This window comes from Elaeis guineensis, chromosome 1 (genome assembly GCF_000442705.2).
Source record: "Elaeis guineensis isolate ETL-2024a chromosome 1, EG11, whole genome shotgun sequence".
Taxonomy (NCBI): Eukaryota; Viridiplantae; Streptophyta; class Magnoliopsida; order Arecales; family Arecaceae; genus Elaeis; species Elaeis guineensis.
In genome coordinates, this window is record NC_025993.2 from 155,400,552 (window position 1) to 155,456,535 (window position 55,984).

The 55,984-nt window shown below is 41.8% G+C and overlaps 2 protein-coding genes across 5 annotated transcripts; both read left to right on the forward strand.

Moving 5' to 3' along the window:
- The first annotated feature begins 11,740 nt into the window (after positions 1-11,740).
- LOC105039171 (uncharacterized) lies at positions 11,741-23,918 on the forward strand. Of its 3 annotated transcripts, none has more exons than XM_073244799.1 (4): positions 11,741-12,437; positions 13,312-13,442; positions 18,497-18,865; positions 19,006-23,918. In XM_073244799.1, exons 2-4 carry the CDS (start codon positions 13,416-13,418, stop codon positions 23,572-23,574), a joined length of 4,965 nt encoding a protein of 1,654 aa, XP_073100900.1. In that variant the 5' UTR covers positions 11,741-12,437; positions 13,312-13,415; the 3' UTR covers positions 23,575-23,918. The 3 variants fall into 3 exon arrangements, with proteins under 3 accessions (XP_073100900.1, XP_029118571.1, XP_010913515.1); XM_010915213.4 differs by lacking the exon at positions 13,312-13,442 and having other exon boundaries at positions 11,742-12,437; positions 19,006-23,618; positions 23,733-23,918; XM_029262738.2 differs by lacking the exon at positions 13,312-13,442.
- Positions 23,919-50,653: 26,735 nt separating this feature from the next.
- On the forward strand, positions 50,654-52,414 carry LOC105036778 (xyloglucan O-acetyltransferase 2). Of its 2 annotated transcripts, none has more exons than XM_010912512.4 (2): positions 50,654-50,997; positions 51,088-52,414. In XM_010912512.4, exons 1-2 carry the CDS (start codon positions 50,793-50,795, stop codon positions 52,203-52,205), a joined length of 1,323 nt encoding a protein of 440 aa, XP_010910814.1. In that variant the 5' UTR covers positions 50,654-50,792; the 3' UTR covers positions 52,206-52,414. The 2 variants fall into 2 exon arrangements, with proteins under 2 accessions (XP_010910814.1, XP_010910815.1); XM_010912513.4 differs by having other exon boundaries at positions 50,656-50,997; positions 51,091-52,414.
- The last annotated feature ends 3,570 nt before the right edge of the window (positions 52,415-55,984 follow it).

Here is a 55,984-nt window from a genome sequence, read left to right on the forward strand (position 1 = left end):
GGCTTGTGGGGACCTCCCTTAATAGTCCCACATCGGGCAACTCTGGTGTGTGCATGTGCTTAAGAGGGATACGAGCACACTTCCCTCACGAGGCGCCTTTTGCGGGCGTTGACCCCAATGCAAGGGACAAAACCGTGAGGCCGTTTGCGTAACGCCGGGGGGACAACCCCGGTGGGGACCACTGGGCACGCTCCCGGTCCGACCCAGCCAAAGCGGGCAATACTTCGTGGGGCGAGCGTGCGGTCTCGACGACCTGCTTGACACGTGCGCACAACAGTGGCGCGCAGGTAGGGAACAGCATGACAAAGACAAGAGCTCAACGATCGAGAGTCACTGGGTCGGCAAGGCGCTCTTCCCGCCGGGAAGAGCCTCCCACCACCACCGGCGGCGGAGCCTAGCTCTCCGCGCCCTGCAGTGACCACGGAGGCCCAGATTGCGGCCATCGTACGGCAGATGACCGTACTGACCGACGCAGTCAAAAGCCTCCAGCAACAACCGGCGGCCCGACCTATGCCTTCCAGGAGCAGCCGCCGACGGCCGCGCCGACCCCTGTCGCCTCCATGCGAGCGCTCCCAACAGCGCTCCCACGGGAGGAGGAGGGGCGACCACGGCGCGACGACCGACGGTCCCAGCGGCCCTCTCCTTCCCCGTTGGAACGGGCGAGGAAGGAAAAGCGGCCGCGCACACCGTCGGCCTCTCTTCAGAATCCTCCGGAGGCTCCACCCTGGGGTCTCCCAGCATCGACGAGCGGACGACTACGAGCGACGGTTCGAGGAGATCGACCGCCGACTCGCCCAACTGCAGATGGACGGCCAGAAGTCTTCGAACGACGTCGACTTCCAGACCGCCCAGCCTCTCTCTCGACTGGTCCTCGATGAGCCGATTCCCAGTCGGTTCAAAATGCCGAACGTGGAGCCATACGACGGCTCCACCGACCCAGTCGACCACCTCGAGAGCTATAAAGCTCTCATGACGATTCAAGGGGCAACCGACGCTCTTTTTTGCATCGGCTTCCCCGCCACACTTCGCAAGGCTGCCAGGGCTTGGTACTCCGGTCTTCGATCGGGCAGTATCCATTCCTTCGCGCAGCTCGAGCACTCGTTCGTGGCCCATTTCAGCACCAGCCGAAAGCCGCCGCGAACGTCGGATAGCCTTTTCTCCCTCAAGCAGGGGGAAAACGAGACGCTCCGACACTTCGTGGCGCGATTCAACGCGGCCACGCTCGAGGTCCGGGACCTCAACGAAGACATGGCGGTTTCAGCCATGAAGCGGGGCCTGAGGTCGTCCCGATTTACTTATTCTCTGGACAAGACCCTCCCCCGAACATACGCCGAGCTACTGGAGCGCGCATACAAGTATATGCGCGCGGACGAAGGAGCGTCCGACCGACGCTTGGTCGAGCCCAGGGGTCCGAAGGAGAAGCGAAGAAAAGGTCGGGAGCCCGCCGAACCAAGCAGGCCCCCGGCCGATAGTCGGCTTTCTCCACCCCGACAGATCCAAAAATCACCCGCCGACAGACTCCGAGGTCGGTGCGTCCCAGGTATGACTCCTACACTCCTCTCTCCGCTCCCCGTGCGCAGATCTTGATGGAGATCGAAGGGAAGAATACCTGCGACGGCCTCCGCCTCTGAAGGCAAAGGGCCTCGACCATCGGAAGTACTGCCGGTTCCATCGGAGCCACGGCCACGACACCGGAGCGATGCATCCAGTTGAAGGATGAGATCGAAAATCTCATCCCGCCGGGGTATCTCGGCAAATTTTCGAAAGGGTCCGCCGACCCGACCGACTGCCGATCGACGCCTCCAGCCGACTGAAGAGGCGCCGACTAATCAGCCGACGGCTGGAGTCATCAACATGATCTCCAAGCGACTGGGATCGGGACGTCTACAGGGGGGGAGCCGAACGAAAAAGCCGCGCCCGGACGACGTGATTTACCTTCTCAGAAGACGACGTTCGGGGCAATCCAGACTCCCCACGAGACGCTGTTGTTGTGTCGCGACAATAGCAATTACGATGTAAAACGAATTTTTGTTGATAATGGAAGTTCGACAAATGTTTTGTTTTACTCGACTCTTCTCCCGAATGCGACTACCGACTGATCGACTTAGTGGGGTCTCCACGCCCTTGATCGGCTTTGCCGGAGACACCGTCACGACAGAAGGAGAAATCACCCTGCCCGTGACGGTCGGGTACCGAACCACGGCAAAGCACAGTCTCCCTCATTTTCGCGGTCGTCCAAGTTCCTTCGGCCTACAATGCCATACTCGGGCGACCCGGACTGAACGCCCTCAGGGCGATCGTCTCGACGTACCATCTCCTTGTTCGATTCCCGACCAAAAACGGAGTCGGGGAGATGCGCGGAGATCAACAGCTCGCCCGACGATGCTTCCAAATCTCCGCCCAAAGCGACGAGACAAAGGATCCCCTGACAATCGACAAACTGGATCAACGGGAGGAGGAAGAGCGGGGTTCGCCGGCCGAGCAGCTCGAGGCGATCCCGGTAGGAGAAAATCCCGATAGAAAAGTTTGGGTCGGGTCTCAATTGCCCGACACCGAACGACACCGACTGGCGGAGTTGCTGACGGCCAATGCCGACATATTCGCATGGTCGGCAGCAGATATGTCGGGCATCCCTCCAGAAATAATTACTCACCGACTCAACATCGACCCGACAATGAAGCCGGTGAGGCAGAAGAAAAGGTCCTTCGCCCCAGAAAGGCAGAAGGCCATTGACGAAGAAGTGGACAAGCTGCTCGAAGCAGGCTTCATTCGGGAATCCACGTATCCCGATTGGCTCGCCAATGTCGTCATGGTCAAGAAAGCCAACGGGAAGTGGAGGATCTGCATCGACTACACCGACCTCAACCGAGCATGCCCGAAGGATAGTTTTCCACTCCCGAAGATCGACCAGCTGGTGGATGCGACGTCCGGATTTCGACTGCTCAGCTTCATGGACGCCTTCGCCGGGTACAATCAGATCCGGATGGCGCCTGAAGATGAGGAGCACACCGTGTTCGTGACCCCCAAGGGCCTCTACTGTTATCGGGTGATGCCCTTTGGATTGAAGAATGCCGGCGCCACCTACCAGCGACTCGTCAATAAGGTCTTCAAAGACCAGATCGGGCGCAACATGGAGGTATACGTGGACGACATGCTGGTAAAGAGCACGCAGATCCCGGACCATGTTCAGGATCTCGAGGAGACCTTCCGCACCCTTCGACGACACCGAATGAAGCTCAACCCGACCAAATGCGCCTTCGGGGTGACCTCGGGGAAGTTCCTCGGATTCCTCGTTTCTCAGAGAGGGATCGAGGCCAACCCTGAGAAGATAAAGGCGATCCTCGACATGCGTCATCCGAACACCAAGAAGGAGGTCCAACAACTGAACGGAAGAATCGTCGCTCTTAGCCGATTCATTTCCCGATCAGCTGAAAGGTGCCTCCCATTCTTCAAGACCCTGCGCCAGGCGAACGATTTCTCTTGGTCGGATGAATGCGAACAGGCCTTTGAAGACCTGAAAAGGTACCTGGCTTCCCCGCCGCTGCTCGTAAAGCCGCAGGTCGGGGAGACCTTGTATCTCTACTTGGCCACATCTTCTGAGGCGATCAGTTCGGTGCTCGTTCGGAAAAACGAGTGCCGAACCCATCAGCCCATCTACTGCACCAGCAAAGTGCTCCACGGCGCCGAAGCCAGATACTCAGAGACGGAAAAGATGGTTTTCGCCCTGACCGTCTCTGCGCAGCGGCTCCGACCATACTTTCAGGCCCACGCCATCGTGGTACTCACCAACCAGCCCCTGAGGGCCGTACTGCGCCGACCCGACACATCCGGACGACTCGCTAAGTGGGCAATGAAGCTTAGCGAGTTCGACATTCAGTACCGACCGAGGCCTGCCTTGAAGGCTCAGGTCTTGGCCGACTTCATCGCTGAATGCCCGACGACCGACCGAAGGTCGGGAGCTGAAGGCCCGGGACGAGATTCGGTCTCTGAGCCAGACCCGATCTCCACCTGGGTACTTCACATCGACGGAGCCTCCAACGCTCAGGGAAGCGGGGCCGGGCTCCTGCTCACGAACTCGGATGGGGTAGTCACCGAATACGCCCTCCGGTTCGACTTCAAGGCCTCCAACAATCAAGCCGAATACGAGGCACTCCTCGTGGGCTTGAGGATGGCGAAGGAACTGGACGTCGACAGCCTCCGGGCATTCTCCGACTCTCAGCTGATCGTGGGCAGGTCAAGGGCGACTTCGAGGCGCGAGATCCGACCATGATCAAGTATCTTCAGAAGGTAAAGGATCTCGTGGCCCGCTTCGGGCATTTCGAGATCTCCCACATCCCCAGGACGGAGAACGCCCGTGCCGACGCTCTCTCCAGATTGGCAACGTCGGCCTATGATTCTTTGGGTCGGACGTTTGTCGAAAACCTCCAACAGCCGAGCATCGATCGGGTCGAAGAAGTACAGCAGCTAACGTCTGAACCAAGTTGGATGGACCCGATCGTCCGGTACCTGTCCGACGGGACCAGTCCCGAAGATCCCGCGGAGGCCAAGCGACTCCGATGGTCGGCGTCGCAATATGTGATCATGGACGGCCGACTCTACAAGAGGTCGTTCTCCCTCCCTCTGCTCAGGTGCTTGGGACCGACCGACGCTGACTACGCCCTCCGAGAGGTTCACGAAGGAATTTATGGGAATCACTTGGGGGGCAAGTCCTTAGCCTTCAAGGTCTTACGACAGGGCTACTACTGGCCGACCATGAGGAAGGATGCGGCAGAGTTGGTCCGAAGGTGCGAGCCATGCCAGAAGTATGCCAATATTCAGCGCCAACCGGCCAGCCAAATCGCTCCCATTATTGCTTCGTGGCCCTTCGCTCAGTGGGGAGTCGATATTCTCGGCCCCTTCCCACCGGCGTCGGGCCAAAGGAAGTTCATCGTTGTCGCCATCGACTACTTCACGAAGTGGGTCGAGGCCGAGCCCTTGGCGCAGATCACCGGGCGGAAGATGGAGGACTTCGTCCAAAAGTCCATCATCTTCAGGTTCGGATTGCCGCACACCATCATCACCGACAACGGACGGCAATTCGACAACCAAGACTTCAAGGACTTCTGCGCCAGGTTCCACATCCGTCATCGACTAACTTCAGTCGGGCACCCACAGTCCAACGGTGAGGTTGAGGTGACGAACCGAACCCTGCTCCATGGACTCAAGACCCGACTGAACGAAGCCAAAGGTCTCTGGGTCGACGAGCTGGGCTCCGTCCTGTGGGCTTACAGAACGACCCCCCGCGTCCCAACCGGAGAGTCGCCGTTCAGTTTGGCCTACGGGACAGAAGCCATGATCCCGCTCGAGATTGGCCTGCCATCTTCAAGGGTCGAGCAGTACCGCGAGCCGGACAACTCCGAAAGCCGGAGGGCTGACCTAGACCTTCTCCCCGAACTGCGAGATGAGGCTCAAATCCGAATGGCCTCATACCGACAGAGGGTCGTCCGGTATTACAATGCCAAGGTCAGACCAAAGCTCTTTAAGCCGGGCGACCTAGTCTTGAGGAAGGCAGAAGTGTCGAAGCCCTTGGACCAGGGGAAGCTGACTCCCAACTGGGAAGGACCCTACAAGGTTGCTGACACCTTCGGGCCGAGGGCCTACCGGCTGGAGACCCTTGAGGGGAAACCCATTCCCCGGACTTGGAACGCCGACAACTTGAAGCTGTATTACCAGTAAATTCTGTAATTCAATCGTCGGAATACAAGTCCAGTTTGAAAAATCGGAGTTCTAACTCTTCGACTACTGATCGGCGCTCAGCCCCGACGCATCGACGCGGACCTGGCACCGACGACACATCGGCCCCTTACACAGACCGATGCATCTACGATGACGGGAGTTCATACTCCTTCTACGGTCGAATTTTCGGGCAGAATCCATCGGCCGACTAGCCGATCGGGCCCCGACCGAAGAAAGGCTAAAAGCCCACGCGGCTATTGCCGCGACTTCCGACCAGGCTACGGCCGGTCGAGGGATATTCGGCTTACCACCGTCTATCACATGATGCGACCTTAGTCGCACCCATTACTCGCCGACCGACCTACGGCCGGCTGAACGACACTCGGCTTGCCACCGTCTGTCAAAGGACATGAAACCCGACGCAAGAGCATGGGGACCCGACTTACTATCATGCCCCCGACACTGCGCCGGACGATGATCGACTAAGTGCATTTATGGAGGTCCGGTTGCCGAACCTTTACCAGGTTCGGTCGGCACCCGACTTAACAGATGCGCCCGAATGGCGACTACAATTATTGGAAACCGACCTAAAGTCGGGACACAAGCTACTTCGGAGCTGTGCAAGCCGGTTAAGTCCTACCGACTTACCCGAGTTGGCGACTTCTCTAAGTTGGTGACTAGGGTTCGACATTATAGCGATAAGAAACATTTCAAACAAAAGACGCAAGAAAAAACAATTTCATTCATTGATCAAAGGAAATTACAAAGTCGGGCCAAAGCCCGATTACATACATTTCCAAGAAGAAACAAAAGGAAGACGGTCGGCTGGACCGATCATTCGTCCTGGTTAATCTCTTCGACCGACGGAGGATCGGGAAGAATCGGCGTCTCGACCGTGAGCGGCGCTGGGTCAACGGCAGAAGGATGTCCTTCAGTCGGCAAGGGACCTTCGGTCGGCTCCTGCTCCGGGACGGCTTCCTCCGCTGGGATGACGCCTCCCGACATATGGTCGGCCTCCTCTTCGGTTCCCTCCTCTTCGGCGAGTAGCGGAACGACTCGGCTGACGTCCACCTCCGGGTACAAGGCATGGACGGCATCCCGACCGTCCTCGAACCCGACCCGGTAGGAGGCGAAGCCCGACTCGAGCATCTCCTCCTTGTACCGGTCGGAGGCCCGGAAGTCCTCAACCGCACGATCGGCCGACTCCCTCGCCGACCGTGCCTCGTCCTCAGTATGGGCCAGCTCCTCCCTCGCCAACTCCGCCTCGGCCCTAGCAATTTCGGCGTCGATCTGGGCGATGGACAAATCCTCTTCGGCTTCTGCGAGCTTCCCCAGGCTGGCCCAAAGTTGCTCGCGTTCCCCTTGGAGTTCGGAGGTGGCACCGTCCCGTTCGCGTCGAAGACGACGCACGACCCGACCTTTGTGCTTGGCCTCCTTCTTGGCCGACTTCAGTTCGGCCATAAGCCGGGAGACCTCGTCCGTCAACTTGGCCTCCCGGTCGACCGACTCCTGCAGTTGGTCGACCAGCCTCGCTCTTTCGGCCTCGGCCGCCGCCGACCTTTCCTTGAAGGCTGCCCGAACGTCGCCGAACCTTCGGTATCCGGCCTCCAACTCGGACATGGTGAAGATCAGCTGCCGACGGAAAAAAGCTTTGTCAGAATTATGTGGCAAGCAAAAATTTTTCTAAGGAAAAAGGTGATGCGAAGCTTACCTCCACCATTGTCGGGTAGAACCGCGACAGCATCTCGGTCACCTGCCGAGACCGCAACGACTGAACGTCGGTAGGGAGGAGGATCCCCTGGCACAACCTCCTCGCAAGGTTGTGATCGGCCAAGGCCGATGCACCCTCAGGGTAGTATGCGCTGGGGGCATTGATCTCTCCTCCTCCGAGGGCTCCATCGGGGCTTTCCCCCGATCAGCTGCCCCGACCGACGGGGCTGGCAGCGATGGGACGCTGGAGTTCGACCCGGCGCCCCCCGTTGCGCCAGCGGACGCCTCCGGACGATGTTCGGCTTCCCGAACGACATCCGGCTCCACCCGCGACGGCGAAACCGCCGACACTCCTTCGGCCACTTCCTCGGTCGACCTCTCCTCGACTCGGACAGTCGGAGCCGCGAGGGCTATGATCGGCTCCGACCCCTCGGTCGCCGACGCTTCCACGGTCGGCGGGACTGGGGCTGGTCTCTTGGAAGGGCGCGAAGGGCCAGCCCCCGACGCTGGCCTCTTCCTCGCGGCGGCAAACTGACGAATCTCGGCATCGGTCGGCCTCATCCTCGGCGGTGTCCCTGCAAAACCTACCAATGTCAAAGGCCGGACCAGAATTACCCTAAAGCCGAACAAAAAGAAAAGCTGGGGGATTGGGCGATACCTATTCGGGGGACCAGACTCAGGCCGGCATCATAGAGAGCTTGCTCGGTAACAAGCTCCCTCTGCTTCGGGACCGACATGTCTTTGAGTCGGTGGAAGTCCTCCCGGTCGTCCACGTCGACCCGACTGTTGTCGTTGGCCTCAGTTCGGGGTGTACCCCAACGAGAAGGAAAGCCCCAAGAGGAGGAAGAGGAAACAAAGAAAAACTGGTTCTTCCATCCATGAATGGACGATGGAAGACCGGTTATGAAGGCAAGACCCTTCCGGGGGTTGAAGAGCCACCACCCTCGGGCTTTAGGGTGGGGTCGGAGCACAAAGAAGGCCCGGAAGAGGGAAACGCGGGGGTCGGTCGGCAAGAGCTGACACAACAGCGCGAAAGAAATGATTAGCCGGACAGAGTTCGGCGCCAGTTGCGCCGGACAGAGTCCGTAGTAATCAAGCAGATTCCGGACGAACTCCGGAATCGAAAGTCGAAGACCCGCACGAAGGTCCTCAACATACAGCGCCAGGTCGCCAGGCGGAGGGTTGTTGACCCGACCGCCGGCCCCTGGGGCGGAGAGCCGAAACTGCTCCGGGATGCGATAGTGCTCCCGAAGCTGATCGACGTTCGGCCCCGAAAGCGAGGAGGCCTCATCTTCCGGAGCCGATCGGGTGTCGTCAGTCAGGTTCCCCGACCGAGCTCCCTGAGTCGGTTTCCTGGTCATTGTGCAGGAACCGAAAGAAGAGAAGAAAGGAAGAAGGGGAAGGAGGACCACGAACCCGATGGACCCTCCGGAAGTAGAGAAGAGCTCTGCCCGCGACGACCGAGAAATCGCCCGGACAGAGTTTCCCCAGCAAATGGCAAATGTGGGTCAGGATCCGGGAGGTCCTATATATATAGGGCCGACCGACGGCCGAGATGCTCCCGCGCCGACCAAAGTCCTCCAGATGCGCGACGCGTGGCGCCCGCCGGTTGGCTGAGGATTCGGCGCGCTTCGTCCCGGGACGCCCGCACCGCCCTCATTAAATGTCGGAGCGGACGCCGGCCAACCACCATGACACGCGGCGCGCGGGGGTTGGCTCCGCTGTCGGCCACCCGCGCCGGTCCGCGTCCCCGATGGGACGCCTCACCCACGATCGACGCCGAATATCCGATCGACTGACGCCGTATCGTCCGGCACCCGATCTTCTGACACCGACGTAACGACTGACGACGACAAGACGTGGCGTCTGACACCTGACGCCGGCGCGACTTCTGGCATCGACTAGACGTTCGGATCACTTGGGATTCGTGAGATGTCTGACAACGGATCAGCCGGCGGTACGGTCGGATCTGCATATGCGACAAATCCACTCCCAGTCGCCCGGTCTTGCTACCCGAATGAAGGCATCGGCCAGCTCTCCACCCGACTTAGGAGTGGAGGGGGCAACTGTTGGGGGATACCCACCGACCGACCGACTATCGGAGGGCTCGACCGGCTGGCGGCCCGACCGACCGACCGACTATCGGGGGGCCCGACCGGCTGACGGCCCGACCGACCGACCGACTATCGGAGGACCCGACCGGCTGGCAGCCCGACCGACTAACCAACGGCCCGACGGACGACTCTGACTGACCGATAGTAAGTCGGGCGACAGGCCGACGGACGCCATCAGCGGCTAACTGCGGCCATTCTACGGTCCCTTCCCGACCGACTAAACCCAGAGGCCCGGTAGCCGACCCACATGAAGCTCGCCGACCGACGGAGGAGTCCGACGCCACTCTGCTGGCCACCGACCTTGGGTCGGCCGACTCCACCAACCACCGTACGGCCGCCAGACGTTGTCAGCTCTGACACGGACATGCGGCACAGTTACCTAGGGGCATTGTCCCGCCGAGAGCCGGGTCAACCCTGGTGATTAGACGGCTACACGGCGACATGACGTTTTCACGGCGGCTCTGACAGCCTACAGTGAGTTGACAGTTCCTCACTTGTCCGCGCCATTAATGATGGCGCCATACCGCGCTCCACTATATATACCGGGGAAGGCAACAGTGCAAGGGATCGATCCGCCCGTCTCTCCCACATACGCAGGCTCGCTCCTCTCTCCCTCTCCCTCTCCCTCTCTCCTTCTCAGAGCTCTCTGTCTGCATTTCACTGTTGCCCAGTCACCTCTCTGACTTGACCGTCGGAGGGTCCCCGCCGGAGCCGCCTCCGGTCAGTGCGGACTTCCTTTTGCAGGTGCACGCTTCCCGACGATCGGACGACGAGGCGATTGGCCGCAACATTTCTTAATGCCGATATGACGAAAACCAGGTTTGCAGCATTCCCTTGGTGCAATTTTCCTGGTCTGATCATCTCTTTTGGGGGTCTAATAGCCTCTCTCATGTGTTCTTGAACGACATATATCATTTTAGTGAGTATGAGTAATATTCAGGATGTACAATCTTCTTCCTTCTTTCAAAGGGTATAGAAGCTAGCTGATCCTATGCATGTCAGATGCCTTCGGTGGAAACTAATGTGGGTGCGCCTGGCAAAAATGTTCTGTACCACATAGGTATTTTGCCAGCTGAGGTTTTATATTGTGATTTATGCTCTAAACTTGTGGAAGACCGTCGACATGTTATAGTGGATTGTCCTTTTGTTGCTCAATGCTAGGCTCAATTCAGTGCATTGTGCAATATTCGTTTTGCTCCTCTTTCTTTGCTGGCAAAGCCATGGTAGAGAAGCAGGTCCACTATGGGTTTGCATATATGGCTTGGTTAGGTCAACCACGAACAGCCGTTTGTTTCAAGCCACTAACTCATGTCTCGTGCACTTGGTAAGGCAAACATTGTATTTTTTTTTTTTTTCAACTATAATGCACCGGCAGAGTCCTAATGCAGGGAAGATCAAGGCTTTATTCTTGATACGGAGTTGACTACAGCCTGACTGTGAGTATGGCTGTTACTTGTTTTCATGTGCAGCAATTATGGATAGAAGAAGATTCAGCTATTGTGGTTCAATGGCTTAGTAATTCTGCTATTGATTTATCTACATCTCATCCTTTTCTAAGCCATCTACAAGCATGGAGGAGAAGGCTGCACATCATCGGAGTGTTCCACACATTGAGCGAGGGCAACCAGGCTGTTGATTGGTTAGCTCGGAAGGCAACTCATGGGGATTTTGTTTTCAGAATGGGTGACTATCACCCTCGGTAGTTCACTAACATTTCTCCAAGCCAATGCCTATCGTGTTGTATAAATATGAGACGCTACATATTAGTTGCTGCTAAGCTGATTTGTGGGTCAGGGTGGGTCAGTACGCTGGTGTTTCTATGCTGTTTGTATCTTCTTATTTGTAGTAGGTGGGTCATCGTGGCTCCTCTGCTTGTACCAAGAAAGAAATAAATAAAACATAAGGAAAAGAAATAACTCGAGAAGGCGTTTGTTGGACGACAGGTGCGCAGGTTAGCAGCCTGCTCTTCCAGGTCAAAGTCAGGATTCTGCCCGAGCGGCGACCAGGCTGCCCGGCTCCGCCCGCACGCGTCACCAGCGGCCCAGGATAGCGCCGCACACGACAGAGCGTGCCATCCGCCTTTCCTCGCGCACAAAAAGAAACGGTAACAAAAATACTCCCTACCCCCGCTTCTCTCTCGAGTCAGGAGTCCCCCCCCGGCTTACCCCCAAGCCCATGGTTCGGTGACCGTCCTGCCCGCCCCCTACCCGTTCTGCCCGCCCTCCTCTATCAAGTACGCCCTTCCCTTTGCCGTCTGGCGTGGTCTCTCAAGTAACAATCTCCTCATCCTACCGAAAAAAACAATCTCCTCTCTCTTTCTCTCTCTCTTATTCATCAGATCGCGAAAACCGCGACCCAAATCTCTCTCTAAAGCCCTCGATTTCGCCGCTCCCATCTCCTCCCCCACCAGGCTCGCCTCCTCCCCGAGCTCGATCTCTCGTTCATCTTGCGCCTCTGATTCGATCCGCCATCCATCCGATCTCGAGGCCGCCTGATCGAGGCGCCCCGCCGCGTCCGGGATTAGGGTTTCTCTCTCGTCGCGTATTTATTGGGGAGTTTTTTTTTTTGGATCTGTGGATGGATGTGGAGGGGGCGGATCTAGGGTTTGGCGGGTCGGGAGGTTTCTAGGGTTTGGACGATTCCAGGAGCTGGCGGAGGAATTGAGGGTGGGGAATTGATGGTTCGCGCCGGAGGAGGGATCGGAACAACCAAAACCGGGGAAGATGCAAGGCTATGCATGGGCGGGAAGGTGAGGAGAGGAAACGGAGGCGGCACATGCGGCCAGTCCCTGCGCCCGGCACAGCAGCAGCAGCTCTTCCACCACCGGCGCCACTAGCCACCCCACCGACCTCCTCGGCATACGATTCCCTTCAGTCTTCTGTCGATTATTTCATAAAGGTGCCTTCTTATCTTCGACTATCGTCGATTTCTTTGCTTTCTCCTTGTGTTGGTGCGCCAATTAAAGAAAAGTGGAGGTTGACCTGGTTTGGATTAGGGAATTTGGTGATTGATTGGTTTTTTGTCTTTTGGATTTATGGGTCTCCGGTCGAAGGTCTGGTGTTGATTTTTCTTGCCGTTGATGTGCGCTTCTTCGATTTCTGATTCCGTATGCCATAATTGTTTGTTTTATCATCTAGATGATTTGGGATTTTTGTGCTTCTGGAATTTTGCAGAGCTTGTATGTTCACTTGCGCTCAGCTGCATATGTTTGCTTGTTTCTTCAGTTTTTTTCCTTCGTGGATTTGGATATTGTGTCATTTCTGGAGCGTTCGTAAGTACGTGTTTTCTCCTTGCGTATGATCTCACGAGATGGGGCTTTTGAGTTTTTTTTTTTTTTTTTCAAAAGTTTGGTGCGGCAAAAAACTATAAATAAAGCTATAAGTATTCATTACAGAGATGTTTTCATTTAACTTTGCCAGATTGGTATTGTCCGCTAACGGATAATCTTTTCCCAATACTTATTGTAGCGTTAATTATGCAAGCTCCAGTTCTAGGGGAAAACAAGGGGAATTGGAGAAGGGAACCGTCATGCATAATGTTTTTTAAGTGGATTATAAGCATGACTACTATTGTTGAATTTAGTTAGAAATGATGACATCTTCCTAGGGATGTTTTTTTTTTTGGCTCGTATGAAATTGCCATAGAAACTGGTTTACCTCACTACCTCCGCTCGATCGCACTAAGGGGCCGTGGCCGTATCCTTTATGCAAAAGAAGGATACTCCTTCACTGGACTGTTGGATCATCCACTGCTTGCTTTGAGATCTGTGCAGGTGGATGAATGATGGACTTCAGAGCATTTTGAGATATGTGCAGTCGACGATCTAATGGTCAACGGGCGTGGAGGAAGGCGTATCCTTCTTTTGGATGAAGCCACATGTTCCTTGCAACGGGTGGCTTAAAGGTTTGTTTTTTTTTCTTCTTTTTTTTTTTCCTTTTCTTCTTTTTTTTTGGAGGGGAGAGATATGTCTATATGTGTGTAAAATACCATGCCCTCCTCGAATTCCTCTGTTTCTTCCGATCATGATTGAGAAATGGTGCGTATAGGTGGAGTGTTGGATCACGATACTATCCTCCTGTCTGCTGTTTAGTTTTTTGCCAGGTGTTGCGACCAAAATGTGTTGATTGTTGTGATGCTCTTCTTTCTATTCTGCTTTTAATTCATGATCTAACGATGCACAAAATCCATTTTATGCAACATCCAAAATTTTCATTCTCCTATCTGCATCTAATCTTTCCACATTCCAATTTTAGCATATCTTCTGTAGCACAAGCTTAAGCTTTGGAATTAGAAAGGTAGTCTTCTGTTGGAGGTTTATGGTAAGTGAATTTCTTGCTGAAGTTGCTTTGCTTAGGAGCTTGTTACCGACCTATGGAGAGTTGGCATCATTATGATCATAAATTGCTAGATTGTTCCTTGATCCATTATATAGGTATGTTGAGGCTGGCCTTGTGAGTTACTAGATTTTCTATTTGTAATCCAGTATGGTAATGTAATTATCTGTGAGGTTGTTGTTTGCAAGCTGGTTTACTTAGTTGTTGGCCTTCGATTTTGTAAGGCATCTGGTTATAGAGAGGAATAGACCTACCCTTTCATGATTAGGTCGTGCTTTTTGGTGTGCATCACCCTTGCTTGGTGCTTTTAACTTTTTGCCTACAATAGGGATCAATGCATACAATATGACCATGTTCTAGAACTTCTCACCATTATGCATTTTCCAAAATTTTCCGACTGCAATTGGGAAGAAATACATACAAAGAAAAGGAAAGTCATTAGAGTGATCTTTTATTCCTACCTCAGATATTGGTAGATTCTCATTTTCTGTTTGAGCATTACTGTCTGGTTCAGTCAATGGTGGCTGTTGTTGCCTAAATTGCCTTTTCGGGAATTCTGAGATACCGATACTTGCAACTTTGGTGTCTGTATGCTATATGGTTGTTTTAATCAAAGCTTGGAATTATAATTCATAGCACTGTAATTTTCTTGAGGGGGGTTCACCACTTGTGGTCGAGTCTTCACTTGTATAAGCCTGTGGGAGATTGGTGGTAGGAAAAAGGGTTAAGTCTTGCTTTCTGAAATACATCCTTTAAGGAGTCATCATGTAATCTGTACTGGTAAGTTCTTAGGGACTAAACAAGGTGGCTTCTTTGACCAATATTTATGAAGCTTAAGCCCTTCTGGGATTAGAATATAATATAACGTCCTCCTTTTCTTCTATCTTATTGGTAAAAAAAAAAAGAGACAATGGACCTGTAATGTTTTTTTAGTCATTTTTTTTTCTTGATCGTTTATAATGTTTTTATTGAGAAAAAGAGATCCATACCCCTCCAGTGGTGGAGAGACTTTTGTTCTATTGTGGAGGGCTGGGTTTGAACTCTACAGTGTTGAAATGTTAAGTTTGTTTTAAAAATAATGGAAGGGGCCACTTTTTGATGTTATATTCTTATATGTGGTTTTAATTGTTTACTTTTTTGATATTTTGGTTGGAAAGAATCAACAAACTTTGAAGATCTGAAATCCCTATGTTTAGATGATTTTTACAATTATTTTACTTATAAATACTTTTTTTTTGGTAAAAGACTTGAGTAGAAGTAGTGAGAGGGAATATTAAGGGACAGTTTGGGGGCATGGTTTTGGAAATGATCATGCGGTAAATCGGGAATTGTAAAACCATGTTCTGGTAATTGTATATAATGCTCTAAAGAAGAAATTTACAGCAATAAGTCTCAGATCTTATATTTTTGTATCTTTAATCAATTTTCAGTGGCTTATCTACATTTAAAGTTCGTTATTCTGTGACATGAGATAATTCTTGACTTTATGCATAGCCCTTTATGTTTAATTACTTGTTTAATTTGCATTGGTTATTCTACATTCTTTTTAAAAAAAAAAACTGTTTGGGTAAAAAGTCAGGAGAAATTAACACCTTTTGAACTTCTGTATTAGTTGTTCATATTGCTTGTTATATTTGAGTTTTTGGACCATGTATTACTACAGAAATTTATGCTATTAACATGGGCTGATGATTGGATATAAACCATTTTTGACATGCGCATTGTTGCCGAAACATAAATTTTTTTGAATCTAGTTTGTCCTATAATATAATAGTACTAGTTGGTAGCATGACAACATTATTATTACTTAGAAACTGAATGGCTTATTGATATTTAACTTTTTAAATGCAAAAAAAGGCAGGCTATGTTTATTATAGGGTTGCAGATCCTGGAAATGGCATGGGTATGCTATTTTCTTTTCTTTTCTTTTTTTTTTTAAAGAATGGCTTGCTTCATCGTTAGTTACTTCATGCTCGGCTTATTTTAAAAAGCAATTCGTTTGGTGTATTTTGAAGAAGTAATTATGACCTCCATTTTTGAGTAAGTTTTGTTTAATTTTCTTTATATATATATATATATATATATATATATATATTACACATACATGTGCATATATTCATGTGCATGTTGTATATTCATTGATATGCGTATGTTCTGTAACATGTATGCATGCATTCATCTATACATGTGTATGTGCAAGTACTCATGTCCATGGACAATGTATTCATTTTGATGTGTGTATCCGTAGCGTCATAAACAAATGCGTACGCATGTGATATTTGCATATGTTGTATGTTCATTGGGATAACATAATTTGTGGCATATATGCAGGCGTACATGCATACATGGATATATACAAGTAGTCATATGTACGCACAGCATATTTGCTTGTATGCACATATGCACATATATGTATCTTTTTGTTTAAGATTGCAGTATGTAAGACAAAAATAGTCGTTAACTTATTAATTGACAATTTGAGTGTGATTTTCTTTTCCCTAGTTATGATGTGTATTAAAGTGATAATATCATTGAGTCTATTTGTATCGTGGTGCTAAATTCGTTGACAGCTTTGAGTTGCCAAGCTGCAAGAACCTTCTAAATCTGTGATATAGCCAATTCAGACTGTAATATCTTATTCCTACATGGTATGGTTGGCCTACATGGATATGGTTGGCAGACACTGCCAATCTAGGTTGCACAGAGGAGGAGCATTATATGTCTATATGTTAATTAGATCATTTAATATTTATCTATGCATCTAACATGTTATTACAAATGTTATAAGTATCATATGTGCGTTCACATCACTTCGATCACCTAAATATGACAACAGTGCATTTCCATCATTGACTCAAGCACTATGCAAAAAGGAAACTAGTTGATATTTATATATGTCCAATTGAATGCAATGTATAAACTCTTGCATGACTTTATATTCTTGTGACTTCAGCTTCTTGCCCTGCGAAAGCTGATTCTATGCCTATTTGACTTCTCATACACTGTAAATTTTGATGCTATGCTCATGCATCGCATTCGATTCTAGGTCATGGTTAGGAGATGGATTCAGTGTTAGGTTTGTTTAACCTTGTGACATGAAAACCTGTACCCACCAATGCTGATTGGGGGTCTATCTACTTTAGGTGCTAATCATGCGGCTAAAATCTTCTTGCTTCCTTTCCAGAGTTGTCTATGTACTTTTAATTTAATAGCCATAATAATGCATCAGTTATTATCTATGCATCATTTTTTGGATGCTCAAGGTTCATCCAGTGATCTTACTGCATTGATTGTTACTTCTTAAAATTGTATGTTTGCCTCACCAAAACAAAACACACTTTTCCAAAATGGAAAAAAATCACTTTAAGAAATTTATTTTGGGATTGTTGAGATAATTAAGGTTGATTGTTATTTTATCTGTCAGAAGAAAATGTTGGCACCAAATCTATTTGTTCATTTATTGTTTTACTATTAGCAATTGGTTCAACTGTTGGATCGTGGATAAAAATGATTTCATTGTCACTGGGTATTATATAAAGCTATGGCCAGTGTTTGGAAGAAGTGTACCTTACTTGAACTAGTTCATCCAGTGATGCCCTACCATAAATTGTACAGGCGCAAAACAGACATACAAGCTTGTTGCATATGGTGATATTAAACTGGTGTATCTTTTCTTTAGCACTATGTAGGTGCTAATGGATATCAAAATTTTCTTACAATTTCTTTGTCCTGCTTTGCTTATTTTCTTTTCATTAACATATGGATTCTTTTTATATATTTGTGCAAAATAAAAAAATAGATGACGGTAGATATATATAGTTAATTGATATCTGATAGTGACAGTAATAATAATTTGGACTCCTATATTCTTGTTCTGCTGTTAGGCTGATTTTGATTAGGTTTAAAATGGGTCAAATGATTGTGCATGCCAGCGGGTCCATGTGATGCTTGTGGTGCTTGAATGAGATGTATGGACCACCAGATTGGCTCTTTATGCATGTGAATATTTGTTTAGTTCTCTAGAACTTTGTTATGATTATTTTGCGGCATCAAGAAATACACTTTCTTCTTTTATAGATAGACATTCTGATATGTCTCTTTCCTCTTTAAGTTTTTTTAAAGGTCAAGAGAAATGGAAATGGAATGATTATTTTAAGAAAGGTGAATGCATTTATCAATTGTCATCTTGATGTCTTTGGAGGGTATGGTAATAATGCAAGTTATAAGATCACTTGTGATCATTCCTAGTAGCTTAGTAGTCTGTTTCTTTTTTGTTCTATTGATTTTAATTTTTCTTTCCAAGAAACTGATGCATTTGTAGGATTCTGTATGATGTTCTTTATGTAATGGTGCTTCTGAGTATTTTATGAATATGGATTTGGATATGTCTAGCAGCATGTGAGAGATGCTAAAGTTATACTCTTAGTTAAATTGTTTGGCCTATGTGTGTACATCTAATTTGCTCAAATCTTCTGAAGAATTTCTTTTTGCCTTGAACTGAGTTTCCTTTGTCCTTGTTTTAGTTCTGCATATACACTGCCATACACAGTCTAGTGCTTTAGTTATTCATTTCCTTTTCATTACATTTTCTGTCAATTTCTTGATATTTCTGCTGTTTTGTAGGATGGGCGCAAGATTCGAGTTGGTGACTGTGCTCTTTTCCAGGCTGGCAACGCCCCGCCTTTCATTGGAATAATACGCAGGTTTTCAACAGGCAAAGAGGATTATCTTAAGTTATGTGTAAATTGGCTTTACAGACCTACTGACGTAAAGCTTGCCAAAGGCATAACACCTGAAGCTGCACCGAACGAGGTCTTCTACTCATTTCACAAGGACGTGATATCAGCTGCGTCATTGCTTCATCCATGTAAAGTTGCATTTTTACGCAAGGGTGTCGAACTTCCAGCAGGAATTTCTTCGTTTGTGTGTAGGCGAGTGTATGATATTACAAACAAGTGTTTGTGGTGGCTAACTGATCAGGATTATATCAATGTAAGTGTTGTAACCTTCTAGCATCTTTCTGCATGTATAAGGTGACAGATGCATACAGTTTAGTTCATCTGTTTCATTTATATATTAAATGCTGGTTATTGCCTTTTCCTCTTCTCATCATTATTATTATTTAAACCCAGGAGCGGCAGGAAGAAGTAGATCAACTTTTAGATAAAACACGACTAGAGATGCATGCAGCAGTGCAGTCTGGGGGGCGTTCACCAAAACCTCTGAATGGTCCGACGTCCACACAACAGCTGAAATCTGGTTCAGATAGTGTACAAAATAGTGGCACCTCCTTTCCTTCTCAGTCTAAGGGGAAGAAGAGGGACAGAGGTGATCAGGGCACAGAGCCCCTTAAACGAGAGCGCTCTGTTAAGACCGAGGATGGTGATTCTGTTAACTTCAAATTTGAAAGCATGATAAAAGCTGAAATTGCCAAAATAACAGAAAAAGGTGGGCTTGTAAATGCTGAAGGGGTTGAGAAACTTGTGAATCTCATGCAACTTGATAGAAATGAGAGAAAAATAGACTTGGCTGGTAGGGTAATGCTTGCTGATGTGATTGCGGCCACTGATAAATATGACTGCCTTGGGAGGTTTGTGCAGCTTAGGGGTGTACCTGTGCTGGATGACTGGCTCCAGGAGGCACACAAAGGTAAAACTGGTGATGGTAACAGTCCCAAGGAAAGTGATAAAGCCAGTGAAGAACTGCTGCTTGCTCTACTTCGTGCCTTGGATAAGTTGCCTGTAAATCTTAATGCTTTACAGACTTGCAATATTGGCAAGTCTGTGAATCACTTACGCAGTCATAAAAACTTGGAGATCCAGAAGAAGGCTAGGAGTCTTGTTGACACTTGGAAGAAGCGAGTTGATGCAGAATTCAAGACCAGTGATGCGAAATCTGTAGGGTCAAGCCAGGCTGTAGCATGGCCTGTCAAGCCAGGTTTTTCTGAAGTTTCTCATGGAGGTAACAGGCGTGCTGGATCCAGTGAGGTGACTGTGAAAAGCCCTGTGAATCAGCCTTCTCCTTGTAAAACTCTGCCCAGCAAGCCTGGCCATGCAGATTCTATGACGAAGACATCTCCGGTTACACCAGGATCTTTAAAATTGCAATCACCTGCCTCGGGGGCTATACCGAAGGATTCAGTTGGCAAAACAGGTGGTGGCAGTGGGACTCAGGAGTTGCCACCAACTGCAGTGAAAGAAGAAAAGAGCAGCAGTTCCAGTCAATCTCAGAACAATAGCCAGTCTTGCTCCAGTGATCATGCAAAAACAATGGGTTCTTCTTGGAAGGAGGATGCAAGGAGTTCAACAGCTGGCTCAATGAATGCTAGCAAGACTTCTGGTGGTTCTTCTCGTCACCGAAGGTCTGGTAATGGGCTTCTGGGAACAAGTAATTCTGGAGTTCAGAAGGAACCTAATTTGGGTAAGTCTGGTTCTCTTAGCAGAACTATGACCTTGGATAAAGCATCACAATCTGGACTGACGTGCGAAAAAACACCTGATGTGCCTGTTACAGATCATGGAAATAGTCACAGGTTGATTGTTAGGCTTCCTAACCCTGGTCGTAGTCCTGCCCGAAGTGGAAGTGGAGGTTCATTTGAGGACCCATCAGTAACAGGTAGCAGAGCGTCATCACCTGGGGCTCCTGATAAACATGAACATAATGATCGTAAAATGAAACTAAGGAGTGATACCTGTCGGTCTCACATTACCACTGATGCAAATACCGAGTCATGGCAGAGCAATGATGTCAAAGAAGGGGTAGTTGGATCCGATGAAGCTGACAGATCACCACCAGGTGTTCTTGATGAAGAACGCAGGAGTGCTGATGAGACTGGCAAGGTCTCTGATGTTCCAAGAACTGCCTGTTCATCCTCCGGGAATGAAAAAGAGGTTTTCTTGTCTGAACCCAGGACAAGGAACTCTTTCAGCTCTATAAATGCATTGATTGAAAGCTGTGCAAAATATTCTGAAGCTTGTGCTCCTTTATCGGCTGGGGATGATATTGGAATGAATTTACTTGCTACTGTGGCTGCTGGGGAAATGTCAAAGTCGGACTTGATTTCCCCCACTGCTTCACCTCGAACTTCACCTGCAAGGGAGGATCCTTGTACTGGTAATAATGAGGCCAAGTCAAGACTCTCATGTGATGATGGCGTGGCCCAAAATCATGACCAGTCTGACGAAACCACTGATGTCGACTCCGAGAAGCATGGTAAAGGTGTTGATTCTGTGTTAGCAAGAAGTGAATCGCAACAGGCAGGCACTGATTTTCCGGTTGATCACAAAACCATCATGTCGTTGCAGGATAATAGATTGAAAGGCGAGCAAACTGAACAATCTCCTGTTTCCAGTACAAGTTTTCATAAAACTACAGATTCTTTTGTGAAGTCAGAAGGGAAACTTGAGGAAGAGAGAGCTGATAGATGTTATTCTATGTCTAGTCCAGCAAATGTGAAGGAGGAGAGTGAGGTTGATGGAGCGGATCCACCCCAGGACAAGTGGATAACTAGTGGCCAGGGTATTGATGGCTGCACAGATAGTAAGCCTAAGTTAAGGAGCCCATCAGTGGATGAGCGTAAAACCATTGATTGTGCTTGTTCAAAGATTGGAGAAAGTGGTTTGTGTGCTTCTGGTGTTGTTTGCAAGTCCTTGGCTGATGCTTCTGAGTTTGAAAAGACTATGTCATGCAGAAAATCTGAAAAGCTGGTAGTTGAAGAATCTCCATCTTGTCCTCCAATCAACAAAGAACTGCCTGGTGTTGCCACCTTGACAGACCAGCAGCAACCTCCTGGTGTGGAAAATCATGCAGAGGCTTTAGATAGAAGTGGTGATGATACCATTGCTTCATCTGGCAATGATAAAATTCTTTGTCCCGAAAATAAGGATGAGTCCAAGACTAAGAAGTGTGATAACTTGGGGGCTGGTAATTTGGACTTCAGTGACAGTGAAAGGAAAGAAAATTCTAGAATTTCTCCTTCAAGCATTGATGAACGAGGTGGATCAACTGTAGTGTCACTTCTCTCTGGCAATGGGGTTGATGGGAACTTAGAAATAAAGGAGCCTAACGAGGTTTCTCCTGCTGGTGCTGCCAACAATCAGCCGCCATGTGGTGTTCCTCCCCAAGTAACTGAGTCATGTGCAAAGTCTTCTGGTTCTAAGATGTTTGGAGCTGATGGTGATGGAAAGGTGGAGCTTGCATCTTCTGCAGAGGCTTCTTCATTGGTTGTCACAGCTGAGCCAGATGTTTCACCTAAGCTTGACTTCGATTTAAATGAAGGCATTCCTGGAGATGATGGGAACCAAGGCGAACCAGCTACCTCAGCTGCACCAGTATGTTCATCTGCAGTTCATATGCCTAATCTGTCTCCATTTACAGCTCCCATGTTAAATGGATTGCCTGCTCCAATCACAGTCGCTGCTCCAGCGAAGGGACCTTTCGTTCCACCTGAAAACTTATTGAAGACCAAGGCTGAGCCTGGGTGGAAAGGTTCAGCTGCCACCAGTGCATTTCGCCCAGCTGAACCGCGAAAGGTTCTTGAGATGCCACTTAGTGCTTCTGAGGTCCCAGCATCTGATGCTGCAGGGAAGCAGGGTCGTCCGCCTTTGGATATTGATCTGAATGTGCCTGATGAGAGAGTTCTTGAGGACATGGCTTCTCGGAGCCCTGCTCAAACAACAGGCTCTGAATCGAAAGTCATTAGCCATTGTGATGCACCCACCCGAACTGCCGGGGGACTTGATCTTGATTTAAATAGAGTTGATGAGGGTACAGAAAATGGGCAGTTTTTGGCAAGCACCAGTCGTAGGTTAGAAGTGCCACTTCTGCCGGCAAGACCAGCATCTGGAGGATTCTCTGGTGGGGATGCCAACATACTAAGGGATTTCGATCTTAACAATGGACCAGGACTTGATGAAGTTGGTTCAGAACCGGCACCAAGGAACCAGCATGTCAAGAACAGCAGCAGTATGCCTTTCTTACCTCCAGTAGCAGGACTCAGATTGAGTAACGCTGAATCAGGAAATGTATCTTCTTGGTTTCCTCCAAGTAATTCCTATTCTGCTGTTGCTATACCATCCTTCTTGGCTGATCGAGGGGAGCAGCCTTACCCTATCGTTGCAGCTCCAGGGACCCAGAGGATTTTGGGGTCAGTTACTGGTGGGGGCATGTTTGGAAATGATATTTATAGAAACCCAGTGCTTTCATCATCTCCAGCCATGGCCTTTTCGCCTGCTACTGCATTCCCGTATGCTGGCTTTCCTTTTGGCTCTAGTTTTCCTCTTGCGTCAACTTCTTTCTCAGGCGGATCAACAACCTATGTGGATTCATCATCTGGAGGTGCTTCATGCTTTCCTGTCATTTCGTCTCAGCTTGTTGGACCAGCAGGTGCTGTCTCGTCTCATTATTCAAGGCCTTGTGTGATTAGCCTTCCAGAAAGTAGTACCAGTGGTGGATCTGATAACAGTAAGAAGTGGGCCAGACAAGGTCTTGATCTCAATGCAGGTCCAGGGAGTGCAGATATGGAAGGAAAAGATGACAGATTGCCTTCAGCATCAAGACAACTCCTGGTTGCCACTTCTCAAGCTTTTGTGGAGGAGCAGGCAAGGATGTACCAGGTGCCAGGTGGGGGTTTGAAGAGGAAGGAGCCTGAAGGGGGTTGGGATGCAGAGAGATCCGGTTACAAGCAACTTTCACGGCAGTAGGGACAACTCAGGGCAACCCATTTGCTCGGCGAGTTGAGGATCTGGTGAGCCCCCAGCTACTCTGTTTTTCATCATGGCTTGTGAAAGTCTGATAGTGTGTATGGTGCATGTGTTTTTCTATTCTGGTGCACATGGATAAGGTCGACCTTAATTTGCAGGCACAAGCACATGTGGAATCTCTTTCCTGTATTGCTTTCTCACTAAGTTACACACACAATCTCACATGCATCCTGGTGTTTGCCTCGAGGATGATGTGGAACTCTTTCAGAGGGAATCGAACCTTGCTGTAATTCATGTAAATGTTGAGGTATGATGCTCTGTTAGAAACGATTTTCCTGGCTTCAGCAGTTGACTTTTTTTAGCATGTATGGGCATGTGTGCTGGTTTACTAAAGGAGGGTTTATATCGCTGGCCTTGGAGGATGGATGGTAAGTTACATTATCTAACTATTTCAATTTTCTGTTCGTTCTCTCTTCCACCAAAACCACTGTGACTAAGTGCACCAAGTTTGTCAGCATTGCTTGTTTGCATAATCTCTCCTAGTCGGTTTTATTGCAGCTTAACATGTCCGCCTGCGTTTTTGCTTCAAACAATTGATGTTATAATGCTTTATCGGTTGGACAATTAAATATGCCGTCTAGTCACCTCTTCAGTGGCACAGGACTCGCCTTCCTTGTGTGAATGCCCAGACATGAGCATATGTTGTTTGTATTTTTAGTTTTATTGACTGTGCAATAACATGTTCTCACTTCCAAATTCTGTTAAACCTTGTCATATCAGAAGATTTTGCAGCCAACCATGTACTGGTATGAGCTGTAGTTAAAACATGTTTTTTTTCTTGTTGAATGACAGTCACTTGAGCCGAAACCAGAAGGTTGTCAAACTTTTTGTATTGTGGCTTACGATAGGTTTTTATGGCAGCTTTTGAATGTTCGCTGGCAGTTTTTTTTTTTTTTTTTTTTTCCTGATGCTTTTTTAGCAAAAACTGTCTGCCCTTTGGGTGCTATAACTCTGTAATAAAGCAGTTCAGAAAGACTCGTTCATGTCTTTTCTATTTATCTTTTCTTTTTCTTTTTTCCAAGGTCATCATTCCTAATCTCTACCGACACTAGCTTCTGTTCCTGTCTTGCTTGTTATCAATTTTACCGGTCTTGGTGTGATCCCTGTTTTATTATTTTGTTGACATATGGTACGCTTATCTGCTATATGATTCTTGTATATTTTTAAGTATCGCTGCTATTTATACCAATCATCCTAAGATCCTGGTTTTAAATAAACCTTTTCATTTTTCCAGTCATTTGTGTATGGTTGTGTTAATGTACCATCATGGTTCAGAGAAATGAGTGCTGTGATAGTCACCGCAGGGGATATAGATTGCATAGTTTTCGACTGCATAGATTTGCATGGTGAAACCAGAATATGTTTATATAGTTTTATTTTTAGTTATCCCTTTTTTTTTTTGTACTATTTCTGTTGCGTTGTAGGACGGAAAATGGTTGGAGTATCAGCGGTCTTTAAGTCAGTGATCTGTGGACATCTGGGATTTAGAATGAGGGCTTTGAAGTAATATGACATCGTGTCTTTCCCAACATGTTCTTTTGGTGTGGACGTGGAAATAAGCTGTATACTCGAAATCCTTGTCCCAACTGTGCCACGAGTTACATGCCTCGCTGCTGATGCATGCTATCGGTGCTATTCTTGGAGTCTTTAGCTGGTGATGATTGTTGAATTTGCTATGTTCGACATGGTAATGGAACCTTCCGTGAGGTGTTTCTGATCTACCCCAGGGGTTCCACATTTGTGTGGTATCGTTTATCCGCTGCAAATGAGCGTGGGAATAAAAGCCGAACCGTCAACTCTAGAGATGAAGGAATCAACGTCAGTTGATATTGCCAGGCCCCTTCTGTCATGTGCTGAAAAATCACAGGTCAGCAATCATCGTGTTGTTTTACTAGGGAGATCTGGAGGTCAGAAGGGGTTCGAGGACCTGAACGTGGGTCGGTTTTAAAAACAAGTAATGGGATTATTATATGTACAATTAGCGAGCGACATAATGGGAGTAGCGCCCATCCGGGGATTTTGAACTTCCCAACGTTGATAAAGCGTGGGTTCGGAACGTGTTCTCGGGAACAGCAATCAGAAGAACTTGAAGTGTTCGTAGCCCACGCTCAAGATATATCAAATAAAGAATTGTCCACTTGGTCGCACGCGGTGTGGGCCCAAAGGCTCCGCTGGATCTCTCACGTTTCCCTCTCTCAGCTCAAATCTCACCTGCGGTGGGAGATGGCGAGGCATCAGCCTCCAGACAGAGCCGAGCGACGAACGCGACGCACTGGGCCGTAGTTATTTTTTTTCACAGCTGTACGTCAGATCCTTGGAGGAGAACACCCGTCTGGCCAATGGTTCAGAACTCCCAACTGCCAGTTTGCCGCAATTATCAACCCTTTTACTTTAAAAGAACCACGCACGTGAAGGTGTAAAGGAACCCAGGAAGACAGATGGGGTTCAAACAAAGCCCAGGGCGTTCCCCCACGGGCAACGTCCGTCTGACTCCGCACCGGTCCCCCACCTTGAATCGCAGGAGAGTGACACCAATGATAACGACCCGATAGTTGGGGTCATTAAATTAAAAGGTAGGACGTGAGCCCCGTGATGACATGGTTCCCTCCTTTGATCCCCACCTTGTCTCGTTTCACATTGCACACTAACCATGACGTTCTACAGACGGTAATTTATTCCCTCATAAGCTGTCCCCTTCACGTCCTTTTCTTCTGACAAACACCTCACCCAACGAGAGTGGGGAGGGGGAAAAAGCAAAGAGGAAAGAGAACTGGTCCATACCGGGGAAAAGGCCATTGCCGTGCCGACAATGTCATGAGACAGGTGGTGGTGGTGTCCTTGGGTCCTACCTGCAGCTCATTCACCTGATGTGCTCTTCATGAAAGGGACCGGACTCGGCTTGCTGAGGTTGATGGTTTGGTGGTGGGACACACGCAATCTAACCTCATGTGGGGTCGGTGGGGATGGCGATCTGGACGCCACCACCACCCGCCTGTCTGTAAACTTTTGGATCTTGCTCGGTGGGTGCCACCGCGTTTGGATTTATTCGTGCGGTGATTGCGCCTCCGAGGATGCCGTCCATCACATAAAAACACTTTACTTTCAGTTAACAGTTGGTGACGGAGTGATGCAAATGTGGACACAGGACAAGGGAGAGCACCAAGTCAAACAAAATCAAGAAAGAAAAATTTTCGGGTAGAAAAATTTGATCGCCATTTGGTTCTGGCTCCACGTATATTATATTTTAGAATCTATTTTATAATTGAAAAATGTTGGAGAGTTTTCCTACGTACCGTGTGCGTTGCTGGTAGAGTTAGTGCAGAAAGTGAGTCGTCAACTACCTTTGGAGTTGGATTTTGTCCAAAAAAAAAAAAAAAGGTTATCTTGAAATGTTCAAAAAGCACAGGGTAAATTTGTTTTTTGGATAGGTGGCATGGGATGAGAGGATTCGGCAGTGATGAATTCATCTTCAATTCGACTGCTTGGTTTCTAAGGAAGCTTCATAAAGAATTTAGTGAATTTTGCTTAGGATGTCTTTGTTTGGTTATTTTGGTAGGGACTTACTTCATTAGAGGAACTTCCATGCCCCATCAGCCGAAGTTATTTAGGTGCTTTTGAACCAGCTATTCTCAAAACAGAAAGTGATTTCAGCCATTTTGGAGCAACCAAAGTCCCAAAATCACTTCCATATACCTGAAACAATGTTGTTTTCCAACCAATGGGATGATTATATTTGCAAGTTTTGAAGATCATCAAACAAATTGGACAACATACCATGAGAAGGATACAGGAAGGCAAAGATATAGCAAGAAGCTTTCAAAAATTATGATAGTCATATCTATTAGACGATGTTACATATAATTTCATTTTTATGCTTATTCCAGTTTTATTTGAATCCTATGGTGGATACAACACATTGGCCATGACATAACTTCTTGGCGCGTTAGGCTAATAAATCGCCATGCAGGCCTATATCTGCACCTTCCACATCATATCTATGATTTTTGCCCTCAAGAATAATTTTGTTTTGTGCTCGTGGCTGAATACGATAAGCAACATGATGCTGCTAGCATGTTTGTCTTTTCCTTGGTTTCCTTGATGAAAAGAATCTGAAATTTTGCATGTATTTTGTTTTACTTGAGCGGGCTTTCTTAATTTCGGCTTTCTTTTTTCTTTCAATTTTAAGAGAGAGACGAATATGTGCTGATTAAAAGGAACAAAAATCATATGAGAAAGAGGAAACATGGCCTAAAAAGAGCCCTGTCTCATTTGATCCACTATGGTGTCCTTCCCATATGATTTTTGTTTGAGATTGCATTTGGCTATTTGTGTCTGTGGAATCGAAATCTTGAATCGTGTAGAATTAGAACCATTATTTCTTTTTAAATGTCAATTAAATGCAAACTCTGTTTTTTTTTTCTTTTTTTTTTTTCTACAGCTTTTGTCTCATGCCGGTTAGAGCAATGCTAATCCAATAAGGGAATAGCGGTGAAGAATTACAGTTTGCATTCACAACCCTTTTGCTTTCATGTTTAGTATTTTCATATTCTTTTCAGTGTGGCTAAATAGAGCAGTTGCTATAGATATAATTTTTAAGTCCATTGCCAACAATTTCGAGTACAGTTGCTTGGCACCTCACCCAATATGGCTGGCCCTTTAGAAGGTTTAGGATTCAAATTCTGTGTATTGCTAAAAAAGGGGAAAAGTGTTTTATATATTGCTTCATGTCGTTATTCTGAAACTTGTTTGCCAAAAATCCTGAGTTTAAATGAACTCTTGGTAAATACTCCTGAATGGGCTATTATATTATCAGGCCAATCACACGATCAAAGCCTACATTGGCCCAGCAGTTGGTGGCTGATGAAGAGCATAAGGGCGGCAACTTACTCCAACACATAGAAACCCAATCCTAATGGGTAGGTTTTGCCTGACTTGCAGTAGATGTGGAGCAGGTATGGTAATTGTTAAATCTACTTCGAACCCAACTAAGATACGTATGATCAATCCCTCACAAGTCTCCTCTCGAAGGGGGTAAAAACTAATTTGTATGAAAAAAAAATTCAGAGTTTTATCCTACTCAATCCATCCAACTCAGCCCATCTAACTCTACTTGTCATGCCCAGAGACCCTACCTGCTCTGCCTTACCTCGAGACAAGTATGAAGCCCGATAATGGCCTATCCAATCCATACCTTGTCCAGTGCTAACAAGACTACTCAATATGAGGACCAAACAGAAGCTAAAAATAAGGACTTATTTCATGATTACCAATTAACATTAGTTCAAAGAAGAACCAGTGTAATAGGGATCATCAAGCACCATGGCTTTTGGCAACGACTGCAACATCTTAGTAGATGAATGCATGATTTGATACGTGCACCGTGAGTGAACGGTGGCATCATATAATCGTAATCTTTGTCAAGTCCAAGTGGACAACATGTGCCCTGTGGATTGGGCCTAACAAGAGGCCGTTTCCTCTTTCAAGCTCGTTTTAGTCTATCCTACTCTCGATCCACATGCCTTAGCCCGAGCCGAAAGCATAATGGGTTGGCCCAGTTGTTGATCCCCTGAACATTGAAAATAGCAAAAATACTCCAACAAGTATGGTTTCTCAAGTGACTCCTTCTGTACAATAGATCGCCGGAAGTGCAACTACGATTACATTTGTGAAGGGATTGTGAAAACTTGTCGATTGCAAAGAGTAAATATAACATTTGAGGTATGCATGTAAATAAAATGGCTTTTCTTTTTCTAGAGTTTATATTTAGGGCCCGTACTATTGTGGATAAATATTATGAAAAAATTGATCAATTTTTCCATCGATCAATTTATCCATATTTTTATACTTTTCAAGATGGATAATTTATTTTTCAAAGATAGCATTTTCTTATGAAATGAGGGGAAAATCTTATTCACCTAAAGGGTAGCCAGATCATTTTCTCACCAGCCAGTAAAGTAGATATTTTTGGTATTATTCCTAAAATACTCCATCTTCATTTTCAATGCCTTCATCATTCAATGTCCAATAACTTACATCCACTCTCTCTAAATCTAAAAAGCATGAAGGGTATTATGAAAAATATATATAAATATTAACAATTTGTCTAGAAAAATATTATGCAAAAGAACATGGATGATAAATTTTGAAGCCACTTTCTCATATGTAAAAAAATATAGATAAATTATTTTTTTATCTGAATATTATCTAGATAATATTTATCCAAAATAATATAAATTTTTAGATAAATTTTTATTCATAAAAAAATAAACTTTTAAGAAAACTAAGATAGTGCCTATATAAAGTGGACAATGACAACCGTTTGAGTTTAGCCCAAAGAAATCAAAATGGTCCAAAGCCTATGATAAATGCGAAGGGATAGGCTTTTGGGCTTAGAAATTGCTGGACAACATGTTTACGCAGCTGGCCCAAAGTGGGTCCCTACCCTAGATCTAAGCGCATAGTTGGCAGTGAATATTTTTTAGGCAGGCGCCAAACCTTGAAACTAATTTGCCCAAATCAGTTCCGTCAGCACCTCTAGTAATTTTTTGTGCACTACATCCCATGAAGAAAAAATATACTACTTCACTAAATTGCATCATATAGCTTAATAAAGGACGGACGTTTAATACAGCTCAATTTTTTTTCTTAAATTTTTTTGACCAAATTACCCTTTCCTATTGAATGCTATGAGATCCTAGATAATATTATGACATCATATTACTTTTTCATATGATGCAATATGATATCATAGGATGCAACAGGACGTCATAATATTATTATGACATCATACTAGTTTTTATGATATCTTGATAATTATTTACAGGATGTAATAGAATATCATATGATGCAACAAGATATCATAATATTATTATAGCACCTTGTTAGTTTTTATAGTATCTTGATAATTATTTATAGGATGTAATATAATAGTATAGAATATAATATGATATCATAATATCATAAGATGCAACAAGATGTCATAGGATGCAATAAGATATCATAGGAGCAAAATAGAGTAAAAGGAAGGAAAGGATATTTTGATCAGAAAAAATTTGAGAAAAAAAGCTGAACTGTATTAAATACATGTTTGTTTATTAATTGTATTACTTGACCCAATCCAGTAAAGTAGTGTATTTTTTCTCCACTAGAGATGATGTACAAAGAATTTTTCTTGATACTCTAGACTTGATTAAACCCAACCTACTGTTGTAACCAGATATGGCAGCAATCAGCCTGCTTGTGGTAATTTTATTTCAAACGAAAGTGACCAAAGATGCTCAACAAAATTTTACTCGTAACACCTCAAGGCCCTATGATTGTTTCCTCCTTAGTTGATATTGTTCTTGTTTTCTTATTTAACTAGTGTGCGACCCATACTATGTAGTGGGTTTTCTTTCGTAGAAATAACATCCTTATAAAGATTGCTTTAATCTTCATCGGCTGAAGTTTCTTCATTGAAATTGAACAAAAGATAAAAAAAATTAACCATCAGCTTGTAAATTTATTTTTAAATAATTTTTTATTGTATAAGCTGAAGAAATTTTAAAATAATATAAAAATTTTAGAAAGAATTACGTCACCCTAATTTTGATTTTTTTTGAGGATGGCATGATCAACGATCTTCTACATAGTGAATAGTAATAATTTTAGTAAATATATGAGAAATGTGTTTATAGAATGTTTAATAAAAAAATGTTATCGAATGGTATTAGAAGATTTTTCGAAGGGTTACTTCCATGAAATAGATCATACTTGATTTATATTTTGAGGGTTGAAAAAACTGATTCTTCCATCAATTTTGATGGGCGTATTGATGAAGAGCCTCCCTCTAAATTTTTAGATTTAGATTCATCTTCTTTCAAAATTTTGATAACTTTAAAGTTTAAGCTATTATCATATTGATTTTATGAACCAAATATTATTTGAAAGATATAATCATTGTCGATGATCTTTTTAATAATAATTGGAAGCATAAACCTATCAATTTCTGAATCTGTTGCAAGGTTAAGTGTTAGAATATGAATCAATTACTGAGCCATTTTTTCAAATATTATGAAGTTTGTTGCACCGGTATTGTCCTCAACAATAGTGTTTAATTTATACCTAATATAGTCATAGCATAATCATTTTTATCTAAGGAAGGAACCTATCAAGTTTAAAATTATCAAGTCAAAATTATTTTGCAGATGTTTTTTAATCATACTATGGTGCTGGAGGTAGATCATTTTTTCCACACTAGTTGCATAAAAACTTATCATCATAAATTTTAACTATAGCATGACTTGCACCACCATCCATAGGTTGTGTATATATCTTTTAATTTTATTTTACATATAAATTTTATACCTAAAAAAAATAAATTTATTTTTTTCATATTATATAATCATATAACTTGATAATGAAATCTTGAAATATACCTGACATTCAAGTTGATTTGATTGCAACAATTCTTGTATTATTTTTTTATTGGTGATTGCCTCATGTCATGGATCAATAATTATCTGCTGCTGTTGTTCAGCATATGCAATTAAAATGATTGGAGCTTTTAACCAATATATTTATTAAAAAATATATTAAAAGTCTCAAAAAAAATCTTATGCTAATCAAGTATGTCATGATAAATTTTTTCTAAACTAACCTTTGTCGATAATCATCGATTTCTAATATGCCAATGTTCATATAAAATTTCGAAGTAGAACATATTGATAAGCATATTTTTTCTGTGGGTGCAAGTCATCATAGTTAATTTGGGTATATTGGTAAGAAGATGTTAAATATTTTTGCAAGTTTTAACGATCATATCAGTAAAAATGATGACCATAGGACCTCCCCTTTCTTTTTTTCTATTTTTTTTTGGATCCATTTCTTTAGTAAATTTGGCCCATATAATAACTAATACTGTCTCTGAGCTATGAAATATATATATATATATATATATATATATATATATATATATATATATATGATCTCTAAATTAAAAAAAATGTAGCCAAACAATAGTATTTACATAATGTTAAGAAAAAAGTAACAATAAAAATTACTCTAAATCTTGAATTTTCAAGTTCCTTTTATGCCTCATCTTTTGTCTAATAGATATTTGCTCAAGAGGGCCCAAAGAAATGATATGGCTAATGACATCTGCAAAATAGATAGTTCATCATAATAAATATATATAATTATATCATAATTTATATTTTAGAAGTTTTTCGGTGTGTTATGTTTGATGGACATACCTGTCAAACAGAGATCATTATAATTTAGCTGATAAATCTTCAAAATATATGAAATTAAATTTTTAAAAAAGTATGGAGCCATTGTGTCGAACGATTTCTTGTACAGCTATCCATCGATTAATGTAGATGATATATTGATGAGCAGAAGCGCTAAAACTTTTTTGTATTGGGAGTGATATTGAATTTTTCAAAAAAAATATATATTTTCTTCGATCAGTATACTTCTAAATTGCACTGCATCCTCTTTACGTATAGATGCTTGTATCATAGTTTTCTATAAAAAATTAGTCCAAAAAATAAACACAAATGTATAAAAAATTTACAAACAAAAATGTTGGCAAAAAATTATCATAAAAATACAGTCGATGCTTAATAGTTGATTGTCAACGTTTGGATTTATAGAATCCCAAAGCCTTGCAATCCAAACTTTGATCCTCCAATTTTGCTTCTCCAATGATAATTGTGATAATAAAGTATATTACATATTTTCCTACTAACCTATCTAAGATCGAAAAATGAATCAGAATGTAAAGATTTTGGGAATCAAAAAAGATTTGTAAGAGATTATTCAATTTAGTAATTTGTAGTACAATACAAAAGAGGTATATTTGAGGGTAAATCATCAAAAACTTTATGATACAATATTTTTAGTATAATTTTTTGACATCGTATTTTTATTTTTTATCAATATTTTTATTCTTTTCTAAGATGTGATACGAGAAAATGCCACGTAAAGTTGACCATGACTGAAAACTAGAGTGGGCAAGTACAATCCAATTTTTTTTCAAAATTTGGCCCTAACTTTTATCAATTATCATGGCATAGCAAAACCTTACTAAAAATTACCTTCTTTTGAAAGTAAATGGCCACTTCACTTTAGTCACTTGAATAATAATGCGAGGGATATAAACTTTAGTACCAATATGACTGTCCGTAATAATTTTTGCTTATATAATTTTTGAATTTAAGTTTGTCACAATCAACTTGATGCTATTGCATCTACCTACACTTTGATTTATATTTCATAATAACATTACTAGAGCACCTATGTTTAAATTTAAATGATGATTAGCAACCCTGTTAAATTTGAAATAATTCAAGAATTCGATAGGATATAAAATATTTGCTATTTCATCTTCCACTAATATTTTACACACTGTATCAGAACTTAAATATACTCTCTCTTCAGCATCCAATAAAAATAGGATATGCATATTTATCTCATCAATAATTTCATTCGTAGGTATAATTATAGCTTTTTCTTTTAAATATCCTGAATCATTATAATTTACTAAAAATTTAGTGTAGATAGCTGAAGCAATATACTAAACATGATCATTCTGTGTTTTTATAAGCAAAGCATTGAAAATTTTTATCCAGCATGGTTCATCTTCATTTTCTTCTAACTTGATGGTTGGAATTTTTTCATCTCCAATATTTAAAAGCTATTTGCCAAAATTGATCAATGATACTCTAGATTCTTCATCCAAATCAGTATTTAACACTCATATATTTTTTTCAGAAATAATACTTTATAATATTTCTATAAATATGATCTACTAATTGATGCATCAACTATTTCTAATCTATCTTCTCCAATAATCACCGAAAGAATTTATCAAAAATCTTTACCAAAAAGTATGGTTTTTTAGCTAAATATTTTTTATATGTTAATACATCATGTTTCTGTAAAATATCTTTTAAATTTTTATCGAATGCTTCAAAATAATTTCTATAATTCATAGGAGCTTCATCCCATATTATCAAACTTGTAGATTCAATTAGCTTTGCAAGCTATGTACCCTTTTTAATTTCATATGTCGAAGAATCATCAATTTGAAGTGAGATTTTAAATCTTGAATGTATGGTTCATCCACCAGATAATAAAAGCAATGCTACTCCTGAAGAAGCAATGGTTAAAATAATTTTCTCCTTGGAGCATATCTTTATAATTATCATTTGCTATAGATATATTTTACCAGTTCCTCTACGACTATATACAAAAAATAATCCATCTTTATTTTTCTCAATAGCATTGAGGACTGCTTCATAAATAATCTTTTGTTCTTTATTTAGATTTTCAAATAATTTTTGATATTCAATTTCTAGTTCTTGAACATCATAAGCTCTTCCCTCAATAATCTGTTGTTTAACTCTTCCATTATGATATTATTAGGTGCTGGAAGATTATAATCAGAAAGCAAACAATAATTTTTATTGAATACTTTTTCTAATTCAAACAAAATATGATTCTTCAATAGTGATTTAGGAATGCATAAATTTGATAATTATAATATATTCTTCAATTTGATAATTATAAATTTGAAAAACTTATTTGGATCAGTAACTTCATAATAAACTATAAGAGTAATGAAAAGTTATCTCGACTCTGATATTGTTGCTCAATAGGAAGCTTCTTCTAATGCATCATTTCATTCTTTATCATCACTTAATAAACCAAGTGCATTACATGCCGATTGAAAAGTTGGACGTACAATACCATTGACGGTCCTAATTTCTTCATAATTTCTAGATCCTTTAACAATACTTAAAAGCATTCATAAATAATATAGTCCACGTGAACTGGAATGAACATATACAATCTTGCCAATCTGAGTTTTTCTTTCTCCTGCTCTAGATTTTGTCTCTTAAGTTTTGTATCTATTTAGTCGAAAATTTTGTATATGTCAAATCTTTTGCATTATCAAACATTTTCTTTGTTAGCATCCATTTGGTTAACATTATTTTATCAATATCTTTTCTTATCAAAATACTTGATAAATTTTAATTTTCATGATAGACAACTCCATTCATACATGGAAGATGCACAACTAATCGTTCAACTATTGGCTCTCTAAAATGAATATCAAATTGAAATATTAATCAGACTGCTTCATATGCTGATAAATACCGGTAATCAAGATATATTTTAATTTCATTAACTTATTCATGTCATTTTTCTCTAGTTTGATCATCAAGTATCATATTTTCAATGATGACTGCTCTTATTCTATCAACACCTTTATTCATATATTTAAAAAAATAATATTTAATTATTTTTTATTTATTACACCATTCAATATTTATATGCGCCTGATAATGTATAAGTAGATCCAGATTATATGGAATAACAAATCTATTTTCAAGGATAACTCCATTTTTAATACCATATCAACCATCATCTCTCCTCCTGTAAATAGCAAATCTATTTTCACTGATTGATGTTTTGCTACAAAATTTTTTTGAAAAATATTTCAAACACTGTCCTTTGACCATACATGATGATTTTGGATTTTTATATCCACACGAGACATACATGGTGATTTTGGGTTTTTATATCCATATGGGTCAATTGGTTCCATATTTTTAGCAGATAGTTCTACACTTATTATAGAATCTATATCTATAATTATCGAATACTTATATTCGGAATCTAGCCAAAGCAATATATACACATGAGGTAAATTATATTTTTGAAATTCTATTGTATATAAAACTTCAAAAGTTATAATAACAAACAATGTCAGAATATAAACTTAAATATATTGATAATTATTTCATATTCATTCCTTAGGTAATGTTAATTTACCTCCAACAATTTTTTCGAAATGATGTTTTTTAGTAAGATCCGATATTAATTCTTCAAGTTTTATTTTGAAAACCCTACTCACAATATCGAACCTATTTTCAACTATCTAATCTGGAATTAAACTCAAAGCTGTATTGATTTCAGGCCATTGTACATGTAGATAAATATGATGAATAAATTTGAATATTTATATCATTTATAAATAGTGATAGCATCTTGGTAATTCTAGATCATGTATCTTGGACTACCAATAAAATTTGATGATAAAATAATTTATTTTCTAATTATATCACCATCAACATCATCCTGTACAACTGCATCCTTTACATCCTAATAAATTTTGAAACGAAGATCTTTTTGATTCCTCCTAACATAACTTAGTCTTTCCTTTTTGATATATGCAAAAGTATCAATCAAATATTATTGAAATAATCTACCACTGCTTATTAATATTAAAAAAATATCTCAAGATTCGATCCATAATAAGCCTAAAATGAGATCCAAGATAAAAAATAAAATCCAATGAGACCAAGATAAGCCCAAACAGAGTCTAAATGAAGAAGATACATGTGAGAGAGCAGGTTGGGAGTAGCTGGTACGGCCCACAGACCGTCAAAGGGGCCCACAGGCCGAAGGCAGCAAGGGCCAGGCCCGGCAGCACGCTATTGCTGGGCTAGCAGCACGCTGGGCCAGCTCAGGCACATGCACAGCAGCAAGTGCGGGCGCCCAGGCCCACCTGGATATCACGGTCCATGATGGACTGTGCTTTGTTGTGGCTCACGGGCGATGGTGTGGACCGGAGTGCGATTCGACAGCTCTAGAGCAAGCCAGTCGCGCTCAGAGAGTTAAGGGATTTTTCGAGTTTGATGAGGATCCTAGAGATGCTTGATTGCATGATCGGACGGCTACAATGTGAGCCGATCATGATCGAATAGCTAAAATTGATTTTGGACTTTGATTTGGACTCGATCTCCTAGTGAAATACTATTTTAAAATTTTTTGGTGGCTATAAAACTCTGATTGATGATCTGTTTATGGGGTCGGATAGCTGGTGACATCCTGATCATGCAGAGAGGCTTCTTGAGAGATTTTAGAGAATTTTTGTGAGGATTTTGAGACTTCTTGTTAAGATACTCTTGTACAAAGATTGAGTGGTGAGTTTCTCTTATATTTTTTGATTTTGTTTCTCTCATAGTGAAGCTTGCACGCCTCATGAAGGTAGGCTTGAGGCCGATCCACATATTTTTATTGTGTTTGTTTGTTGTTCTTTCTTCTTCTTCTTTTTCTTGTGTGGTATCAATATCTGCTTCTCGGATGTTATTGTGATCTTGGGTGGATGATCCGTGTTCCACAATTGAGGGATCTACCCCAACAAGTGGTATCGAGCCAAGTTACTGTGGATAAGTGGTATTAGGCGGTCTAGATAGAGATGGTATTGATCGAGATAGAAGATAGAAAGACAAACACAATCAAGATGGAGATCAACTGGTTTGATGAAAAGAGTAATTTCTCCTTGTGGTCAGCGAGGGTGAAGGATATGCTCATCCAATAGGGGTTGATCGACGCTCTCTTGAATGAGAAGAAGCCGACCACCATAGAAGAGAAGACTTGAGAGTGGCTACAAATACAAGCAGTGAGTACCATCCGTATGTACTTGATGGATGAGGTGATAATCCATATACTTGAAGAGATTTTTTCGATGGGACTATGGTCGAAGCTCGAGGAGTTGTACATAGTAAAATCCCTTAGCAATGGTCTTTTCTTATAAAGGCAGTTCTACTAACTACGGATGGATGAGGGACAGCGTGCAGGAGTATCCAATCACTTTCAAAAGATTTTTATCAGTCTTCTTAGGGTAGGTGAGAAGGTTGAGAAGAAGATCAGGGCATTGATCTTGCTCGCATCGCTTCTTCCTTCATATGAGTTCTTGATGACTGCTCTTCTAGTGAGGAAGAGCACCATCACGATGGATGAGGTCATTATGGTGATTCTTCAGATCGAGATTCTTAGGAGGAAGAATCCAGCTTCGAGCTCAGGTGGTGGTAGCTCAACTTTGATGATTTTTAGAGGAGCAGGTGGCAGCAGACGAAGCAACAGGAGGATCGTGAGGAGGTCAATCCAGGTCCAAGATGAAAGATCCCAGCAAGATCAGATGCTATCGGTGTGATGAGTTGGGGCATCGTATCAGAGATTACCCATAACTTGAGAATCGGATAAGGGCTACTGCAGTGATAGCTAGTAGTAAGCCAGAGGATGATGTCCTATTGATATCTGATGAGGTATCTACTTCTTTCTAGCAGTAAATTTTAGATTTTATATGCACCCATCATATATGTTGTAGAGAGGATCTATTTGATTCTTTGAAGAGTAGTGAGAGTACTGTTCATCTATCGGATGGATCGAGCTATGCGATCAGGGATATCGAGACAGTCAGCTGGAGGATACATGATAGTGCAGTGAGGAGATTGAGAGAGGTCCGATCCATATCTAATTTTAGACGAAATCTTATCTTACTGAATAGACTGAATTCAAATGACTATAGGTGGATAGCTGGTGATGGAATTCTGAAGGTCATGCACGGCGATAGGATGATATTGGAGTAGAAAAAGATCAGAGATGGACATTACTACTTGGTATGGAGCCCAGTGCAAGTTGGAGTTTCAAGTGCCAGAAGGAGCCCAGAGCGAGATGGAGCTCCAAATGCAGGTGGATCGGATATAAGACGGGAGACTCGAAAGGATGAGAAGCGACATCGTAGAGTGAAATTCTTATTATTACAGAGGACTTTCTTGAATAGATCTTTGGTCAGAGTGGACACAGCCTATGATGGAGGCGGGATCGAGCGATCTGGCTTGACTCTTACGTTTGCCCATCCATAAGGCAGCATGTGTGCCCCAGGACATAGGGGCAAGATGGATCACAGGCTCTTAGAGATAGGTGAAGGTCAAATATTGAGTCGATGTAAAGATCGTTAAGAAAAATATCTCGAGATTCTATCCATAATAAGCCTAGAATGAGGTTCAGGATGAAAGACGAAATCCAACAAGATCAAGATCAATCCAAATGGAGTCCGGATGAAGAAGACACATGCGAGGGAGCAGTTGATATGGCCCACTGGCCGTCAGAGTGTCCCACAGGCCATCGAAGCAACCCATGGGCCATTGGAGGGGCCCACAAGCTGGCGCAAGTCGGAGGCAATGCAGGCTAGGCCCGGCAGTGCGCTAGCACTGGGCTGGCAGCGCACTGGGCCGGCCCAGGCACGCACGCAGCCTATGAGTGCGGGCACCCAGGCTCACCTAGGTATCACGATCCACGGTGGGCCGCACTCTATCATGGTTCACAGGTGATGGCATAGACTAGAGCGTGATCTGATGGCTCTGGAGCGAGTCGGTCATGATCAGATGGTTGACGGGCTTTTCGAGTTTGATCAGAAGCCTTGGGATGCCTGATTGCACGATCGGACGACCATAATGCTAGCCGGTCACAATCGGACGGCCAGAATTGACTTTGGACTTTGATTTGGACTGGGTCTCCTAGTAAAATACGGTGTTAGGATTTTTTGGAGGCCATAAAACTCTGATTGACAATCCGTTTATGAGGTCGGGTTGCTGGTGACGTCCTGGTCGTACAGAGAGGCTTCTTGAGAGATTTCAGAGAACTTTTGTTTGGATTTTGGGACTTCTTGTTGAGATACTCTTGTATAAAGATTGAGTAGTGAGTTTCTCTTGTATTTTTTGATTTTATTTCTCTCCTAGTAAAACTTGCACACTTCATGGAGGTAGGCTTGAAGCCGATCCATGTATTTTTATTGCATTTGTTTGTTGTTCTTTCTTTTTCTTTTTCTTGTGTGGTATCAACATATGCTTCTCGGATATTGTTGTGATCTTGGACGGATGATCCATGTTTCGTAATTGAGGGATCTATCCCAATATATTTTTTCTTCATTTGCTTTTTACTATTTCCTATAACCATAAAATTTTCTCATTGTAATATATTACCTTGCTACATTATATTTTCTTCTAAGTTCTCTAAATTTGATATCAATCCTGAAACCATCCTCACCATGTGAAAATAAAATTGGATATTGTATAGCTATGAAACTAGGGTGCAAATCACTGATATGTTTTCAATCTTCCATCTTATATTCGATAATAATATCATGTTGGTGATCTACCTAGCTCAGGTCGCCAACAATTAATCCAGTAATTTTTGATGTCGAAGGAACATTATATTGTAGACCATCTTTATGATGCTTTCTTAATAATCTTAATCACACAGATAGAAAATCAGATTTTCTAAAATGATCTCTAACCATTCTGAAAGCTTTAATAATTTGATTTTTAGTATCAAACATCCTAATCAAACTTTCTATAATTTCTCCATCTATTTTAGAATAACCATTATCTAAAATAATTGCTCCAATTCTATTGCATATTTCATGTTCGGTGTCATATATATATAATCGTATAAATTTTAGCTTTTCTCCATCAACAGGTAATAATAATCGCATTCTATGATGATTTTGTCCATTGATCCAAAAAATCTAAGGTCCAAATTTTTTATTAATTTATTATCAATTTTTGACCCAATTGATGTAAATGCAAATATTGAGTTATATGTTCTAATATTTTTTCAAAATTTTATCGCCATTTGTCCTCCATTATTTCTTAGCAAAAGATCTAAAAAATTTGGAGTTTCTTTCAACTTTAGTAAATCAACTCTATCTTTGTGACAATATAAGCTAAATGTGAGTCTTGATATATTTTTGATTTTCTATATATATTCTGCATATCAAAATATAGCTCCACAGAAACTACAAGAATATTCTGATAGACCCATATCTAATGACTCAGCAAATTTCTCTACATGAAAAAAATCTAAGTTTCATTCAAGTTATTTAAATATTTATTTTTTTAAAAAAATTAAAAGCTTATTTCGACATTCAAAAGTAGATATATTTAGATTTTATTGACAACCTAATCAACCATGCAATCATGATGATATATCTGTTGTAGCATTATAGGCCGCTTGTTGATCAGTATTTTTAGAAATCTTATATCAAATAGTATCTAGATTTTCTTCACTTTTTACAACAGAATGACAACATATTTGGACCATTTTCTTCTTCCTTCCATCATGCTTCGAATTATCATTTGCTTTTATCAATCATTGACTTCTTTGTTTGCTAAGAATTTGCATTCTATTCATTTTATTTTGTCTATATATACCTGCATAATCCGTTCTATACATTATATAATAAACATGTTATATATTTTATTTTTTTCTTATTTTTTTTTTGTAATCCAAAATATAGCTTACCAATTAATGATGGTTTTCAAAGAAAAAAAAGAAAATAGAAAAATCATTTGCCTCATAAAAATATTATAGTTAAAATATATTATTTAGATTTTAAAAATTTCAAGTTCAATAGAACTAAAAAGTATAGGTTACCAAAATTTTGGAATGAATAAGAAAAAATAAATAAGAGCGAAATCCTAATACTAAAATATTGCACTACATATGGAGAAAAATATATATCACTTCTTTTTTTTTTATATATATATGCTTTTTTTTTGTCACCAATAATGCAAAAAAAAAGCTACAAAACACTCCATGGGTCCTACATCAGTAACTACATTCTAAGCAAAATTATAAAATATACTTTATACATTCCCTAGAATTTACTTGAAAAAAGAAAAATGTTGCTTCCTATTCAATACTTATAGCAAATTAGAGACCAAACATTGAATATAAATCACATAGAGTTTCCGCCCACCGACGATCCAGCATCAAGATCGAACATCTTTTTATACCTATATGGCTCCTCCACCAGCACATCATAATCATTTTTCAACTCCCTATATTTATTAATAGCCAAATCATGGCTATCTTGCAACATCCTATGCCCAGCATCGAGGTCGTCATATGCAATTTTTATTCTTCAATACTAATATTTATAATATCGTTTATTCATATAGTTGTAATCATCAATTTCAAATCTAAAATAATCTTTCAAAACATTTATAGCAATTTTTGCTGCATTTTCTTCGAACTCAATCTGTACTGTTCCCATTTCTCCCCATATCCTATTATATTCAATGAGCCCACCTCCTATTTCTTGGCTTGATTCGAGAACATTTTCCATGTAAGCTTGCAGTAGGCTAGAACGATGCACAACTACTACATATTTTGGAGGCATTAACCCTAACCTAATGGTGACCTCTTCTAGCACAATTTTTGAAAAAATTTTTAATTAAGTTCATTTTGACAATTACAGTAAATTATGGAATTAGAATTGCAACACCAAATCATTCTTTGTTTTATTAAAATCATAAAACATCAATAACATGTCTATAACTCGGGGGGAAAAAATAAAATTTATCTGGTCATACATAACATTAGTAGATTCGAAAATTGTTATTTGTATGCAAAAGCAAGTTTAATAGAACTATAAGTTCTCTTATCCCATGCTATCTCTTATCAATTTTGTTCACTCAATGAAGCTAGATCAAAACTATGACATTATCTTACTTGATCGGTACAATTTTTTTGAAGATTTTATCATTGATGATCATCAAGTCGATATACTATGAACCCCTAGCCTATACTTACAATTTTAAAAATTGAGATATTGATATACAATATCCGAAAAGTACATCTATTGGAAAGGTTTATGTTTAGCCAAATATTTTTTTTTCTTTTCAGGGAAAATGTTGTAAAATGTATGATAACATCTTTATAAAGTTATAGAAATACATTGAAAACATCACATCCATATATATATATATATATATATATATATATGTTGTTCTTTTAATTTCTCAAGTTACATAATGAAAATATAATAAGTTTTTTATAGGCTTTAATCTAATATTTATAACCAAATATCTTAATTGTATTATGGATATTTTTAATGTTAGGCAATATTTTTTTTATTGAAAATGCTACCATAACTTTGGAATCTATGCATTTTTTTTTATTTTTTAAAATAAAATAATATTTTTTAGTCTATATATATTGTCCAAATTTAACAAAATTTTATTAACAAATTTTTGAAGCATATTTTTTTTATAATTATATATATATTTTTTTATAATTATAGTGAATCGGTGGATTGCCCTGTAAAAATAATAAGTAGAGATAATTTTTTGCAAATATATATATATTTTTAAAACTTCCATCCAGAAGTTTCTAGCTCCTTCTCAGCCCCATCCCGTCCGCTCCACACTCGCTTGCCCCTTTCCCTCTACCATCCGTTCCCCTCATCTCTTCCTTTTTCTCACCTCCCCGCTCGATCGTCCCTTTCCCTCTACCACTTCTTCTCCACCTCATTCCTTCTTCTTCTCCCTCCCCTACTCCTTTCTTCAAGATCAATCACCTCACCTTCTCTCTTATGGCTTCACCAACTCTTGCCCTAACCTCTCTCATGGCTCATCTGAAGAGAGCACTCCTCACTTATCAGAGCCTCCTTCCCCAGAGTGCAGACCACTGTCGGAGTCTCCTTCCCCAAAGTGCAGGTCATCGGAGCACAACATCGACGATGACAGGTAAATCATCCTCTTCACCTCCCCTTTATTTTTCATTATGCTTCTCCTCCTTCATTTACTTTTCTTTTTCTGGATTCATCTTCTCATTTTTCCCTCTTTCCTCTTTTGCTATCCCCCCATCCTTCTTTCAACATCGGCAACTTCCCCCTTTCCTCTTATCTGGATCTTTTTCTGTCCATGCTCTGACGGGAGCTAGGGTTAGGGTTTCTGATTTGCTAGGATTAGGGTTAGGGCTTGGATGACCAATCCAAGCCCCAGTAGGAAAGCTCAGTTTTGTTTCGATCTATTAGCCCAACACAAATAAAAAACCTAGCAGCCCAAGCCCATATACTTCTTAGCCAAGACCATAGCTGAAATCGTACACCCTAGGCCAACCCTATAGCCTGATCTATATCCCGATCTTAACCCATTAGGCTTAGGTCAAAAATATATCAAGCCCAGATCAACCCAAACAATCTAGGACCAAGATTAAGACCAAGATCAAGACCAAGACCATGGGCTCTAACCCAAAGGTCTGAGCTCAGGTCCAAAATAACATCAAGCCCAAACCCTTTTTTTTTGTGATCCAAAGGCCTAAGCTTAGGCCCAAGTCTGATACCCATGACCTACAATCCACAGGCTTAAGCCCAGACCCAAAATAACATCAAGTCCAAACCCATAGCCTGTGATCCAAAAGCCTAAACCCAGCCTTAGCTTAACCATGCTTAGGCCCAAGCCTAATACCATGGGCTGTGATCCAAAGGCCTAAGTCTAGATTCTAAATGATATCTAGCCCAAACCCAACCTATAATCTAACCCAACTCGAGCCCACAAACCCTGCACCAAGATTCCAGCCCAACCCATATACCAAATCTAACTCACGGCCCTAACCCTAAGCCCATGTCTAGCCCAATCCTATATGCAATTGGATTGAGCCCATAGACTAATTTCACCAAACCATGGACCCTGATCCAAAAATGTGAGCTTGAGCCCATGTAAATCTAAACCCACACCCACGGACCCGAACCTGTCCACAAATCAGAGCCGGTTTATGAATCCAAATCTTTTAACAGACCCGTATCTTAAACCCGTTTACATCTCCTCTTTACCTGTCAGAGCACTTTATCTTCCTTCATTCTTTCTCTGTTCCATTCAAATCTTCTTCCATAATCCGGTTCTTTTTTTTCTGGTATAGAAAGGTTGCTACACCACAGCAGCAATCGTGCTCGGACCCATTCGTTTGAGATTTTTTTCGCTTTCATAGACATGATGGATGGCCACTAAATTTTAGCAGCAACCTCTATCCAAGCTTATGGGCACTGAAAGGCTGCTGCACCATAGCAACAACTGTACTCTGAAATTTCTTTTAGGCATGGTAAGGCTATTGCACCACAGCAGTAATTGTGTTCGGACCTTTCGACCGACCCTCCTCTCAAATGATGATATAAAATAAGGAGTGAAAGATTGTTACTAAAACAGTAGCCCTCCTATATAGTTGACGAGAAACTGAGTTAGATTTCTCAAATGATGCTAAAAACTATATAATACTGATGAAGAATAAAAAAGTTTATCTGACCCTGCTCTAGCCACGAACTCCCTTGTTCAAACAATTTTTTCTTACTCTGCACCTAATAATAAATCGAAATATGCAACGAGCAAAAAGAAAAAAAGAAAGAAAGAAAGAAAGAAAGAAAGAAGCCAGCCCTGGCTGAAAACCCCACATTAGAGCCTAAACTCGAGCAACTAGACCAGCAATTCTCATAGAACCCTTCTTAAAGGTAATTTCTCCATGCCCTCTGTCATCTATAAATAAATGCCCCATCTAATCCACCCTTCCCACCATTCCTTCCATTGTGCACAGCCACCATCGGCAGTTTTTACAGTACTATTTTTTTCTCTTCCAGCACTGAACAGTATAGTGACGTGTCACTATACCTATCAGACCAGACCATTACTTCTTTTAATTATCTTCCAAATCTATTCTAAAGAGCTAATCAACTATCAGATCATGCACCTCTCCTCTCCCCTTTCCCTCTTTATTTTTTTTTTCATATCATATCAGATCATTTTCCATATCCACTATGCTCTACTCTCCTCCCTCTCTTTTTAATTTTTTCAGGTGCATGAAAACATTGCAATACTTCAGTAGATGCACAGTAAACACTACCTCATCAGACATCTATACACAGTCAGCTCCAACTGGATACGTCAATGGGCATTGCCATGTGTCATATAGGAAGAGCATGGGGATGCGTTCTAATATATCAGGTCATTTCTCATATCCACCGCACCCTACTCTCCACCTATTTTTAATTTTTTTTAGATATACGGAAATATTGCAACATATCAGTAGATGCACAGTATATACTATCTTATCAAATATTTTTGCACAGTCAGTTTCAATTGGACACGTCGCGGGCATACCACGTGACATGTGAGGAGAGCACAGAGATGTGCGTTAATATACAGGATAGATTTATAATTTTTGACCTTTCTAACATGTGGTTCCACTGTGGACTGTATGTAACGATAAGTGGCTGTGGACCGGTTTTTTAATTTCCGGGCCCCTCCCTCATCCATCACTGGGTCAGGCAGTGTTTGCTTTTAGGGGGACCGGGAATTAAAAAAATGTGCATGATGGATGTTAAAAAAAGTTGATAAATAGGGATTTTTTGTTGGCCTCCGGTCCAAATAGGGACCTGTCATCAAGTTCCCCTTTAATTTTTCACATGCCAAGCCAGCGAACAATGAACAATCCACGAGACTGATGATACAGCTCACATGACAGCATCCTTCAAGCACTCTTTTGGAGGAAATAGCCTTCACTACTCTTACTTTACATTAGGAAGTGGGAACTTACTCGCTTTCTTCTCAGAAATTAATATGTGGATATCACCTTGGGAGGAAGCAGGATTCACTATTTTTCCTTATGTCTAGGTGGTTTTCTGTGGCTACTTCATGGGATCATTAGGGTGTTCCAACATAAAGTTTGGCTTAAATTTATTGAAGAATTGAATTATGTTTTGGTTTGGGTTGACAAGGCTCGGTTTGATTTACGCATTGAATTTGGGTACGACGAAATCCTTATCCTGCTCGGCGCTTCTTGGATTCAATTCAATATGGATATTAACTCTCTGTTCTAAATCCCAAACCGGAACTAATGTTTGGTAAATGTAAATGCTTTCATGTTTCAAAAGAATTTACCAATAATATTATTTGAAAATATTACAACAACCCTTTTCTAGATGCAGATTATTTTGAAGTTAGGAACAGAACAAGTTTATAAAATAGGAGAAAAGGTGGAGTCCAAATTGATTACCGAACCCAACTCTAAAATCTTAATATATTATACTTTTTAAAAAATTTTTATGCACCACGAATGGTACACAACGATACGTATCATCCACGATGATTAACTCACATGTGGAGCTAAAAGAAATTTTTTTTTTTCACATGATGTATTTTGATCTTGTGCATGAGTTAATCATCATAAATGATGCATGTGTCCTGCATCAGTAGCGGTGCATAAAATTTGTTTTAATAATTTTAAGTTTGATCTCATATCCACCCTATCTCTCTGAGAAGATTTTGAAAAAGAAAAAATCATGCCAATCCATCCAACGTTAGCCCTGATTCATTGTCACCATTGTTCTTTGGTTGCCGTGGCCTCATTAGGCGTCTCTGACATTACCATCCACCAACCCAATAAGAAATACTTGAAGTAATGCTAATGGAGCCCCACCACTCCCACAGAAAAAAAAAAAAAAATCCGGGTCAAATTGGCATGAGTTTATTGGGATCGTAATATGAAGCACCAATGCCCATACGAAATGTGTCAGTAGACTGTTGTTTTTATATATGGTAGAAGTAACGTATCCAATGTTTTATACACTGGAGGGTGGTGTGAAGCATTGCAGAAAATATTTTCTATCTTTTAAATATGATTTGCTTGGTTAGTGGACAGCTTGCCATCTTTTCAATGCGCAAATGACGGTTGGACACGCACATGAAGAAGAGTCTACATTTTTTTTTTTTTTTTTTTGTACTTCAGCGTTAATGTCTGCGAAACTGGAGTTTGTCCGATGGCAGCTTGGCAAAAGAATTACTGTAGTGTTAGGTTAATACCGAGGTCTTTTACTAAGACTGTGTCACTTCATCATTGATGGCTTGATGCAACTCGCGGACTGACATGACCAACGCACAAGTGAGGTGGGCCATGGTCCTGGAGAAAGTACCATTTTTTAAAATTTAAAAAGTTTGGACCGTGGAGATTTTTTTTTTTTTTTTGGTATCAGTTGTTTGGTATTTTTCGAAGATTTTTTAGCTAATATGTTTTTGAGAACACTAGGATATTTATTAACGTTTCCATCACGCTAATGCATGGTTATCATATACCTTTTTTAAAAAAAAAAAACATAACCTAAACTACCATCAAATGCTTGCTTAGATAGTATTATTTGGGATTTTGATTCTGAATTATATTAGTCCTTTCTTTGATCACGAGAGGTAGAGTCGTCTGGATAGGAGACGGGGATTAATTTTCCATTAATTTTTTTAAAAAAAACTACATTCATGCTTACACATGTAGATGATTAACTTCTCCAAACAACAGTGCAATAGACCAAATGATATCTAAGGAATTGGAAACAAGCCTTGGACGTAGACTTTGCTATAGATCGACAGCTGGAGACGAGTTGCATTTCTTACATGCATAGTAGGAAGATATTAAATAATTATTTTTTGTTATGTTGTCAATTCAAAGTTTAGCAATTTTGTTCATGTTTAGCAACGAAGACATGCTAATTGGGTACATGAGCGTGCTACTGATGAACTTAATGTATCTTATACTATCAACAATATATTTTATTTAGGTTATCTTGATGATTTCTACATGATTCTATATAACTACGATGGCATGCAGAATTCTTATAAATAAAAAATTATTTAAGATAGTATGGATGACTATTTCGATGACTAATTTTGAGAAATCTATATCAATATTATAAGAATGTAAAATAAGCTTTTGATCAAGATTGATGGATGGCAGAAAGTAATTAATGATATTATTGGATCCAAAATTGTATGATTTTCTACATTTGTATGTGTTACACTTTATTACTTATTTTAATTCATTTATATTATTTTTATATATTATTTAATTATGAATTAATTATGATTTTATTTTTTTTACAAATTGAATGTACCGATAAATAATGTGTACATGGCTCTTACTAATTTTGTAATTTTTTCTCATTTTATCTAATTAGGATAAAAGAGATTTTTTTATCAAAATCTTAAAGACATGTCTATAACTTTATTTAAAGAAGTTAAATCTTTGTCATTGCTATTTTTTTTATATGAAAAGCTCTTCTTTTATGATTTTTTTTTCTCTTATGAAGGAGTAATGAATTCTTATCATTTATGGAAGCCAAATTCAGAATTTTGATTACTTATTCACATTAGCTCATTTTTTATATAGTAGTGGCCTTAAAAAATAACTGACAATGAGATTATTGTGTGTGCTCATACCAAATATATATATATATATATATATATATATATATATATATATATATATATATATATATATATATATATATATATATATATATATGAAGTATCGCTAGCGATCAAAATCGTTACTAAAATACTATTTTTAGTGATAAGTATTGTTGCTAAAAGTTTACTCCCAACAGTAAAAAATGTTGAAAAATAATTATAATTATTTTCAATGATTATAATCGTTGATGAAAGATTACTCTCAATGACCATAATTATTGCTAAAATATTATTTCATTGATCAAAAGTGCTGCTGAAAATCTTTACAAGATAAATCAGAGATCATTTTAAATGCTTTTATGATAATTGTGACCACTGGATAAAATTTTTATAATGAAAAAAATACTGCTTAATTCATAAACAATCATTGTCGAAATTTTAATTGGCTTGCAAAACATATATTTATCAGAGATATAGTAGTGATCGGAAAAACTACTATAAAATTTTTTCCAACAACTCTTGGTACGTTTTCCAATTTACCAAAATATCCGCCAAGTCCAATTATAGCTTTTCATGCTACTTGATTTTATTTTTTATGAATGGGGTTGCTGGTACTTTCAATACCCCAGGAGAAACCTAACAATCAAGCTTTTTGGACGACAAACGGTTGTAGGTTAGCATCCGTGATCTTCTCCATGATCTTTGTAGCACACTGGGCGTCATGATTGTGTCCATATCACGTATGACCAGACAATGGCTGAATGCTTGGTGCAGGGCAAGTCGGCAGCTATCTGCGCTTGGTTGCTTCTAAATTCAGAAAGCTCATGCCACTTGTACAGCTCAGGTGGCAGAACACAGCGTTTTGGCCATTTGGCTTGGGTCTAAACCACATGGTTCTACAGTCATAAGAGTTGGGCCTCAGGGCTGTTCGTCGCCTACGACGAAGCCTACCAGTGGTCTCCCACCCTCAGGGAAAAGTAAAAGTAAGTCACGGAGTGAGAAAGAGGGTGGAAAAAGAAAAAGAAAAAGAAAAAGGAAAAAAGAAAAATGATGTGCTATGGACCACGAAAACAGCACACCGACGGTTCGAAAAACAGAGCGCCGGCCACCACCCAACGCGGACCCTGTCCCTTTTATTCGTCTGTTTTGTTTGACTCGATCGCTCCTCCTCTCCTTCCTCGGCTCTTTCCTTTTTTTCTCTTGAGGTTTTTCCTTGAGAGTCTCTCTTCCCTCTCCCCTAACCTCAACTCCCATCCCCATGTCTTAGCTTCTCCCACCATCTAAAAATCCAAACCACCAAGCAAAACACAGATGGGGACTACTCACCACCATCACCAACCCCCCACTTTTCCCACCAAGAAGCTCATAACTTGGGGTCTCTATGCCCTCCTTTCCTTGGCACTCCTCCATCTCTATCTCTTCCCCGTCCCCTTAAACCAACCCAAAGTCACCAATCACCCTCGATCCCAAAAGACCACCACCACCTCCTCCTCCTCCCTCATCCCTTCCTCTCAAGGTAATCCAAACCCCCGCTCTTTGTTGGACTCTCAAATCCTTTCTCTGCGCTACCTAGAGCTATAGCTGACCATATACATATTCTTTGTAGCAGGGAAAGGGGTTGAACAGAGGAGAAGAAGTCCCCCCTGCGACTACTCCGATGGGCGGTGGGTGCCCGACGCGCGCGGCCCTCGCTACAACGGCACGAGCTGCAGCACCATCAAAGATGGCCAGAATTGCATGGCCCACGGCCGGCCCGACACCGGCTACCTCTATTGGCGGTGGCGGCCGAGCCAGTGCCAGATCCCCGCCTTCGACCCCACGTCGTTCCTCCAGCTGATCCAGAACAAACACTTGGCTTTCGTCGGCGACTCCATGGCTCGGAACCAATTGGAGTCCCTCCTCTGCCTTCTCTCCACGGCATCTTCGCCCGAGCTTGTCTACCGAGACGGGGAAGAAAATAAGTTTCGGCGATGGGTCTTCCATGCTTACAACGCCACCGTCTCGGTCTTTTGGTGCCCGTTCCTCGTGAAGGGGATCGAGAAGTCGGCGTCGTCCGGCCTGAATCACAACAAGCTGTATCTAGACTCGGCGGACGATCGGTGGGCGTCGGAATTGGATCGATTGGATATGGCGGTCTTCTCGGTGGGGCACTGGTTCCTCCACCCTGCCGTCTACTATGAGAACAAATCAGTCCTCGGCTGCCACCATTGCCCTGAATTCAATCACACCGAGATCGGTTTCTTCGATGTCTTCAGAAAGGCATTCAAGACCACACTCAAGGAGGTGACCGAGCGATCCTGGTCATCGCCATCCTCCTCCGAGAAGTTTGTGGTGGTGACCACCTTCTCGCCGGCACACTTCGAAGGGGAGTGGGATAAGTTTGGTGCTTGTCCAAAGAAGGAGCCTTACAGAGAAGGGGAGAAGGAGATGGAGTACATGGACGCGGAAATGAGGAAGATAGAGGTGGAGGAGGTGGCCGCGGCTGCGAAGGAGGCGGCGAAGAGCGGAGGGAGGTTAAGGATTGAAGCGTTGGATGTGACCAAATTGGCATTGCTGAGGCCGGACGGCCACCCGGGGCCTTACATGTATCCGAATCCGTTTGCTGATGGAATAAAAGAGAAGGTCCAGAATGACTGCGTGCACTGGTGTTTGCCGGGGCCAATCGACACTTGGAATGAGATATTGTTGGAGATGATAAAGAGATGGAAAGAAGATAATAGCTGAAGAAGAAGATGTCACCATAATATTTTTGTTTGTTGCCAATTAATTAGAGGAAGGGAATAATAGATTGAATTCTTTTTTTTTTTTTTTTGTTCAATTTCTTATTGAAGGTATGAAAGAAGAGAGTTGGGCGAGCTCTTATGAGCTAAAACATTGATGCATGTTGATGGGGAAAGTTTATGGTTCATGTGGTATTGATGAAGTTGGTGAAAGTGTTCGAGATTTTTTTATCAAAAGTTGAATGCCTTGGGCCACAATAATTTGGTGTGAAGTGGAGCTCCAGCTGTCTCAGCTGTCTCAGCATCTCTCTCATGTGCATTGGATCAAGAAAAATGCTGCCTCCCCAAAATCTTTCGGAAGCTTGTTCAGCACCATGATTTTTCTTGAACTGTCACGGACAATGTTAACATTTTGACATCTAAAGGCGCGTTTAGTTACGTATTTTGATTTTTTAATTTTTAAAAAATATTTTTTATTTTTTATTTTTATTATTAAATAAAAATAAAAAAATTAAAAATATATTTGATAACTACATTGCTATAAAGCAAAAAATAATATTTGAGAACAGAAGAGTCGATGAGGAAGAAGGGTTCGAAAAGAGAGGGAGAAGAGAGTGGAGAGATGAAGATCTCGATGAGGGAGAAATTCGGACTTTTTACTTTTTGATTTGATGTTTTAGATATGGAGAAGTAAAAAAAAAAAAAAAAGTAGGAAAGCAAGTTTTGGAAAATAAAATTTTTTTGTTTCGTATATAAAATAATTATTTTGATTATTTTGATTTTAATTTTTTATTTTTTATGATGTTATCAAATATTACTTTTAAATTTTATTTTTTAAAAATTTAAAAATAAAAAAATATTTTTTTAATGACTAATCAAACGCATTCTAATAAATCATTTATCTCGTGTTTGGCACAAAAAAATTATTGCGTAAATGTAACAGCATCCTTGGATTAAATTGGTTGTGAAACAATTATTGAACAAGGTCATTTGTCTAAGATTCTGCCTTAGATTTGGAAGCCTCCTTATTTGGTGGTACCAGGGATCATGGGGTACATAGGAGCAATAGCAATAGCAAAAGGGTTTCTTTAAAGCTTTCCTGTCCAAACTGTGGTTGATTTGCCCCATGAAAGTTTTAGTAGTTTGGAGGAAAGTTGTAGTGGTTGGATCCTCTCATGTGAGTTTTGGTGGGATGGAAGTGTTGTTAACATATGTTTGGGCTACCACCGACTTGCAGTCCATGTGAAAGGATTATTATGGACTTAAATTTTATCTGTATATCTAATTCTTTTACGTTGTAGTAAATGGTGTTACCACTATCTTTCTATGCGCTTAGAATATTGGACGCAGTATTTGAGGACAGGTTGGAATGGGATAGCTAAGATGGCTCTTGGAGGCTGATACCCCATTTGCTGCGAGATATCTCGAACAAGTTGCGGGGGCCTCGCCTGATAGAGAATCGCAAGGTAAAATTGTCTTTCTCGCTTCGGCAACATAATATTTCCTTCAGGAAGAGGCAGAAAAAGAGGAAAAAAAAAGTTGTAAGAAAAGGTATTTATCTATCAATTAAAATTAATAAATGATTTTAATGGCAAGTACAACGTTTAATTGGCCAATTAATAAATCCATCGAATGATCCTTACTCTGAAGTCATTATGTCAATCATAGCTGCCCAAGAGTGATAAATAATCTTGTGTTTCAGAGTTTGTGATGATGCTAGCCAGTTTTTTTTTTTTTTTTCCTTCTTTCTTCTGATGGAAAAGGAGGCAAAGAGTCACCTGGCTTTTGTTGAAGAAAAGAACCAAACTTATGCACAGGAGGGGTGGGGGGGGGGGGGGGGGGGGGGGGGGGGTGTTGTAAAAGGGAAGATGTAATATGGGGGTGGTGCGGGGGTGGCGAGAAACAGAAACCAAAGCAAAACAGAGACAGATTCAACTGCCATTCCAGCCAGTTTGTTGACAACATCTCCTATTGGCCGCACACCATCAGGTTTGGAGCTTCGAAGTATTGGAAGAGAGCGAACCATGCTGCAGAGACCATTCGTTGAGAAAAATTTAGCAAACCATGTAAACGTGGTTCATGCATCTAGTACATCGCTAGCTTTCTCTCTAAGTAAAATCAAAAAATATCCAGAAATTTAACTTTTCAGAAGAAGTGGCTCAGCCAGCAGGCTACTGGGTTACAAAGTAGAGGTAGCCCATCGTCCACAACCAAGCAAGCACTTGGAGCGGCCCAAACTGCAAAGATCGGTGCCTTGACAGACCAGCTCCTCAGATGAGCTCAGATGTTGTCAATCCATGTCAAAATTTCTCATCTCTGAGCAAAGATACAGGAGACTCTCTCTCTCAAGTATCTTGAACCGAGCCATTCGTGAAACCACTTGATTGCCTTGTATTTGGAACCACCGAAGTTCCAACTGGGCCAAGAAGACTACGTCTACTCGTCAGAAGCAGATTGAGAGAGCCAGCCTGCTGGACCTCTCTACCTCGTTGGCCTTCAGGGAACATGGACTCACTGTGGAAATCATATTAGATCGAAAAATACAAATAGAAATAGAGATGACAAAATCGATCCGACTTGATAGGTATATACTATATCCAAATCTGATCAAATCCGAAAAATAGAGTTTGATCGAATTTGGGTTCGGATTTGGATAAAACCCGAAAACTGTAGCACGGATATGGGTAGGATATGGGTAGTACTGTTTTCTATCCGAATCCGAATCCGATCTGAACCTACGGATATGGGTAATACCCGAATCCATATCTAAATATATATATATTTATAATTCTGTTTTGGTAATTCAGTTTTAGCTGATAATGTGCATATAATTATTTTAGTTATTTGTATGTCCTATGTTGAATTGTAATTCTATTTCTATGTTTGATTTTTATAAATCTGAACTTATAAATTATGTTCTATGTTGAATTGGTAATTTTGTTTTGATTGATAATATGTATAAAATTATTTTGATTGTTTATATTTTTTGAGTATGGGATAGGCATGGGACAGGTATGGTTGGGTATGGAGAAATGGATTACTCGTGAGTATCTCTGAATCCTTTGGATATAGAGATGGATATCTTTTTTCTTATCTGATCGGATATCGGATAGAATTTGGATATAGAATATTAAGTTTGGATTTGAGAATAGATAGTACAATATTTGATTCAAATTCGATCTATTACGAGGGGAAGCAATTATGTCCTCGCCAACTCACAACAGTGAACTAGTTGGGGTGACGCCGTGAAAGTGAGCTTCTAATTGTCCTCTTTAAGGCTACTCGCTGGAGCAGACGTGGCAAAGGCATGATGAGATGTCCACGGTCCAAAGTTTGACTAAAATGACCAAAACAAGTAGCAGCCAGAATAAGGTTTACCGACCAACCAATTGTCATGTAACCAACTCCTCTGACATGATTTGGTTGTGGCAAAAGAATTGGACGGTTCTCATTGATGAACCCACGAACAAACCAAATTGGGATTCCACACGACAGCTGCAACTACTGGAGCCCGTTTGGGTCATCCTTGCCCACAACCGGACTACTTCCCGCTGGATCAACTCTCTGAGCCCCGGCCCACGTCAACTCGCCCCATCCGTTTTTATCCTGCGGGAACCACAGGCACCGAGCCCCGTAGCCTCCCCACTCTCTCCCTTCCCTTTTGCCTCCCTCGCTCCTGCCTACCCTGCTGGTTCCATAAGATCTGGTAAGATAGAGGATTTATATTCTTGGATTTTTTTTTTCTGGTAGAAGGATGAGATTGATAATTTGGATAAAGGCGAT

What these genes read in the sequence shown, in the direction of transcription:
- LOC105036778 (XM_010912512.4), top strand. Translation starts at nt 50,793, where the DNA reads ATGGGGACTACTCACCACCATCACCAACCCCCCACTTTTCCCACCAAG. An exon ending in CCTCATCCCTTCCTCTCAAG is followed by an intron (nt 50,998 to 51,087) that starts GTAATCCAAACC and finishes TATTCTTTGTAG; the next exon opens with CAGGGAAAGGGGTTGAACAG.
- LOC105039171 (XM_029262738.2), top strand. Translation starts at nt 12,273, where the DNA reads ATGCATGGGCGGGAAGGTGAGGAGAGGAAACGGAGGCGGCACATGCGG. An exon ending in CTGTCGATTATTTCATAAAG is followed by an intron (nt 12,438 to 18,496) that starts GTGCCTTCTTAT and finishes GCTGTTTTGTAG; the next exon opens with GATGGGCGCAAGATTCGAGT. An exon ending in CTGATCAGGATTATATCAAT is followed by an intron (nt 18,866 to 19,005) that starts GTAAGTGTTGTA and finishes ATTTAAACCCAG; the next exon opens with GAGCGGCAGGAAGAAGTAGA.